The 72,089-nt window shown below is 36.5% G+C and overlaps 1 long non-coding RNA gene across 1 annotated transcript; it reads left to right on the forward strand.

Annotated features, from left to right (window-relative positions):
* The first annotated feature begins 16,689 nt into the window (after positions 1–16,689).
* LOC122236434 lies at positions 16,690–25,604 on the forward strand. Its single transcript, XR_006214487.1, has 3 exons — positions 16,690–16,834; positions 22,795–22,858; positions 25,571–25,604. It is a non-coding gene; the product is annotated as an uncharacterized LOC122236434 (long non-coding RNA).
* The last annotated feature ends 46,485 nt before the right edge of the window (positions 25,605–72,089 follow it).

The raw sequence follows: 72,089 nt of genomic DNA on the forward strand, positions 1-72,089 counted from the left end.
TAAGAACCTCTCAGTGTGTTTACCTTTTTTTCTGATTATATATAGAAAGAAAAGTAAATATCCTAAAATCTTTTATCTCACATGTGCAATGGAAATAAAAACCTGCAAGCATAAGGTGCAGACCTTGGAATCCCGCTATACTAGAAGTCATTTCTGTAGGTTCCTCTGCAGAAAATCGGGGATAATAACAATACTAACCAGGTAGAGTTAATGAGATTATGTAGGTGTCCAAATAATGCTCATTTTCTTATTTGCAGAGAAATACAATATACACATAGTTTGAAAATCAAGTATGTACTTGAAAAAGTAGATGAGATTAGTGACTGCAAAGTGAAAAGTAACCAGTCTGGATCCTTTTACTAATATTTTGCTGTTATTTTGACATTATGTAATACCTATGATATCTATTATTTTGCATCTGATCCTTTTATGAAAATTCTCACTTTCATAAGTAACCCCTTGACTCCATATTTGGGGAACTGTTTAATTTTTTTTTTTTCTGTCAAAATAGTCCTCATTCTGTACTAAGTCACTGTAATTCTGTAATAAGTCACTGAATTTTAAATGTATTTTTTCAAATCTTAATTGAAAAACAATTAAAAGAAAATATATATCTTTGGTCAGTTGATTTGGGTTATTAAGATGTATTTTTAATAAAGACACATGGCAGTTGTGGACCCCCTTGATTACAGATGATCTTTGTACTAGTCCATTGCTTCAGAACCTTAAGCCTGGCTCTGGCCTCCTCTAGGCCTTGTGTCCCTCCTTGACCTATCATAGGAGCTAGGTGGCAATGATCCCAGTGAAATTAATCGTTCAAGTGAAGAAAAGTGGTAGGAAAACAATGGATCGCCCCGTCCAACCAAAATGCGAGAATCCATTGACCAAATCCCACAAAAGCCTCGGGAATCCTTTCTCTCTTCATGAATTGTATGGTTTTCTGTCTTCTTCTATTTCTTCCTCTCCTTACTCCTGCTTCCTCTTCTCTCTCTCTCTTCCTTTGATTCATTCTTTCCTCTGCTCCACAATGAAGACAAAAAAATCTCATCACGTATGGTCTATTCTCATAGTGCAATGCATTTTTATGAAAAGAAAAAAATAATTAATTTATTTCTATGTCTATTATATGATTGTAAAAAGCCAAATTTTTGTACGGACCTATATAATAATTTTCTGTTTTGTTCATTATCTGTTGAAATGTTTTTGTATTTTGAAAACTCAATCAGCTTTTGATTTTAAGTTCTGAACTCAAATATCTATTTACTTACCTATATTTTTCAGGAGCATTTTTCAAGACCATTTGTCGATCAAAATATATAAAATGGTTCCATTTACTGTGTATGTGTAACACACACATACATAACTATATATTGTTCACACCAGTGGATGCATGTATGTGCACAAACATGAAAATTAACGTCCGTTTGCTCTTATGAATCTAGAAATAAACTTTCCAATGCTTACATCTATCGCTATTGAATCTGGGAAACTCTGTCACAATTTCTGTTATATGCTTTGATGAAGCTAGGAGAAAATATCCAATTTCTTTTTCAAATGTCAACCATACACTTTATAGATTGTTTTTCTCCATCCTCTCCTGTAACCCTTTTAGTTAAATTAGTACAGCTGTCTGAAAAATCAGATTTAAAGCCTTCAAATGTTTCCTTGGTCTTAGAACAGATCCCTCAGGAGACTTTCCACTAGAAAAGTACATTGGATTAGCATAGCCTGTTTTCCTACCACATTCTTTAAACAAAACTGACAGCCCCAAAATAAGGAGGACAATTTATTGTCAGGACGTGGGTGGAATTTCAGGAGAGGATGTCTTTTCCCCCTCCCTGTATGAATTAGACAAAAATAGATTATTTAGGAAACAATTTTATACCATTTAAATGAACTACAGGAGGTCAAAGAAAATACCTAAAACTGGCAGGTGTCCATCAATGAAATGGATGCTTGCGAAGTGAGAAGAGGTTTGAAAGTGAAGAAAATTAGTGTATCGGCTTCGAAGAGCTATCAACCCAGGCACAATTCTATGATAAAGATACCTGACATATGATAGCAATCTTGAGTGCACACACCATGATCTGGTTTTAGTGGAACGCACACATCAGTGGAAGCCGCGTTTATTGATGAGGCAGAAATAAGGAATCGTGAGATCTGAGACAGAATCTGCAACCCCTCAAGAGAAGAATGGGTTTAGCTATGAACACAGCACCTGCTGCTTTTCACCAAGTGAGATTTAGGGATTTTTTTTTTCCTTTTAACTCTGAACAGAGAATTTAGACTTTGGATTATATCTCAGAATTAGAAAACACAACTCTCAGGTGAGAAGTAAAGGTATGTCACCAATTACAGAGAGGTAACTAATACAAAATAAATAGGAAATATAAGCAAAATACAAAGAATGCTATTGCACCCTTCCAGTTGGGTGGGGGAGGAAATGTGACTGAATACAAACTTGTGTTTGGAAGATCTACTTGGCAAAGGAATTTTCCTCCATGCAACAATAGCCTTTGTATACTGGATTGTAGCTTCTGATTTAGTTTCTGCAGGCACTAGTTGTGCTCGTGGTATAATTCAAATAATGAATCACATTCTTATGTAGTGAAGTTCAAGAATCCCCACACAGACGACCTGCACATGCACCTTCACTTCATTATTTTAACCGCAAAATACACATTTTACTACATGTTAGGCAAAAATGCATCTAATTATGACTTGTCATGCATACCTAAATTTTGTTTTTTAAGAAGCCATACCAAATAGAATAGTCTTCCTTAAGGCGAAAAAAAAAAAAAAAAGCTAGACTTTCAACAACAACAATATATATAATTACATAAAATATATGAGAAAAGACGCACTATTTGTTGAGTATTTAATATGGGGCCAACACGTAAAGAATGTAGAAATCATCACTGCCATCCAGACATGAAAATCACTGAGGGATACCTACATGGTTCAGTCGGTGAAGCATCTGACTCTTGGTTTCAGCTCAGATCATGATCTCACAGTTTGTGAGTTTGAGCCCTGTGTGGGGCTCTGAGCTGACAGTGCGAATGAAGCCTGCTTGAGATCCTCTCTCTCTTCCGTTCTTCTATGCACTCAAAAATAAATGGATAAACCTTTTTAAGAAAAGAAAGATAATGAATAAACTGAAAGTTTACACCTCTTTTTATATAGCAGAGAATTAAGGTCACAGGTCTCACTGCTATGCTAGAAACCCAAAAGATGGACAGGCAGAGGCAGAGAATCCCTACTTATCTGAAGCAGAAGCACAGAGCAGAACAATACAATGAAGTTTCAGTAACAGGACTTTAAACTAGAATCGATGAGTTGCCAGAGACACAGTAAGAGCTAAACACTCAGGTGGACCATTCCCGGGGGTGAGGGGTGTAGGGAGCACACTTTCATGAGTTTTACTTCCAGTTGCCTTAACAAGTTCTAACTGTGAAGATTTGAAAAAATAATTACTTCATGCTTCCAACAGGAGGGGGGAAAGTAACCATTCTGAAATATGTCCAGAGCTCTCTGTTCTTAACCAGGTCTGGCCCCAAGGAAACTATTTTACCAGAGCCTAACTGACTGAGGTTTTGCCAGAGTCTAGCCAACCTTGGAGAAAAGAAATGCCCAATGCAAGCCACTGCTGAAGCCTTTGACATCAGGAAGGGAAATATCCAACTCAGACACTAAAAGAATGAGACCTAATCATGGAACTATAGATCACTTTCCCTCCCACATTTTACCACCATATTAATATGGCTCCTATAGAATAACAAGAAAACAGCTAAAAGAACTTCAAACCTCAGACCCTGTTTAAAGTGTCTCTAGGAAAACCCAAAAACCACAAGGGGGGGGCAGTGCATGGAGACAAGGACACTAAAGAAAATTTTAGCCTCTGAAACCATAGCCGCAGCAAATATAAATACACTATACGCCCAGAAGGACATAAAACCTCACACTAAAGGCCAATCTACCTCACTTCCTTTTACCCAACAGTCATGTCTGGCTTTTAACAAAAAATAGTAAGGCATAATGAAGATAAAAATACACTCTGTAGAGACAAAGCATCAGGACCAAAACCAAATATACTGCTCCCTAACCCTAATTCACAGGGGATACATTTCAAGACTCCCACTGGATGCCTGAGATTGTGAATAACACTGAACCCTATATGTACTATGTTTTTCCTATACATAAATAGCTATGATAAAGTTTAATTTATAAATTTGATACAATAAGAAATTGACAACAATAATAAAATAGAACAATTATAACAATATACTGCAACAAAAGTTATTTGACCAATAGTAGCTCTCTCTCTTAAAATATCTTCCTATATGGTACTCACCTTTCTTCTTCTTGTGGTACATGATGTGGGATGGTAAAATTCTTCCATGACGGGATGAAGTGAGGTGAATGACAGGCATCGTGACATAGCTTTAGGCTACTACTGACCTTCTGACAATACATCAGAAAAGGATCATCTGCTCCAGACTGTGGTTGACCACCGGTAACTGAAACCACAGAAAACAAAATCATGGAAAATGAAATCATGGAAAGCAAAAACCGTGGATAAGGGGAGGAGGGGGCTACAATATAGAGAAATTTTTAAATGATCATCTTGGGAACTTAAATTCATTATGATTAATATGGTAAGGGCTTCACTGGAAAGGCAGGTAACATGCCAAGAATGGATAGGTAGTGTATGTAGAGAGATGGAAATGCTAAGAAAAAATTAAAAGGAAATGCTAGAAATGAAAAGACTAAGAAAATAAAGTATGCCTCTGATGGTCTCATCAGTAGATGGTACACAGCTGTAGAAAGAATTAGTAAATTTCAAGATATGTCAATAAAAACCCGAAATGTAAAGAGAAAGAAAGAAAAAGATGGAAGAGAATATCAGATAACTGTGGGATGATTACAAAAGGGGTAACATATGTGTAATGGGAATACCATAAGAGAAGAAAGAGAGTTGAAGAAATTTTCGAAATAATAATGGCTGAGAATTTTCTAAAATTAATCACAGACACCAAACCACAGATATAGAAAAATCAATCAAGCAATCAATCAAGCAATCAAAACAGGATAAATACCAAAATTCTATACCTAAGCACATCATGTTCAACTTTAAACAAATCAAAGCCAAAGAGAAAATCGTTAAAGAAGCCAAAAAAAAAAAACAAAAAAAAACAAAAAAAAACAAAAAAACATTACCTACAGAAGAAGAGGGATAAGAATAACATTGGATTTCTCTTCAGAAACCATTAAAACTATGTAAGCAAAATGAGAATGGAGTGAAATATTTAAGGTACTGACAGGAAAAAAAAAACCCTAAAATTTTGTTTCCAACAAAAGTATCCTCAAAAGTGAGAGTATTTTGATGATTATAGTGTGTGAGGGTAGGCTCATTACTTGTGCAAATGTACTACTCTGGTGAGAGATGTTGATAATGGGGGAGGCTACGCATGTATAAGGACAGGGAACATTTGGGAAATTCCCCTCAACTTTTCTGTGAACCTAAATATTTTCTAAAAATAAAATAAAGCCTTTTAAACCATTACTTTCTTAGATTTAAAAAAAAGTGAAGCAGAAATACTTTCTCACACAAACAAAACTTAGGAGAATTTGTTACTGGTTAACTTGCCTTGCAAGAAATGTTAAAAGGAGTTCTTCAAAGAGAAGACAAATTACATAGGTCAGAAACTCAAAACTACATAAAGAAAGAGTGTTAGAGAAGTAAATGAGGGTAAAATATATTTTTTTAGTTTTCCTATTCTTACTTGAGCTAAAAGATAACAATTTGTTCAAAACAATAATAACAATGTATCTGGTGATTATAGCTTATGGGTAAGTGAAATGAATGGCAGCAATATTATAAGGGATAAGAGGGAAGAAATGGGCATACTCTGTTACTATTACTTGCATTACCCATTAAGCAATATAGTATTATTTGAAAGTGATTTTGGATTAGTTTTAAATGTGTATTATAAACACTAGGGCAAATATGGGTCAGTCACCTTAAGTTTACATTTGAGTCATATAATCTATCCAACTTTGTGTTGTAATACTTATATTCTAATATAGATGTGAAAATGAAATATAGAAGAAAACAAATATTTGTAGAAGAGAAAACTAAGGTTCATAGAAATTAGTTAAATTACATAACTGATACGTGGAGGACACATGATTTTAACCCATTTTCATCAGCTTTCAAATCTTGTCATTTCTACCACAGTTTCATGATGCTTCTCATTTATGAGCTATCTTTAAAAGATCAAGGAGCAAACTCATCATTAAATGATCAAAGGAAATCAAAGCATAACATAGATAATATTCCTTCTTAAAAGTGATATAATTATGAGAAATATATCGGGAAGTAGCAAATCTACTTGTCACATGTACAGTAAATAAAGGGTGACAGTAGAAAATACCTATTCGAAAAAGTACAATTCTTTACATTCCCAGAATGATACTGTTACCAACCAACTTAAAGGTATGAATTGTGAAAGGATGAAACACTGATGTCCTTCAGTGTTTTATAGAGGCGTCCAAGTTCTACTTCACAATTCAGTACAAAGGTTCATTAATTCCTTCAATAAACTCTATCCACCAGGTACGGCATGCCCTGAAGGAGAAGACCTCTGATATTTGTGCAGAACAGCTCTAATTGTTAGAAAGTTCATCTTCAGATTGTATTAAAAACTACCTTCATTAGTTCTAATTCTGCTTTTTGAATAAAAACCAGTACCTTTTGGAGCGCATGGGTGGCTTAGTCGGTTAAGTGTCTGATTTCGGCTCAGGTCATGATTTTGCCATTCATGAGTTCAAGCCCCGCATCAGGCTCTGCGCTGACAGCTTGGGGCCTGGACCCTGCTTTGGATTCTGTGTATCCCTCTCTCTCTGCCCCTCCCCAACTTGTGCTCTCTCTCTCTCTCTCTCAAAAATAAATAAACATTAAAAAACTATTTTTGATTAAAAAAAAACCCAGTACCTTTGCCACATGGTATATTTGGACATATTTGAAGTATTGAAGTATGTCTCATGACTTGTCTGGACTAAACATTCTTATGTTTTTCCTTTGGGAGGAAAGTCATGACTTTCATTTTCCTAGCTCCTACCTTGAGGAATACTTCCAGATTGGTGGCCCATGCTTGCAGAGAATTTTGCTTGGCCCACACATAGTTAAAAACATTAATTGCCAAGATTAAAAATCAGAAGATATACATAATAATAAATACATTTCACATTTTGGGAAATATTTGAAGGTGTCCAGATCAAAGCTTCCTGAAGTAGTTGCCCCTTAACCAGGGCATGCACTACTCAGTTCAGCACACCCTTCACCAGCTATTGCCCCAGGCAGACCAACTGGCAGCCACCATTTAAACATCTTGCTCTTTCTTTCTCTCTCTTTCACACACACTCTCTCTCCCTCACTCCCACTCACTTCCTTCTCTTCCTGACTTCCTTTCTTCCTTCTTTCTTTTCATTCTGGTACCTTTACAACACATGCCTGGTACCTTAGGCAATTCAAATTTGTTCCTAAACCATATGTTACTATACTTCACAAAACTTTGTATTCAGAACTAAGCACAGTACTGCATTTTTTTAGACCACCCTCTTTGATCATGATGAAGATAGCAACCACATTACATTTCTTGGGATCCAAATTAAGTTTGTGCTGAATTCACAGTCAAGTAAAATTCTCAAGACTGAAGCACCTATGTCTACACAGCTGGAATTCCTCGAAAACCACTTGTAGACTCAAAACTCCCCTACATCCTACAGGGATACTGGGAGCTCTAGCTAACAGACAAAACATAAGTCACTCCAGCAATGACGCATAGCTATGTTCTAATAACTCAGCTCTTACCTTTATTGTCACTTGAGCCTTTATTCTGATGATTAGGTCCTTTGGCTGTGCGGAAGCTCCTGCTGGAACCTTGCCATTCCCGAACATGTGCCTGGTCTTTAGACTCAGACTTTAGACTGATGCTGTTACTGACCTTAAATGAACAGCAAATTCCTTGTATCTCAAAATGAACCCTGCTATTGGGTTTCCCTGTTATACCAGCATCGTGATTTGTCATGGCCTCCATTCTAGCTGCCGGTTAATATGCCAGTCTCTGCACAGGGCTCTGGGCCCCTCCATGACAACCCTATGTCTGCAGACAGGGCCAGAACTAGGTCCGAGGCATTGTTACTGGTCTGCATGATGCTTCTGTTAAGAAAATCACGCAGATTTTTTTTTAATATAAAAATAGCAGTTAAGTGATATTTTGTTCCATATCAGTTTGAATATTTAGTCTTAATATTTAGTAGTGATATGATAATGTTGTATATGACTATTTTCATTTTTTATTTTTATTTTTTAAGTTATTTAATGTTTATTTTTGAAGGGGAGAGAGAGACAGAGTATGAGTGGAGGAGGGGCAGAGAGAGAGAATCTGAAGCAGGCTCCAGGCTCCAAGCTGTCAGCACAGAGCCCGACACGGGGCTTTAACTCACTTAAGCCGTGAAATCCTGACCTGAGCCAAAGTCAGACACTTAACCGACTGAGCCACCCAGGTGCCCCTTAAGGACTATTTTTATATTAGCATAGAGTTAGATTCACAAAATATTCACAAAGGGCCACATTTCCAATTGTTCTTTTCTTTCAGTTACCATCAACCTCCACGTTGCTCACTTTAACACCAAACCGTAAGTTATAGTTGGATTTTTTTAACCAGAGTGTTGCATTTTATGTCCCCTAGTACAATTTTACCTAGTTAGATATATATAACCTTTCAGTTCATTTTATAAATACTTTTACATCCTTGATTAAGTCGCTCCATATATTACATATTCATTCTAATTTTAAAGCTGGAAATTGATCATTATCCCTTTCTTATCTACAAAATAACTAAAGCAAACTTTGAACAGGCCAAGTATAGAGGCTTGTGGCTTGTTTCTACAGATAATTCTCTGAGTTAATATACTTCCCGATTTACTATGTCATTAGGACTTGAGTTTTAGTCTTTTCCCCTCTTCTTATTGTAATATTGATGTTTTTAAGCATTGGAGAATATTCTGTATATAAATATGGATTATAGCATTTAAAATTCTTAGTTAAAATTTCTTCACCAAAAAGTCCAGATAAAAGTGATAGGAATCTGGTGTATAAAAGATATAAATAATACTTGAATGTAGAATCTGCAGAACTTGGGCTAATTCAAACTGAAACAGGGAAAAAAAGCAGATTCTGGTCTGACTTTCAAGTCTATAAGGTGTGATGAGATATAAAGAGCACCACAGCTAATAAAAGATGGGGCATAAGAAGGGGTGAGACAACAAGCTTTATTTTAGATATATGGTATGTCAGAGCCCTGTAGAGTATCCAGGTACAGATACATAAAGCACAGATAGATGTATTAATTTGGAACTCTAGAAGTTCTGTATAGGAGGAAAAAGATCTAGAATTCAAAAATGAACAGGCATGATGTGAAATCATAAGAGATGATTAACTTGCTCAAGAAGAATGTACGATGAGAAAGGGGAACGTGCAGGAAAAAGAACACTGGGGGACATTACAGGACTTGTTTAAATTGTAATATTAACTACACCTTGGGTAAACAATATTGAAAAAGAAATTGGAAAACTGGCCAACAACTCCATACCAATCCCCAAAAAGAGCCACTTTCCAATGGTTTCATAGGGAAGTTTCCACACACATTAAGCTTTTCCAAAGCATTAAACAGGAGATTTTTAACTGGGAGAGATTTTTGTGTGTGTGTATCAGGGGACATGTGTAAATGTCTGGAGATATTTTTGATTGTCACAACTGGCCAAGGTGCTGAGCGAATGTTCTACGGGTGTCTGGCAGGCATAGGCCAAGAACGTTGCTAAAAGTTCTACTTGCACAGGACAGTTCCCACAGCAAAAAGATTATTGGCCCAAAAATGTCAAGAACCCTGACATGAAGGAAAAATGTTAAGACGGAAGTAGCTTATTCTCAGTTTAAATTCGAAGGTAAATGAAATTCCAAACTAAAAGTACCAAAGATGACTATGATAAAACCATGAGTAAAGCTTACAATTGTTGACGTAGTTACACCAATAAAATGTGAGCAAGTCCAGTGTTCTTATAAAAATAATATACCATGACAGAGAAGGCTTCATTTCAAGAGTACATGGATGATTCAACGAAAGTCAACCTGATAATAATATTGAATTTCAAAAATAATGGAAAGAAACTGCATCTCAACATATCCCAAAACATGTTTCATACAATTCGATATCCAACCCTAATTAAAAAATAATAACCCCAGGCTAATGATTAAAAGATATTTAGCATGGTAAAAATATATACAGTGTATATTATAAAAATGCTATTCAACAGTAAACTCCTAGGGGCATTTCTATTAGAAATCAGGAACAGGAAAAGTGTGACAATCACTCTGTATTAGGTTGTAGAACATAAAAAGACAAGAAAATATCTGAAAGAAGTGGAAGAGGGGCGCCTGGGTGGCTCAGTCGCTTGAGAGACCGACTTCAGCTTAGGTCATAATCTCAGTTTGTGAGTTCGACCCCGCGTCGGGCTCTGTGCTGACAGCTCAGAGCCTGGAGCCTGCTTCAGATTCTATGTCTCCCCCTCTCTCTACCCCTCCCCTGCTCATGCTCTATGTCTGTCTCTTAATAATAAATAAACGTTAAAAAAATTTTTTTAAGAAGTGGAAGAGAAAAAGATCATTATCTACATAAAATATTTTTGAATGCATAGAGAATGCAAGAAAAAAGGAAGAAAAAATTCAAATTTTGAAAGTATGCAGAAAATTTTATTAAAGCGACATTTAAAAAATCATTAATTTATTTCATACTGGGACTTACCAAGTAACCATCGAAAGTTAAAATTGTCATTCTGTTCAGTTTAATAATAATGGCAGTAAGTTTAAAATACAGGCTTTATTTTGCTTTGGGCTCCCCATTGTCTCTTCCTCCTGTTTTATATAGTAATCTCCCCGTTTTATGGCGGGGAGCTAGAGATGTCCATTACATGCTGCCATCTAGATCCCAGAACCACTCTGGCCATCTGTTCTTTCTGAACCCATTATTTTCCTTTGTTTATAGAGATATCCTATAAAGGTTTCATTGATTTGAAGCTGATTTGTAAGAGTAGTTTTATTGCTTTCAATCAAAGAACTAAAAAACGGATATGTAGAGGACCAAAAGAAAGAAAAATTTAATCACAAAAGCAAAAGAACACATGAGCAATTAGGTGTATGTTGCTCCTGGATGGGGAGACCCAATCAATAAAGGTGTAAGTTTCCTTCCAAATTAATGATTATAACTCTATGCAATCACAATTCCACTATTGGAAGTGTGACCCTTAACTAATTAATACTGTATTTTACTTGAAAAACAAATGCAAGAAAATAGGGCAGTTTTTACAAGTATAATACCGTGGCTCTTCCCTTCAGATAAAATAATAATAATAATAATAAAGAACAATTAGGTCCTGTTTGTAATAGAAAGGAACAAGAATAAACGCACAGAGGAACATACACTAAAGAAATTCTGGCAGTAACTTCACATATGATAAATTCTAATTGAAAAGCAGTAAAAATTATTCAGTGATACCCTTCCCCCTTTGAAACACACACACACACACACACACACACACACACACACAGATTCCAATTTCATTAACATGTTTAGATTTAAAGTATAAAACCATAAAAGTTTAAAACACAACTTTTATCACCTTGGTCTAGGGAGGACTTAGGTTTGGGGAGTGGAGGAAAGACCAAACATCATAAAGTTATGACTGATATATATACATTTACATGAAAATATAAAAATAAAAAACAGTATACAACAAAATTCACCACAAAGTTTAAAATATATTTGACAAGTGAAAAGATATTTTATCTCATTAGTAATTCAAGACTGCAATTATAAACAAACAATCAAAGGCTGAATGATTGAACAAACCCAGTGAGAAGAAAACTCCAAACACTGTGTATAGAGATCAGTAAATTTATGAAGGGAAATTTGGTAAAAAAAAAAAAAAAAAAAAAAAAAAAAATCCTAAGTGCGTAACAATTTCTACTCAAATTTATTTCTAGAATTTATTAAAATGAAATAATGTGACAAAAAACATGAATATGCTTGGTTCTTTGAACATAATAGTAATAATTTGGAAACAGCCTGAATGACCAAGAGTGGTGGATTATTTATGAAAAAAAGTATAGCATAACCATGCAGAAAAATACTATTAAGTCATAGAAAATCTGAATTATAACTAGAGGTAATGAACAGATATACACAAGATATCAAGTAAAATAGAGCAGGTTGCTGTATTCAGTATACAGACTCCACTTCATGAAGTACAATCCCAAATTATTAAACAAAGTCTGGAAGAATACACAGCAAATAATTAGAGTGATCACTGAGGCATAGGAAATTAGGATTTTTAATTGTTTTTACTTCATCTATTTTTTGTGCTGCTTGCATTTTCACACAGATCAAATATTATATTTATATATATATACATATATAATATATATATTTGTAATTGTAACATTATATACATATATGATATATATATTTGTAATTGTAACATTAATAGGAGTTCAATTTTGAAAGAAAAGTTGGGTCAGGAAACAAAAACAAATCATACATTTTGACCCAATAATCTCACTTATTGTAGTTGGTCCAAAGAAAATAATTCAAAATGAGAAAATCTGTAGAACTATTTTATTGGATCAAAGTTCATAACTGCAATTATTAAAACCAATAATGTATCCAACAATAATAGAATATGCCATTTGATCTATTACTATAAAGCTATTAAAATATATATATATTTTTTTAACATTTATTTTTGAGACAGGGAGAAACAGAGCATGAACAGGGGAGGGTCAGAGAGAGGGAGACACAGAATCTGAAACAGGCTCCAGGCTCTGAGCTGTTAGCACAGAGCCCGACATGGGGCTCGAACTCACGGACCGCGAGATCATGACCAGAGCCGAAGCCGGCCGCTTAACTGACTGAGCCACCCAGGTGCCCCAAGCTATTAAAATATATTAATGAAGTTTTGTGAGAACTTGGCACAACATATTTGACAAGAATAATAAGTGACAAAGCAAGATATAAATTGTATGTGTATAAACATTACAGCTGTGTGCATACTGACGATAGACTGAGACAGGCATTATTAAGGTTGGTAGGAATCTTGTTAGTGTGTATATTTCCTTCACTTCTTCACACCTTCATAGGTTCTACTTTTTTCCAGTTTTACTCACTAACTTCTAAGCAACATGAGGGCAACCACATATCTATTTACCTATACTTTTCGAGTAACGTTATTACAATATTTCTACATACACACCTAACCGGTGTTGGTCTTAATCTTCCAGAAAAAAAATATCACCCAGACAGGGAAATATTTTATAAAAAAAGAGAGAGGGGCCCAGTAAGGGGAGGCTGGGTGGCAACACACAGTGAGCACTGATACTGTTCTTTACTTGTGCCAGGCACTGCTATAAGCATGTTACACACATTGACTTCTTTGATCCTCATCCTATCATGCAGGTACTATTGATAAACTATTTTACAGTTGAAAAAAGGTGAAGGTAAATAGTCCTTAACTGCATATGAGCCCGGGTAGTCTGGAACATTCTGGCTCCAGAGGTTGCCATTTTTAACTACTCATGTCATCTAATATGGCTCTTTGGTATTGTTATTAAAGGAATATATACCAGAGGTGCCTGGGTGCCCCAGGTGGCTCAGTTAAGTGGCAACTCTTGGTTTCAGCTCAGGTCATGATCTCACAGTTCATGAGTTCAAGACCCCAGTCGGTCTCTGTGCTGACTGATAAGCCTGGAGTCTGCTTCAGATTCTGTATCTCTCTCTCTCTCTGCTCTTCCCCTGCTAACATTCTGCTTCTCTCTCTTTCAGAAATAAATAAATGTTTAAATAAATTTTTTAATTAAAAAAAGATAAAATTAAGAAACAAACTGCATATATTTAACTTACACAGAATCCAGACTATTTGGGGGAATTTATCAGTCTTCATTATTTTTTGTTTTGGGGTTTTTATTTTATTTTATTTTTTTGAGACAGACCAAGTAGATAAGACTGGCGATTGCAAAATATGGTTGGTCGAATTTTTCTGAATCATCTTAATGGATTGCTGGCAGTGGAACAGGAATTTCCATTATATAGAAAGGAGCAGCCACTAATTCTACTCAAAGCCAATCGACTGAAAGATTTTGCTCAAAAATGTTGTAAAGTCATTTGCAATGCAACACTAAAAGTATTTTCAGGGAGACAAAATGATTATTTTTAGCAGGGAGATTTCTCCACATGGTAAAAATGTGTTCCCCACTTGTACTTTGTATGCTTTTGGTAAACTGTAAACTTTACAGATTAAGCTTCACACCTACTGTCAATGCAGTACAGTCAGCTCCTAAGCTATTTAAATTGTAAGGATGACTAACTTGTACATCTTAGAGATAATGGTCTACAAACATAATCATGCCTTCATAAGAAACTTCTTTTTTTCTCATTTCAAAATGGTTTGAGACCACTGTATGCCTATAGCTGGGATGGTCCTATCTAGTCCAATGTTATTTTATTTTTTTCGTCCACTTGACAATAAGGAACATAATTATCTTTTCAGCAGATCTAACAACGGTACTGTGAGATATTAGACAATCTACAAAAGCAAAACATTCATATTTTATATCTCTTTCAGGTCAGTGAAACGGACAGTAGTGCTGTTCTGTTTTGTAATATATGGCAATTTTTTTTTCTGATTTTGAAGCATCCCGTGCCTTCCAAAGAGAGTGGATCTTATGCCTCAGAAAGATAACATACATAAAAGCAGTAGGAAGAATAAAGAAAATAGAGAAAGTATTCTTCTTCATCATTCTTATGTCTTAACTCTTGATGTCTTTTTTATTGTATTACATCTCTCTCTCCCTTTCCTTCAGTCTACATATCAAACTTCCCTCCTTTCATCCTACATAAGGTAGATTCCCCGCTATTCATCACTCAGTGAAGACATCAGTCTACTTGGGGTAATGTCAGGGAACTTACCTCACGTTCCAAAATTTTCATTAACTTATGTTTAAACAGTGGAAGGATGAGCCTTCAATTCACCATATTGTCACTAAAGAATCTAATGTATCTAGTTAAAGCATTTGTGATTCGATACTTCCTTTTTTGGTCTTTAAATTCCTACATCCATCACCTCAAATAGATCCCAGTTAGATTCACAGCAGGAAACATCAGGAAATATAAAACACGTGCGCTTTGATATCAGAAAGAACTGGGTCCCCGACCGTATTTACTATTTCATGTTTGTGAGTCTACCATTGACCTACATAATCTCTCAAAACGTTGGCTTCCATATCTGTCAAGTGAATGCAGTAGTAAAGCCTCTTAAATTCTTATGCAGCTTCATATACATCCTCTGTCATTTAATGAACGCTCTATGTGTGCTAAGTATTGTATATTTTTTCTTTCTATAAAATTAAATCAAATCCTCTTTGGACAGCTATTTTTAAGATTCCTTAATATTCTTTCATACCTATATGATATGAGGTATATACACTCTTTGCCTCTCTGTCTTTACAGGCATGGCCGAATTATAAACCAAACGTTGTAAAACGTCCAAAGTGGTATGGTGTTTGTTTGAGAATTCGATGTATCTTACAGACTAATTTGGATTCTTGATGTTTAGTTTTCTCTTTCATTCTGCCTGCAACCAAGATGATAACTGAACAGAGATACAAGAAATGTTTACAGTTTAGTTTATCCTCTCGAGTTCTTCATTAACTTGCTGTGGGTGTTGTTCTTTTAAAAGGCCAAGGTTCATGGTTCTGTTTTTTAATTGCAATTCACTCTTCCCTACTTCTTCCGGGAGCATCAGCTTTATCACTGCTTGTGAGATTTACAGCGCTTCCTTCCATCGTCAGCTTGCTAATAGGCAGTTGTTGTTCTCCCTAGAGTCTCAACGAGGAAATATGAGCACGATGTAATTGCTACAGCTGGAATCACATTCCACTTCAGAAGCTTCTTAACAGCATTCTCAGATGTGTGAATATCCATTAGTGACCCAAGGGGATTACTCCCTGGCACCAAGTTTACCTTTACGAGAGGCCTGGACGATGGGACTTTCCCCTCCCGGAAGCAGCCGGTGAGGAGAGGCAAGGGGCAGAGAGTTGGTGAATCCAAAAAGAAAACGTGTGGGGAAAGACAGTGCTTTTCAAAGGGAGGAATCCAGAAGGAAAACTATAACATTTGGCCTTGGGGGTATGTAAGTTTAATATTTATGTTGAGTAAATAGCTAACATATTTATCAAAACATCCAAGGGCAATGAGGCTAAGTAACATGACTTGATCTTCCTGTGTCTGTTTATGTGGATGGTAATTGACAGTAAGCAACACTGAACTTTCACTTCCTGTTCACTGTATCTAGGACGGACAATGCTGGGAGGATGACTCAGTTGCTCCAGCAGCAACTGCCCTTTGAGGAAAAAGCTTCCTGATTTCACCATGTCCCTTTTTAAATATTTCTACTCTTCCTGCCCACCCCCAACAGTTCTTCAGCTTCTCTTTTTGCAACAGCATCTCTAACCACGGTCCCCCTAGAGGTTATGGCAATCACAAGGCTCCCCTTCACAGTGTTCAGATGAACGGAGAAAAATTTTTGCATGGATGTGCCTATTTTACAGAAGAGGTTCACGGGTTTTCTTGCATAAATGATGTCTGCATTATTGCATTTGAGCCAACAATGTGAAAGCCTACCACGTGTTCAAGTAATATGCACAGTGAGAGGAGAAGCAAAGGTAAAATTCTAGGGTGAAATTTATGGTTTAAACCCATGATATCAGCTACATGAGGAGAGAGTTCAATTCAGAACCTGGAAAGTATCTGGCCACATTGTACAGTTTTTCACAATGCCTAGTAGAAAATTTTGCTTCTAGTAAAAAATATACTATTTAATATGAGTGTAACAAATATAAGAGTTAATAAGATATAGTTTAAAATGGCAAGTTTTGATCAAATGAATGAATGAATGAATATAAGGATCATTTAATTAGAAATTTCTTAGGCAAGAGTAATGGCTTGAATGGTTCATGAACAGATGGGTATTCAGATTTCATCCATTAGAGCATGTTTCACAACCCTGGCTGCACATTAGAATCACCTAGGGAGCTTTAAAAAAAATGTTGCCTGAGCCCCACCTCCAGAAATGTTGATTTAATTGGTCTGTGGTGGGCCTAGGCATGGGTATTTATTAAAATCTCCCCAGGTGATTCTAATATGCAGCCAGGGTTAAGAATCACTACATTACAACCTTGCAGGTAGGTTCTTAGAATGACTTGCAGGTTAGAAGAATAAACATATCTTGCTGATCTGTGAGGGGAAGGGAACTTTGTGTGTGTGTGTGTGTGTGTGTGTGTGTGTGTGAGAGAGAGAGAGAGAGAGAGAGAGAGAGAGAGAGAGTGAGAAGAGTATGGGGAGGAAGGGATATTGGGAGAGAGGAAGAGAGAGAAGAAAGAGAGAGGGAGGGAGGGAGCAAAAGAGAGAGAAAGAGATAGTCTGATTATTCCAAGTTATAATACTATAACATTTATTCAACAATCCCAGTATATATGTGTGTATATATATATATGTATATATATATATATGTGTGTGTGTGTGTGTGTGTGTGTGTGTGTATGGAGAGAGAGAGAGAGAACATATATATATATATATATATATAGAGAGAGAGAGAGAGAGAGAGAGAGTTCTTACTATCACATAGTCTGTTAAGTATTAATGCTATAATAGTGAATATTAACAGACTGTTGTGGAGCTTATAATCTATTGGAAGGAAACAGACATTAACCAAATAAAGTAAAAATGCCTATGAAATTCTAAGCGGCAAAAGCCATGAAGCAAAAACCACATAGTGTTATAGGAAAAGGGTTGTTCTGTATTCGTTGGAAGGCATGGGTTTTCTGATGAAGTGATTTTTGAACTGAGATCTTAATTACAAGCAAAGATGAGGAAGTGAAGTGATATAAGACAGAGGGAACTGCATGTGCAAAGGACCTAAGCCAGTAAGGTCATCATAGAGATCAAGGGAAGGATTAGTTTGATATGTGCCTGGAAAGATAGGCAAGAGTCAGTTCATGCTTGTTGGCCATGTAATGTTGGTTTGTGAGATAAATTAAGGCTTTTGATTATTACACTAAAAGCTGAGGAAGTCAATGAAGCATTTTAAGAAAAAGGTATCATCATACTTGTATTTATAATGGCCATCTAGTCATTAGGAGGAGAATGTATTGGAAAAAGTTAAGAGTAGATAAGGGAGACTAGCAAACTAGTCTGGGTAAGCAAAGGTAGAAGTCTGGCTTAGAGTGAGAGCAGTTCAAATGATGAGTAGTAAAGGATTTCAAAGGGCATTTAAAATACAGAATGTAGCACTGAGGTAAAAATGTTGAAGAAGGGAACCATGTTTGGGGAGAAGTCTATGAATTTTTTTTGTACATACCAAATTAGAGTTACTTTTATATTCTGTAAACAGAAATATCAAGCTAGTTATAGGTTTTGTGGGTCTGAGGCACAAATAAGAGTTTTTTTAATACGAAATACAGATTTGAGAGTCATTTGCAAACAAAGTAGGTTAATGAATACCATCAGATGAAATTCTTTGAGAGAAAGTATAGAGTTTGAAGAGAAGAGAGCCTAGGGCTTGATCTTTAAAAACATCTGGTACTGTGACCAGAAGAAAACTAGAAAAGCATGTCTTACATTTATTTCAAATTTTTCCCCTTTCATTTTCCTGCATTTATGTATCATGATATAGATGTTTCCATGAAGTTAGAATTCATTTAAACCAAAACATAGTCATTAATGTCTTTGTTCCCCACCAATAGACTTCTCAAAGTCCTAGATTCATTAAAGTTTTGTAATAGAAACACACAGAGATTGTTGTCTCCAACAATCTGTTGCTCAGAGGAAAATAGATGATACAAAAGGGAGTGAGAGGTTTAAAATTATTTTAACACCCAAAATGTTATGAAAATTAATATGGATCTAATCAATAGGGTGCTGGTAATTAACAACTAGTTCTCAAAAATGGAAAAAAAAAATTCAAATCTGGTTTAGGACAATTGTCCATTTTTATGGTTAAATATTCCCATCATGGCTGCTTTCCATTTTCCAAAATGTCACTGAATTCAGAGTTTAGAAGAGATTCACAAAATCCATTCTTACAAGCTCGAACTGGAACCAGTTCGAGATGACAAAATGAAATCTCAAGAGACCACCCAGCCTCCATAATTTCATAGTCCTAGCAAATGGAACATCTGAAAAAGGCCAGATGATCTTATGAGTCCTGTGTTTTTTCTACTCGCCTTGCTAATAATAGTGGTATAGACCAGTGGTTCTCAAACTATGATCCTGGGACTAGCAGTCTCAACTGTATCAATACAATTCATAGACATGCAAACTCACAAGCCCTCCTCAGACCTACTAAACTGGAAGATCTAGGACCGGGCAATGTGTGTTTTAGCAAACCTTCCACGGGATTCTGATGCATGCTAAAGTTTGAGAATCAGACCTGAACAATAATATCTTGATATTTGGTGTTATTTTTCCAAAGAATTATTATTCTCTCAGCCATTTTTCCCATAAGCCCTAATTCTAATAACAGTATGTATAGAACTGTTCTATAGGGAAATCAATCTGGCAGCTTTGTTAAATTCAACAAAGGGAAATTGAAAATGTAGAGAAAAATTAAGATCCTGATTTATTGTGCTGTGAACAGAATAAAGAATGGTCCCAAGGTAGAATCTGTAGCAACATCTTACTGGAGGTGAAGCCTAACACGGAGAGAAATTTTAAATTCCTCCAAGGTTTTCAGCTTGGTGAGCTGGAGGAACAAGGGTTCTACCAAAATAATAATTATTATAATTATTATATATAATTATAATTATAAGTCTTATCCACAGACCTATCCTTGTTTCTCTAAAATTTGTTGCTATGATTCCTTTTCTTTTGAACACACTAAGAACTATAAATGAATCTCAAATAACATATATTTTCCTTAATACTATTTCCAGTCTCTCCACTTGTGGATGCAGGGCTTTATTCATCTTTATATCACTTGTAAAGTTTGGCAGAGTGTCTTTAACATAGTAGATAGCTCTAGTAACAGAAATACAGAATCTATATGTAGATGAATCACTTCATATGTTGAAGTGCAGAAATCACTTCATAAAGATGATTAATTTGGTCATATTTACTTCGACACCTCAGGACAATGGGACGCGTGAGGTGAAAATAGAAAGAACTATTGGAGTCAATTTTCCAGGAGTGGTCAGGACCACATAGAAACATTCAGACAAGGTCCAATCAAAATTCAGTTCAGAGCTGCCTGGGTGGCTCAGTCAGTTAAGCCTCTGATGTTAGCTCAGGTCATGATCTCACAGTTCATGGGTTTGAGCCCCACATCAGTCCTGTGCTGACAGCTCAAAGCCTGGAGCCTGCTTCAGAGTCTGTCTCCCTCTCTCTCTGTCCCTCCCCTGCTCACATTCTGTCTCTCAAAAATAAGTACACATTTAAAAAATTAAAAAAGAGGCCTGGTGAAACCAATACATTCTTAAATGTAATAAGATTAAGTACAATAAGTACAAGAAGCGTGTACTCCGTATATAATAAATCCCTGATTTTAGTGCTTGTCTGATTTGTTTATAGTTCCAATAGTTTGGGGTCCTAAAAGTGTTAACCCTCGCATTTTATATTCATATAGAAGCCAACCTCAGTTATAGAAACTATTTTTATTTTTACTTTTTAAGTTTATTTATTTATTTATTTTGGGAGAGAATGAACACACAGGAAGGGCAACAAGAGAGGGAGAAAGAGAATCCCACGCAGCTCTGCACTGTCTGCACAGACCCTGATGTGGGGCTCGAACTCACACAACGTGAAATCATGACCTGAGCTGAAATCAAGAGTTGGACGTTTAACGGACCGAGCCACCCAGGCAGAACATGTTTTTAAAATTTAAAGGTAGAATCATCCATCCAAAGATATTTTAAACGTTAATTCTATAATATTCTCCCTCTCTGACATATTTTAGCTAGATGGAAGAAATGTTTACATTCACATTTATGTATCAAAGTGTGCGTACACTTGTTTTCAGAAAATAAAATAGAAAGTCCCAGTAAGTTTATTAAATGAATAGACATTTTTGAGTTGGTGAGCAAAACTTAAGTGTGTTTGCTACGGGAAGGAAGGAAGGAAGGAAGAGAGAGAGGGAGAAGGAAAGGAAAGGAAAGGGGAAAGGGAAAGAAAAGAAAGAAAAAGAAAGAAAGAAAGAAAGAAAGAAAGAAAGAAAGAAAGAAAGAAAGAAAGAAAAGGATTTGCATATTCTATACATTTTTAATTTTATTAAAAAATATTGTATTTTTTGGATACAGTCCCACTCCTTACATTCTTCTACCCTGAAATAAACTAAATTATATGGATCTGAGTAACAAAGAGCTTCAACAAGATTCCTAGAATTGAACCAGCTCTGTCCCTTAAACTATGACCTCAGGGAGTTTATTTTATATAAGTCTCAATCTGAAAATATGAGATAATAATACCTACTATAAGGTGTTGTTCAGAAGACTAATATTTTGTTCCAAATAGAGAAATTAGCCCAGCACTTGAATATCCCAAGCATCTAAAACCTAAATAAGCACATTTTAAGAGGTAAGAATTTAATTACTTGAAAGTTTCTCAGATAAAGAAATTCTTATTTATTTTTAGTTGGAATAATTATATTCCAGTTATGTTTTTGTTTAAAAAGTATTTGTCTTTTATTTATTGACTCTGCATAGATGAAATAGTATATCTTAGATTTGCATAAAAAGAGAAGCAACAGATGAAATAAAATTAGACATATTGTTGAAATTAGAACATATATACATGGGTTTTATTTTACTAATTCATTTACTTTTGCATATAATTTGAAAGTATGTAATAAAAATACTAAGAATAATTTAATGAACTAGACTTTCCTGTGCCTTAATTCTTTTTGCTACTCTTTGAAAAGTTTGACTTTCAAATAGGCAGCTGCCTGGACTGGTCATGGGCAACTGCCCATGACTTCAGAGGCTGCGAAAACATAGAAAGATCACTGAAGGGGTTGGGGGGGGGGGGCATCCCACTGACCCAAACATGCAAACAAAAGGGATTTTTATGCAAAAAAGAATATATTATATATAAATAAATTTTCAATAAATATGAATAAGAACAGTACTTTTTTGTGGCTCAAAGATTTAGTAACCTAGTTAATTTAGAAAATGGTAAAGTTGGTGAGACATATTTACATATTGATTAGCCAGCAAGGAATAAGGCAATTTCAGATAAAGTAATATCAGAGTAATCAAAATATGGCAAGTGGTGGCCAAATGACAAATTTACCACAACTATAAAAAAGGAATACTTTTCCAAACTTTTATAAATCTGCCCTTGTGGAAAAACTTTTTAAGTAACAGATATGTCACCCGTTGTTAAGTTATTATTGTGCAAAGGAGAATGTTTGACTTCCAAGGAATTTTGATAAGGAGGTAACTGATATGTTTTAATTAGACCTGCTCTTACAAATGTCCTAAATGAACCTAAAATTTTGGGTTTTATCTTTTACACATACAGGATTTTCTGACAACCAGATACTGGTAATTAAATATAGATCCTGTGTAAAGATGAGAAGCCATAAATCATAGTGTTTCTTAAAATAACTTAATTTATTGTGTATGTATTTCAGAAAGCCTGGCCCATGTTAACTTGCTCAAAACTAAGCAAACAAATCCTGTGATGTTGCACTCGAGGTTTGTTATTATTATTATTATTATTATTATTATTATTGTCATTAAGTGGTTAAAAGAAGCAACAGAGACAAAGCTGTATTTAAAAATAAAACCCATTTGGGAGTGCTTGGGTGGCTCAGTTAAGCATCTGACTCGTGAGTTTGACTCAGGTCATGATCTTGTGGTTCATGGGATCAAGCCCCAACTCAGGCTCTGTGCTGACAGCAGGGAGCCTGCTTGGGAATCTCTCTCTCCCTCTTTCTCTGACCCTTCACCACCCATAGAGACACACACACACACTCTCTCTCTCAAAATAAATAAGTAAATTTTAAAAGATAAATAAAAATTTTTCAAATCCCATTTGTTTAACCTCAGAAGAACTTCTGATATTCTCATCCAAATCTAATCATCAGACTATTGAAAAGAGGTCATCTTCTGTAAAAAAGGGAAAGATTAAATTGGATAATATTATTTTTATAAATAATAGTATTACAGAGCATGTTCTTTAAACTGAATTTATTGATACTCATGGGCAGAATCCATGGCAGTTTTCTACCTAAATGGTTGTTTGCATACACTTTGATTTATATGCAAAGAATACATTGAGAAACCATGGAGGAACATCTTTTGTTGTTAACCTTACTTCCTTAGGTTATGGCAATATAACATCCATGGGTATTTTCTTCTAATTTTAAGTTAATGCTAATGAGTTATGGTGTACAGGGAAAAAGTGCTTGGAGCTTTATCGTCTGGGGGTACATTTTATTTTTCAACCATCCAAAGTCCCTCTTTAGCCCACATGGAATTATTATAGGATGTTACTCACCATTAGTGATAACCCTTGACTTTTGTCATGCTATCAAGTAGTAGGCTGGAAAAACAAGTTAGCCCTAGGTTGGGATATGCTCACAAACTCTTTTCCGCTGCATTTAGACGGTATTAGTGTTAAGTTACACTGCATTCATCATGATGACATGAATACACACGATGCAGTGTAGGAACAGACACCTGACCCAAACTTCTAAACTCAGAGTCCTTCCCCTTCGCATGGGCACTTCTTGATACACTGAATAACAGTTCTTTCAGTTGGCTGGACAGGCTAATCAAAGCTGAGCACACTATGAATACGTGAGATGTCTCAAACTACACTCCGGACGTTGTGTATTTTGTTTTTTTGTATCGTATTTCATGTTGTATTTGATTAAGCTGCATGTTATTTTTCCTTTGTGCACAAATCCCCTGATAGAGATTGCCCTTTGGAATAGCTCATGAAATGAAGGCATACTCTTATAATAGAAGGCATAACTGGCAAAGAAATAAATATGTCTTGTGTTTGTCATATGCATACTTTAAAGGGAATGGAATCCAAATGTCTTTATTCTATTAGACATAAATTATCAAATTTTTGGAGGACTAGCCCAAGAAATGTTTGCTTCCCACTTGGAAGAAGAGTGTATTAACACATGTACATCAATCTAAATGTCATACATTCTATTTATGAACTGTAAGGAGGATTTAACAAACAGAACACATTTTCTCACCCGCATTCCTTTGTATCTCTCAAAAATCTCCCTCTCTCTCTCCCTCCTTCTCTCTCTCTCTCTCTCACTCAGTGAAGTATATTTTCTAAATTTTATGCAGCTCTCAACGCAGGAAGAAAATCTGTAGTCTGTTCTTCATTTTTTATTCAGATTTAGGAATAATACTGTAAGGAAATTGTGCAAAGAAATTGAACAGGAGTACTATGAGGACTGCAGGAGCCTATGATAACTAGATTACACAAGCAGATAGAAATTCTGTTTGTTTGTTGTTTTATTATTTTTTTTATTGAAGTACAGATGAATCAGACAAGAGAATCAAGGTGTGTATTGAGAGAACCAACTGACATTCATGGTGGTTCAAAGATTATTGCACAGTTTTTGCAAAATGGTTCACATAAATATTTAGTTTGGGCTCCTAAATTAGTGTGACAGAGGAATGTATTTAATAGATACTAACCATATGAGATTACTAATGGTTTGGTTACTAATTAGAGGTTTGGGGCATTTTTACATTTTCAATCCTGTCATTCTTTCTCACTATCCCTCCAAGGTATTGATAGTTTTTTTGATCCTGATATCTAAAGGCAATAGGTATATCAAACAGTCTTTTTCATAAGATGCAAAAATCCCTCTCCCATCTGAAAATGGGTTTTTGGTAAGCTGCTTCCCCAGAGGATGTTTTATAATCCAACCCCTGGTGGAAAATGACCCTCTAGAATGTTGGAGCTTTGGGTTTTTGTTTGTTTGTTTGCTTTTGGTTTAATTTTTTTAATGTTTATTTATTTTTGAGAAAGAGAGAGACGGAGACAGAGCACAAGTTGGGGAGGGGCAGAGAGACAGGGAGACACAGAATCTGAAGCAGGTTCCAGCCTCCAAGCTGTCAACACAGAGCCTGAAGCGGGGCTCAAACTCGTGAACCATAAAATCATGACCTGAGCCGGAGTCGGGCACTTAACCAACTGAGCCACCCAGGCGCTCCTAGAATGATGAGGTTTTTATTAAGGATCAAAAGATCATGAATAACTATGAAACAAATTGAAAATAAAGAGCCATTTCCTTGCTTTAAACATTTAAAATTGTATTAGGAGGAAATTTTTCCATTTGGTACTTAAGTATTATTAATAACAAAGTAGTATGCAGCATCATGTAATCCTATTGATAATATCATTATCGATTCTGTTTTGAATTCTAGATTAATATTGTAGTAGGTTAAATACTGGCACCTGAGAAGATATGCCTGCATCCTAACCCTGGAACAAATGAATGTGATCTTATTTGGAAAAAAAAAAAAAAAAAAAAAAAAAAAAGAGCCTTTGCAAATGTGACTAAACTAAGGATCTCAGAATGAGATGATTGTGGATTATCAAGATGGATCCTAAATCCAGTGACAAATGTCCAAGTTCCCGTATAAGAAATACACAAAGGAAAAACAGGGAGATGAGGAAAAGCCAAGTGCACACAGAGTCAGATACTGGAGTTGTACAGCCATAAGCCAAGGAATGCCAGAAGCATCCAGAAGCTGGAAGAGGCATGGCAAGATTGTCCACTAGAGCCCTTGGAGGGAACTTGGTTCTGCTGATACCTTCATTTCAGACTTCTGGTCTCCAAAACTCTAAGGAAATAAACTCTTTGTTATAAGCCCTCACTTTCTGGTAATTGATTATGGTAGCCCTAGCACGAATTTAGTGTCCAATGGAATAAATTGAAGAATCTATACCCTTCCATTGTAATTATAGACCATTAGAAAGGCAAAGGCAGAAGCTCTACTTTGGGTCATCACCAGATGCAGTAGGTGCTCAATAAAAATGTGTGATATGTCATCTATCATTTCTTTTAATACCACAATTCATGTAAAGTGGCAAATGTAAAAGACAGAAAGTAAATATTTCAAATCCTGTGGGTTTTCAAAATTGTTTTAAATATGTAGGATGAGGGAAGCAAATTTTCTGCATTTCTAATGTTAGTGTGGAATCAACAGAAATCAATGAGACTGAAAGAGAACCACATAACTATCCTTTGTGAAAATATACTCTGTAATACATGTCTTTTCTGTGAAAGGAAATATTCATTTGAAAAGACTGTCAATGTAGTATAACTTGCTTTTGCCACAAAACCATGAATTGAACAGCACAAGAGTTATATACTGTTTTCATGTAATATGAGATACACACAAGAGAAAAAAAAACATAAAATGTCTCATATATGTTATGAAGCACAGTAAAAGAGCAAAGATGAACCCTCATCCCCATTCACTTAAGAATTAGCACATCAGGAATGAGATTTTAGCTTTGTGTCTCTTACTTAGTTTCATGCCTGTTCCTCTTCCACAACCCCACCCCACCTGTGTTGTTTTTCTTTTGTTGCTGAAAAAAAAGTAACAAACTTAATGGCTTAAAGCAACAACCATTCATCACCTCAGAGTCTGAGTTATGTGCCTCGTGAAAAAAAAATGAAAGAATCATGGAGCTGTGCTTATTAAATACTCCACTGTATTAATAAAAACTTCTGTGTCCCAAAATGCTTGGGCCCAAAATGCTAGTTCCCAAATCTGTTTCTAAGGTTTCTGGCCCAGCAGGCCCAGGGTATTCGGAACCACTTGAGAAATAGATACTAGGATAAGATGGAACTCTACATTTTCTCTTTCTTTCCAGTACAGCTAGATTAGAAAATGAAGTTTGATTACCACAACAACCTCAGATGTCATACTCCTCCTTCTCCTGCAATCAAATGTACCTCCAGCCAAAAAAAGCAAATGAGAAACAGCAGAGCCTACTAACACAAGTTTATCGTGGGGAAGAGAAAGCAGAGAAGAAAGTACACACCATGTAAAAGGCAGTTTATTGATTCACACAGGAGCACAGGCTTTTCACATATTAACTCCCCTAAGCAGTGGACAGGATGTTGCAAGTCTGGGCTCCATCACCCAGCCCATGCAGACCCTGGTGTCTGTACGAGCTGCTGCCTCACCTCAGCCTCTCCCTCCTTCAACCCAGTTTATTGTAATGTCGCCATCCTTCTGCACCTCATCCACCCAACAGGTCCTATCCCTCAAGAGACCATAGAAAACTTTAGCCAGAACATTGAGATTCTCAGAGTATGGCTGGAGACAGGAAGCCACATTGAAATGTGGAAAAAAATGTAATGGCCACCAATGAAGGGGCACTTTCAAATGTTCTTGCAATGAAGGAAGAAGATACTGAAGCATTTATTAATTTGGCACTTTCTTGACATTTGATTGCTTGTATTTCTTGGTTGATTATTAGCACTTTGTTCAAATAGTCACGTACACATCTATTACTCTGACTAGACTGTATGCATCTCATAACAGGGCATTAATCTTGTATTTCTGTTTACAGTACTCAGTGGTAATTTCTGGCTCTATAGACACTCAGAAACTTTAAGAAATGAAGATGTGTTATCAGCTACGAAACTTTATAAGTGACTTTAAAGAAGGAAGAAAAATCTTAGCTAGAGTGATTAAGAAAAGATGCTGCCAGTTTTGAAAGAACATTGTATCAAACCAGCTTGGCAGACTGACCTAGAGGAACTCATTGATCAAGATAGATGGCCAGAAGATCCAATTCTAAAACCTAAAGGGATGAGATCAACATAGATTTGATTTTGACTGGTGTTTATGTCAAAGGTAGCCCGATCTAGTGCAGGCAAACCTGGCAACTAGACTCATCAGGGAATCACATTATGTTGGGTGGGAGGCAATGCTATTGAGCAGGACAGTGGTTCTTTTTAAACTAGTACCCCAGTCAGCAAATGAAAGTACAGAGAGTACAGGGTATGGTGTTCATCCCTACAAGACAAGAACTTACATTGGCAGTGCAAGCGTGGGCTCTGAGTGCAGTGTTAAATCTAACAAGGGGATTGCAGTGCTAATTAGGAACTGAAATAAACTTATTGCAAGGAATGACTAAAAGGACTAGCATGTGTAAAAGGATAAGAGAAAACTCTGGCTTAGTGGGTTTTCTAGTCCAGAGCTCAAACCTAGAAATATCCATACATAAAAGTGCCAACGTCAAATATAACAAGCATTTTAATATGAAGCCAGCTTTGGCCAGGAGATTTTGCTTTCAGCTCAAAAGTAGGTGTGTATAAATTTGAAAGATACTCTAGAAGATGAGAGCTGAATACAATGCTAAAACTTTCAAAGAACAAACAATATCAATAATTTGCAGCAATGTAACAGCACTCTAAAGAAATGGTGATATGAATTATAGTATCCATGCATTCCTTTATAAACCTATATTGCTAAAAGAGAATTATGGTTTTTTTTTCTTCTGCAATCTGTTTTCTTTCCATAAAACCAGGATTCAAACTGACATGTATTTGGTGTTTTTGTTTTCAAAACATATACTATCTTAATTTCTTGCATTCCTCTCAATACACGGATTTAAGGAATTTTACTATATTTGACTGTCTTCATCATAAGGAGACTGGAAACATATGACATGGAGCTTTATTAGCATCTCCTGGCGGTCTTCCTCACTTCATCTAGCATGGCACAGCGTGATCACGGATATCTACTTCTCTTCCTGGGCATCCAGGGAAAACTGCATTTCCAAGTTCCCCTCAAATTGAGTTGGGGCCATGTGACTGGCTTCACACTGTTAGAATGCGGCCTCTTCTAGGCCTGTGTGTTCATCCTCCCTCCGTGCTGTTTCGACAGTGATCTCAGACGCTGTATATTCAAGATGGCAGGGTCACAAGACAGAGGAGCTCGGGCTCCTAGGTCACCACTTGCCCAACCCGTTATCTTTTTTTATGCTGTGAACAAGAAATAAACTTTTATTGTGTGAAGCCATTGAATTCGCATGGTGTTATACACTACAAACACCAGCATTAGTTAGTTCGGCTACAACATCTAGCCTGAGTTAAAGGCCTCCCATTTCAGTATTGCAAAACCATGTTTACATGTCTCATAACTTTTATCAAAGTAACCTTTTTTAAGTTTACTTCTCTCTATTTGGCTTGCAATATAAACACTAGCTAAACCAGCTAAAAGCATTTTAAAAGCATTTGGTAAATATGTGTATTTTTATTATCATAGCAGAAGTTAAAGGAAATTTGAGCTTCATTTCACCCCTGAAATGAAGAGAGAATATAAAAGCAAGTGGGAAATTCACTAGTTCGTGCTCTGGGAGGAGGAATTAGGCCTTAATATAGAATCTGGCATCTAGGGAGCTGAAGTTTTAATAACCAACAGTGAGAGAAAACATGGTATTGGGTCTGAATGCAGGGTAGAGTTGGAAATGAGACTTCTAAATAAAGCTGGGGCTCAGAAGGTTTGACCACTCAAAACAAACAAAGAGTTTCTAAAAAAAAAAAAAAAAAGCTCTCTGTGTGCCATTGTAATGATAGGGAAATTTTGCCTATGTCAGGGCTTTGGTGGCAAAGAAAAGTCTTCCATGAGAAGTAAAAATTCCAAGGATTCACACAGCTCTGTACACATGGCACTCCTTGGTGGTGGGGTAGAAGCCGGCTTGGGGAACCTCTCGAATAAAAACCGTAAAACCACAGTTAGAACACATCTGCCATAAGGAAGACCCAGGAAACAAGGGGTCTGTCAAAATGGCCTTGTTAGACCCTCAGGCCAATCTGTCAGAGTGGCTATGCAAGACAACAGTTATTCTACCCCAGCATAAGAAACATGTTTCTCCTCATTAGTATTGAAAGACACACATCATTAAAAGCCCAAATAAAGATGGAATTCTGGAATTCTTTTTGAGGATATTATATTAGCTTCCTAAGACTGCTGGAACAAATTACCACAAACTGGTGGTATTTTCTCAGTCCTGGAGGCTAGACATCCAAAATCAACTTATTGGCAGGGCCACCCTCTCTTGAATGGCTCTGGGGGAGAATCCTTGCTTGCCTCTCTTGGTTTCGGTGGCTCCCAGCAATCCCTAACAGTCCTCGGTCTGTGGCAGCCTACCTCCAATCTCTGTCTCTGTCTTCACAGGATCTTTCTCCCTGTGCCCCCTCTAGCATGTATCCAGCTCTGTATCTCTGTGTGTCTCCAAAGTTCCCTCTCCTTATTAAGACATCCGCCACTGGGTTTAGGGTCCACCTTAATCCAGGATGGCATCAAATTAATTATAACTGCAAAGACCCTATTTCTAAGTAAGGTCACATTCACAGATACGTGAGATTAGGACTTCATCATTTCTTTTTGGGAGACACAGTTCAACTCATGACAGATATATAAATGCTTGTGATAATTCAAAGATATAGGCATTCTCATAACTTGCTGTCAAGGATTTGGCAACTTTTCTGGAAGAAATTCAGGAATAATTATCAAGAGATGTAAAATGTTTCATTTATAATACAAGAATATTTAAAAATACATACTATCTATATGAAAGCCTTTAAATTACATATCAAGTAATTTTAATATATAGTAAAAGGCTAATGAATACTTTAAAGTAAAAAAATAATTATGGGGCTCCTGGGTGGCTCAGTCGGTTGAGCGTCTGACTTCTGCTCAGGTCATGATCTCACGGTTCATGGGTTCGAGCCCTGCGTCAGGCTCTGCACTGACAGCTCAGAGCCTGGAGCCTGCTTCTGATTCTGTGTCTCCCTCTCTCTCTGCCCCTAACCCACTTGCTTTCTGTCTCTGTCTCTCTCAAAAATAAATAAACATTAAAAAAAATTTAAAAATATAATTATGAACCACAGTTCTTGAAGTGTGATAGTCGTCTGTTAAAAGATATTTGTGTGTGTGTGTGCCACAATTCTTTATTTTCCTTTTCATATCTTTGTGTATATTTGTTCAAGTTTCCTCTAATGGGCATACACATGTGTCACTTTTATAAATCAGGAAAAAAAATAAAACAATGTTTAAAAATTCACCTATTCTTGGGGTCATTCCAGCTGCAATGACTTCTCAATCTCCAATTATGACAGACTGTATCTCTTCCTCTGCTTTTCTGTCTTTTGTTTTCCTGAATTGTAATCATGTCTTTTCTCAGGCGCTTTTGATCAATGCTGTTATTGTTTTTCATGTCCTACTGAAATAATAACGTACTGTGTGTGATTACAGACTTGCTGAGGTAAATAGAAAATGATTCTGAAAAACAGCTACTAAAAAAAATCCAGAATGCTACAAATATCTCTCAGCCACACATTTTGTGAGTCACATAACAGTCTAAAAGCATTCTGAGAAATTATGCTATTTTACAAATGTGTCAGAGAACCATCGATGAAGGAGTGGCAAAGTGACCGTAGCAAGAAGGAAAAGAATCAAGGAAGATCATAATAACCCACAAATCAGAAACTGAGGAACTAAGTAGTTAAAATACACCAGACTTTTTGGATTATTTCAGTATAATGGAAGACTTGCAAACTTTTTGTGTTATCCTTGTTTCAATAAAACAAGGAGCCTAACAAGCAGACTCACACTCGAATGTAGAAATGAGCACACACTGATAATGTTTTAATACCCAATGTGTGTTGTGCACTACGGAGACCTATCCAGGCAATCCACTCTATTGGTCTGCAGTGTAGGAATTTACAATCTTGTTGTGAACAACAGCCTGACATTGGCAACCTGGGGCAGGGTAGGGATGGGGGAGGGAGGGAGGTTAGTTAGATTAACTTTGAAGGTGAATTACTGGAGTATTAAAGTAACATAGAGTGATGAATTAAAAACAGGGAAGTTAGACTTGAGAGCATAAATTTAACACTGAATGAATATTGGAGTCAAGGAAGGCACCAAGAAAACCGGGGTGCTGGGAAAGCTTGAAGAGAAGCATGAGCTTTGACCCAATCACTGGCTACAGTATCTCTGTTGTGAACATGTGTTCTGATGACTTCAGAGAGGACACTTGGTTGTTAATGAACCTGACATTCAGTAATAGTAAAATGAAACATCCTGAATTCCATTTGCCATGCCGTCTTCCAATAAACACCTCACAGATAAGAAAAGTCTTCAGATGTGTATATATGATATTTTAATTATCTGAAGTTGTGTATGGAAGTTACAGAGATATGTAATTGCACGGAGATGCCACTACCAAATCTGTCACATACCCGTTCTGACGTGAGACTGTGTTTAACCACAAGCAATTATCAATAAGAAATGTATTTCAAGCAATGGCAGGCTATTTTTCTTATGCCAAATTGTGAACTTTAACAAAAATGACTTTGCTGATTGTTGACCAATATGGAGAGAAATAATCATTCTCATGTGATTTTGAAGGTCATGTCAATTGGAACAGAATTTCTTGAGCCAAACTGCTATCTCTGTGAACTAGACCACCTTTATTAGGGAACCTTGCTTCTGGGAGTTCATCCCAAGAAGATATAACACAGTATATGAACAGCAGTATATGAACAAATGTCCATTCTAGTCTTGTTTATAAAATTTTTAAAACAGGAAAATAATATTCATGTAACAATTAAAATATAATTACTTTATAATTACATACCTTATAGGAATTCATAGAAAAAAATTGGGTCACATATTTACTTAATATGGGGAAGTGTCTCTGCTACATGATTTACCAAATGAAATTTTAAAGATTTTAACTATTTAGATTATTAAGAAGTGTGTGGTATGGCCCTGTTTTTATGTGGAAGATGTGATATGATAGATGCCAAAAAGTTGTTAGTCATGTGTGAGCAATCAAATGTATGTGTATTTTTGCTTTTCACTTCCTTATAATTTCTAAGATTATACAGTAGCTGTGTAATAATGGCTAGTATCAAAATAAAATAGAGGAGGCAGTATATTCAATTCTTTCAACCATCTGAACTGCTAATTTGGATTGTCCTATATGGTCATCAGTCTTAAAAATCTTAGGGGCGCCTGGGTGGCTCAGTCGGTTGGGCGGCCGACTTCGGCTCAGGTCATGATCTCATGGTTTGTGGGTTCGAGCCCCGCGTCGGGCTCTGTGCTGACGGCTCAGAGCCTGGAGCCTGTTTCCGATTCTGTGTCTCCCTCTCTCTGACCCTCCCCCGTTCATGCTCTGTCTCTCTCTGTCTCAAAAATAAATAAAATGTTAAAAAAAAATCTTCAAGCTAGCTTTTTTTTTTTTTTTTTTAATGTTCATTCTTGAGAGAGACAGAGTGTGAGTCCAGGAAGGGCAGAGAGCAAGGGAGACACAGAATCCAAAGCAGGCTCCAGGCTCTGAGTTGTCAGCATAGAACCCGAGGCAGGGCTCGAACTCACCAACCACGAGATCATGACCTGAGCTGAAGGTGGATGCTTAACTGACTTAGCCACCCTGGCACCCCAGTACTAGCTTTCTATTAAGTCTTAAAACACCACAGTTAAAACAATAGACAGAATTGTTATAAATTGTTTTAATTTATTGTGAAAACAGTTGCCATTTAATATTAGGCTGTAAAATGGTCATAATTACAGCATAGTGTATATGCAGGGTCTTCCTTAAGCCTATGGACAATTTTCAAGCAGTTAAACTTGAACAGTTTAAGTTATGCCTACAGTAAGAGTTCCATTCCATAAATATTTATGGAGTACCTAGTATGGACCAGGCACTACTCTAGGTACTGGGAATAGAGCCATGAGCAAAACAGGGAAATTTCTGCTGTATGAAGCTCTCATTCTACTGGAGAAGGCAGATCATATCTTAATAAATAAGTAAACTCTATAGTGAAGATGATATGTGATATGGAAGAAAATAAAGCAGAAACGCCTAAATGGGCAGTGTCAGGTGAAGGGAGTGTTGCAGTTTTTACAGAGGGATCAGAGAGTCAGAGGAAGGGGCTAGTTATTCCCCATTAGCGCATGCAGACCTTTCTCTTCCCTTCTTTGCCCTGTCCTGCAGCCCAGGCAAAGGATCTTTACGTACTGCATCATCCACGCTTTCTTGTTCTCTGGATTCTAGCTGAGTTGGATGATGGAAGTTACTAGCAGGAGATCACAAGCGGGAGAGGTCTGGTGATTTATTTCTCCCAACCACCCTCCATGGGTCATGGTTGGGTTGTGGCTCTGGTCCACTTCTCTAGCCACAGTGATTGTTTGGTGACTTCTACATTATGGACAAAACTCTTGCAATTTCTTTCCCTACCCTTGCCTATCAAGTCTAGGGGTCTTCAGGGCTTCCCATCAGTGATTCTTTTTGGGTGCATTGCCATCCCCTGTTGCTTCTCTTTTCTCTGTTCATACCTGTATAAACAGTTCTTACATTAAACTGTTGAAATACTCCTTAACGTGTGCTGTTTCCTGCCTGTACACTTTATGACACTTTAATTTTTACAAACTTTTCCTCCCCCAAATAGACCTTCTACATTGTATTTGGAACTGTGTGTACGTATTTGAAGAATGCAAACGAGGAATCTCCTTGTTGGAATGGATGGGACCCTGCTAATTTGTGGCTTGCATAGGTTTAGGATTACTCACACTACCACCAGTGGTGACATGGGATGGAATGCTGGCAGAGGGTAAGGAGGTTGTGAATCCTGTGGTAGTGACGCTTTTAGTCACTATGGTGATTATAAAAACTGTGGGATGCATTAGCTTTTTCTAAATAACATAAAAGCCTGACAAAAGAGAGGCACACTTAAATTCCAAACTCAAAAAATGAGTGGAAAATCAATGGACTCTCAGGCAGTTATGAAAGATTCATCTTATTTAAGCACAGGAAAGACATACCTGATGATCCAGCCCATGGGCCTGATTGCTGAGGTTACAGAATGTCAATTCCAATTAAGTATGTGATGCCTTCAGCCTCTTCTGAGAGAAAGATACAGGTTTAGCAGGAATAAGACCCTGAGATGGGGCATGGAGACATGTGGACAGACACAGACAAGTAGAAAGCACTCAACGCTCAAATCCTCAACAATCCCTAGGAGAGAAAACTGCATCTTCCTCCACTCCCTGCCCCCAGAGAACAAGCCTCCCCTTCTATTAAAACTTACATAACTTCACCAATAACAAGGAGTTACAGATGTTCCTGGTTGTCATGCACACCAATCTCCTCACCTCCAGGCCCCTGGGGAGATTCAGATCTCAGCACAGCCCGGATATAAAAGTGAAAACCCTGCTCAAACATAGGATCTTGCCTATTTGCATAGCCAGGAGTTTAGGCAACATAAATGGAAATTATTTACACAAGTATAAGGCCATAGAAGACAAAATACAAGATTGATTTTAACTGAATTTAGGGAAACCCACCCGGGATGGAGTTAATGTCAGCTCAAGGACTTGGGAGTACAGTTAGCAGTAGCATGGTTCATTAACCAAATGAAAACTGAACTCAGTGGTGAAATACTGTCAATGAAGTTGAAATGACACTTCCTGACATGCTGAAGGAAGGAGTGTGAAGGAACACGTAGGCGATATTGGAGTGGATCTACTATTTTTTTAAGTTTATGTATTTATTTTGAGAGTGAGAAAGCATGCAGGCAGGAGAGGGGCAGAGAGAGAGGGAGAGATAGAGAATCGCAAGCAGGCTCTGCATGGTCAGCACAGAGCCCCATGCAGGGCTCGAACTCATGAACTGTGAGATCATGACCTGAACTGAAACTAAGAGTTGAACACTTAACTGACCGAGCCACCCAGGCGCCCCTGGTCTGGATCTACTTTGTGTAAGTTGCTCATCCATCTCCTACTCCTTTCCTGGAAAGGCCAAAAGACACTGTCTTCTCCAAAGATTCAGTGAAAGCTCTGGGATGATTCCCGTCTGTTGGCCAGAGATAATGATGGGGGACGATGGATTGGACAAGGGATCTTTGAATTTAAATTTAATAATGAACTCCTGGTCCTATGTGCCAGAAGCAGGCCTAAGCTATAAGATGTAACATGGCCACAGGTTATACCATTGATCTTTCTCTACATCTTCCCCAAATGGAAGAAGGTGGTAGTAGAATTCTACACCAGAGATGAAAATACACAGACTTACTGGAAAGTCATTAGACCTCCACAGAGGTTCTTCAATGAGGTTAATCCTTACAAATCAAACCACCACTAATATCTAGAGATTAAAGTGGAGATTTACTGAAGTACAATGATACATGCAGTCTTGATTTGAGTCTGTCTGGTGGTGGAACCAGTAACCCATCCTGTGATTATTTACTCACCCCAAGAATGCACAGTAAGAATGTATATAATTAGTAACTGGCAAAACTACCCTTATTAATTACCTGATTGTGGACTAGAGGCTATTATGATAGAAAAATTTCATCTGTAGTGGAAGCCCCTATAAATGCTATGCTCCATCCAAAATAGAAAATTCGAGGCAAAACTGCACCTATAGGAGAATTACAGAGATTACCACTGTCATTAACATCCTGACAAATGCAGGGTTTGCAATTCTTACATCCCTGTTTAACTTGTCTCTTTAGCCATTACCAAACCAAATGAGTCTTGAATAATGAGTGAATTTTCTTAAGGATGATCGGTAGCTAGAGCTAGTCCCAGATGCTCTCGGTACATTTGTCACAAGTCCTTGGTATTTGATATACAGCTATTGAATAAGAAATCACTCTCTGTTCAGTTCCCATCAACAAATATAAATAAAAGTAATTGAATGGCTCCTAGAAGGGTAGAAGAATTTTGTTCCCTGGATTGGCATAGAGAAACAAGCAAACACATTATGTACATTGTAATAGTCTAGTGTAATGTTCTTGTAATGGACCAGCAAGATATCATAGTTCCTCTGGACTATAACAGAGGGAAGATTTGACACAGTCATGAGATAAGGTAGTGAACATATACTGTTGACTTTTCCTGGTGCAATTCAATTACCTCTACTTATCTTTGTCAAGGAGAATAGACCTTTAAAATGGTCAATTTTGTAGCATGTAAAATATTATCTTGGTAGAGCTGATATTAAAAAAAAAAAAAAAAGTAGATTCTGGGAGGGTGGAAGGGGTGGGCAATTGTGATTTTTTTTTTCCTACCGAATCTGGTCTCTGACTTTCTCTGCTACCATTCTACACTCTCAGAGGCTTTTCTCCCCAGTGTGCATTTCCCAGACTCCTTGATTCTTTGGCCTCTAGTCAGCTGAAGACCTCAGCAGTCAATCACAAGATGGAAAGAGAGAGAAATGTCAGAGTATTTATTCCCTGATGAACAATATTTTATCGGTATTTATTTCCCTACCTAAGCCATAAGCTTCTGTAAACAGGTAACTTTCCTCTCAATATCACGGCTCCCATTGCACTCAGGTAACAGTGATTTCACTCTAGGGATGGTAATGGCTTCCAGCTGTTGCTAATCCTTGGGTGCTTTACCATGCCTTTCCAGCCTTTATAAATAGTCCCTAATTATCCTTTACGTTACACGTTTGAGCTTCCAACTCTTCTCCCAGAACCTCGGTGGACGTGGAAGCTCTGACTGAGATGTGAGAAGGTAAGATTTGCAAAAATATTTTATGAAAGAGCAAAAGATATGGACGTACGGGGAAAGCTTGCTCTATTCTGACAAAGGAGCAAATGCTAAGGCCTTGAGGCAAGAGTATAACCAACTACCTTGCTTAAGAAGCAGCAAAGAGAAATTTTGTTGAAGTGGAAAAAGCAAGGGCAAAAATTGTACACAATGAGGTTGGAAAAAGTAGATGTTAGAAAGACTATGAGATCAAGTAGGAATGGCAAGGTTGTTGTGGAGACTTTAAGTTTTATGCTGTAAAATAGGAAACCCACTGGGAAGTTTAAATGGAAAAGTTAAGTTGTTCAACAGAATCACTCTGGCTGCTCTGTTGTCAATAGAATATAGGGGCAAGCTTGGCAGAGATACTTGGAAATGATCTTGCAGTAATTCAGGCTGGAGACCCTGGTGGCTTGGATCAAAGTGATAGCTGTGGAGGTGATGACAAATAGTCACAGTCTCAATACAGTTTGAAAGTAAAACCAACAATATTTTTTGATTGGATAAGAGTGTGAAAGAAGTAAGATATAAGAGTGACTACAACTGTTTTGACTAGAGCAGTGGAAAGACTAGATTCGCCACGAATTGAGATGACCTTTTAATGGTTTCAAAAGAAAACCGAATACTCTTTGTTTATCAATAGTTCTTATGATAGCATTGTCTAAATACTATATGTCACAAGTTACAAGAATATATCACCCATTGTTATATTGTTATGTGGTTTTATGAAGTTGTTCTAAATAACCAGTTGAAATTTTCACAACTTAATTTACTCATTTTAAAAGAATATGGGGTTTTTATATGTAATTTTCATAACAGTGTATGGGACTGCATAAACCAAAGAATTGTTTGATAATGACTCCTCTGTCTTTAGAATCATTCATTTTTTTTCCATATAAATAATACACTGTATTACTAAAGAAAATAGGCTGGGATTCTGAGGATCATAAAACATAGCGTCAAGGGTACTTTTTGAAAAAAATTTCAAGAAGAATTTACTACATGTGGTTAGGTCACTGACGTCAAAGCAATGATGTCTCTCAAGAACAGATGTAGGTTTTCAAAAATTTCATAAATTAAACACGCTGTTTTCTTAGAAGTGTTTCAGTTTACAATAATTAGAATCTGATGTCTATTTAAAGGAATCTGAAGTTGTTGCTGTAAATGGTCCTACAACTGACATAAGATAAAAATGAGCTATATTGATGAATTGTTAAGACATTGTTTAAGGCTCTATATTTTCTTTTAAAAAGTTTATTGAAACTTTAAAAGAGAACTTTCTTAAATATTCAGACATAATTTAAATGAAGTGTAATTAAACACTTACTGTCTACACATGGGTTCATCAAGGCAAAATCATGAAGTAAGAAAATGTTGCCTTGAATTCCTTTTAATGCAGACTTTTTTTGCATCCATTTTCTTCTGTATCTTAATCCTTCAGGAAACTATGTAATGATAGCCAACTGAAAGACTAACTTCATCTCAGAAATCTTTATAATTTCAAACATAAGCCTGACAAGGGCAAAGGACATAGAAAGAAACTATCATATCTGAGTGTCAGAGATGATAATAATAAGAATAAAATTTGTCATTTCACAAATCACAATAATGTAATATTTACTGGGCCTTGAGAATTTCAATGACATTTCATTGAAAATGTATTAAATAATTCTTAAATGACCCCATGAAGGTCCATCTAGTTAATTTGTATATATGGTATACCGTGATTCAGATTATTAAAATGTATCCATTAAAATTATCAGTCCTTACACTATTCATTCATGCCTCTCTAGGTGGAAAGCCAAATAATAGACCAGTTGTGGATGGATCTCCTAAACAAGTTTATCTCACCTGAACTGAACATCTAATGACATTGGTAGTCATTAACCAATACTTACTTAAAAATGAAATGTTATATCTATCCAACATGCAGTCCCAATACTTAAGTAGTATCAGCATATACACTCTCATGAATGATAATAGATTAAAACAAGCAATGAGATCTTGCTAACCCACAAAAATATAGAAGGCAGATGTGAAAGCATAAAAATTTAAATTACCATTTTGAGGTAATGGTATTAATTTTGATCAGCATTTGAAAAGAACATTAAGGAGGTGATTAGGTTTATTAAAATATGTACTTAGTATAGTTTGGCATAAAGGTAGCAATTCTGTTTTTTAAACTTCTCTGCCCCGTTTTGTTAATACTATTAATTTGTATTGAAAAATATTCTTTTTTTTTTTAATTTTTTTTCAACGTTTTTTACTTATTTTTGGGACAGAGAGAGACAGAGCATGAACGGGGGAGGGGCAGAGAGAGAGGGAGACACAGAATCTGAAACAGGCTCCAGGCTCCGAGCCATCAGCCCAGAGCCTGAAGCGGGGCTCGAACTCACGGACCGCGAGATCGTGACCTGGCTGAAGTCCGACGCTTAACCGACTGCGCCACCCAGGCGCCCCGTATTGAAAAATATTCTTAAGAGCCCACCAAATGTCAATTTAAGTCAGACTACTGAACAAATTTTCAGTGTCTAAATTGTTGGAATCTAATTGCCCGAAACAAGAGTTTTGTCCTTACAAATTCCTCTACATTCCTAACCATCCAGTCCCATTCAATAATAGCATTTAAATATCTCTTCAGTGTATACATTTCTTTCCATCTTTATCATCATTGGTGTTATAACATATATGAGACTCTCTAAGAAGCTGACCTCTAGCCTTCACCCCAGTTTTTATACATCCAATCTCAAATTGCTCTGATTGTCAATACTGCAATGACAAAGATAGCAAAGATAGCTCTTTGTAATACAAATCTGATCAACTCATGTGTTTAAAGCCCCTTGGGGCTTTCCATTGTTCCAGTCATCATGCCCCAAATAAAAGCCTTAGATAAGCCTATATGATACTTTCCAAAAAAAAAAAAAAAAAAAAAAAAAAAAAAAAAAAAAACATTTTTCAGTAATTATAAAACAAGTAAAGTAAAAAAAAAAAAAGAGAGACCATGCTAAAGTTCATTCAAAATGCTTCTTGATAAGTTAGATAATGAGACAATGCTACCTGTTGGTATTCCAAAAGGAGTTTAAGCCTTTGGTTGTAAATCTGTTCCTGGTGGTATCAGAAGTTGCCTTTAGCCCAGATACCATTGATATACCACACCATTTGTCTTATGAGTTCACACTCCCCCAAGGATGGACTGAATGCATTATTTCCTGGTAGGAGCTGAGAGTAATGGTGGGTTTTTGAGGACTCGGTACCTTTTCTATCTTGCGCTGTTGATCGTTCTTTCCATAGTAATCTCTTTGACGGCATTGCCCAAATGTCAAAGTTGATCTGGCTTCAGCTGTAATTATTACTTAAGTCTCTCTCACTGACCTACACATACCTTTCCTTCTCATCTTCTCCAGCTTCCCAAACTCTGCATATCTCTGTCCTTTGCCTCAGCTGTGCTGACTTGCTTGAACATTTCCTGAATTTTCCACACGCTCCCTTCCTTCCAGTCTTTGCACATGCTCTTCCCTTCACCAGTTAGCTTAAAAGTTCCATCTTTCTCTAAGCTTTGTCTTTTTAAAGACTGGCTTAGGTGTTCCTTCTGTCCTACTGTATCATCCCAGTGTATTAATCACTCTGGATCTCCTCATCTAATTGAAAGTTTCTTAAGTGTTTTATGATTTTATTCCCAACACAGAGAGGTTTTCCCATCTAAAAAATAAAATTGATTTGATGCAATTACATTGAAATTTCTTGCAGAGCACTTATTTTTTTTTAAACCACCAAATAAAAGTTAAAACAGTGCAGAATAGGCAAAAATTAACGTATTAACCATCACAATTGTTGGAATCCCTTGTCTTCACTCTACAGACCTGCTCTCCCAACACAGTAGACACCTAGTGGCCATAGAGAGGATGTGAAAAAAAAAATCAAATTGTTTCATTTTGGACAGTCCATAAAGCCTTACATGATCCAACCCCATCTCCTACTACTCTCAGGCTTCCTCAAGCCTCTGTGGATATCTTGCAGTTTTCCCTGCATGCTAGATCCTTTCTTCAGGCTCCTTATATATGTAATTGTCTCTGCCCTGAGTTACTTGTATGACTCCTTTCTGGATTTAAATCTTAAACAACAACCAAAGGAATAGCTGCCCAAGGTACCTTGTCTAAAATATCCTTTCCTTGGATGCCACTGCTATCTTGCCCCACTCTAGTTTCTCTGTTCCCTAAGTAGCTCTTTTCAACACCTGATAGATTTGTGTGTTTACGCATTTCTTGACTCCCCTAATTAGAATATAAACTCAGTGATAACAGGGCTTTGTTTTATAAACAGGTATATTTCCAGTATGTTCAGTGAGTATTTCTAGAAGGAAGGATGGGTTACAATTTTTTAACTGTTACTTTTTTTTAAGCAGTTTATTTAATGCTTTAAACCCACCTGAATAGCTGACTTTGTCATACACTCAATACATTGGGTGTTTAGTCCTTGGTCTTTTAATTTCAAATAACAGATGGATTAAATGGTAGATTGGGTGATTGTGTACGAATAATCCTTTCAGAATTACATTATAATATATTGTGAATACGGTGAAGATCTATAGATTATAAAACTTCAAGAAGTAGATTATAGACACAGAATGTTTACTAAGTTTTGGACTTTTTTCTTCAATGTTTATATTTTCACAGAATTGTCACCATGGTATTAATTCCATAAATATTTGAGGATGGACCATTGCAAACACTATGGGACATAGCAGGGATTCTGGCTGGGTCAATAACAATATTTTATTCGGCTATAATTTTATTTACAGTGGTTCTAGTGATGGCAAGGGAACCAACCTGGTCCTTCTGAAAAGCAAAATCATTTGAAAGGATTTATTAAGCAGTAGAAGTTATCTCTTTTCCTTTCAGCTTCAGAAGTAAGTTTTTGAGTACGGAGCTGCAGGTGGCTATTTTCCCTGCTTGGAAGAGAAGCCCATCTATAGTTCTGTAAAGACCACTCACAGAAATAGAAACCAGTGATACACAAAATCTTACAGGCATTTGTGGTGTGGTTTGAGCTGCTCTGACTTTACAGGTGCCTTCTGATACTTAGGTGTTGAGCTTGGCTTCATTTCTCTGTTGTGGGGAAATAGATTCTACTTACATAAATGGGTTAGAAAAAAGCCTCCGACAGAAAGCCGCCACCACGGGGCAAAAACGCCTGAGGTTAGCTAGCTAAATACTGTAATGGGATCACAAGTAACTTGTTATATCACCTGCAGAAAATTATGTTCCATCTGGCACCAGTGTACCTTGATCACAAACTCCATTTGCCCCCCAGACCCTTTGCTTGTTACACAAGTCAATGATTACTGTCTCATTGTTTTCTCCACATTCACTTGTATAAGAACTTGTTTTCTTCACATGGGTAATACCTTGTGAGCTCAATAAATATGGAGATGAAACCCCTGTTCAGGGCTCTAGTCTCCTCCAAGACATTAGCCTCTCTCATATTTAATTCTGTGTCAGCTCTCTTGCCGGAGAAGAGAGAACTCCAGGCTCACAGTCTGCGACACTTGGTGCTACCACAAAAACAATGCATTGCTTATTATTGATTAAGTTAGTACAAATTGATTTCTGTCTCTGTAACTAATACTTCTGGTTAACATAAAGATTATTCATAACAGAAGATTTAAAAAAGAAACATATACATGAACTCCATGAAATTTGATGCTGTTAAAGAACAGGGAGATAAATTAGTACTTGGAATTGGCCTCAGGACACTATCTGCACAAATAAAAAATCACATATATCATGAGATACCATTTGGACTAAGGGCTGTGAGTATTTGAGAGAAAGAGGACATCACAAAATCTGTTTACAATAGATATTTATATTTTCATTTAAAAAATGTTGAACTATTTAAAAAAGTAGATGATGAAGAATGTTTACTAATTTAAGGGAATTTAGACTAGATGGAGAATACTAAAGCTGTGTCTACACTAGTAAACCACGTATGTATATTTGTTAGCTAAAATTTTGTCATTGAACAGTAAAATGACAATTTCATTTTGACCATTTTTCAATTGCTGCAAACCTCTCCCCATAGAAAGGCAACTCCAAAGACCTAAGGTCTATGAGATGGAGTCAGAATCTTTATTGAAGTTGTTTAATAGATTACTATGCTGCAGGAATTTAACAGTGTGAAACAAGAGATCTATATAACTAAAAGAAAAAAGATTTCTTCGTGTCAACAATTGAGCAAGGAAGCCCAGAGCTAGAGTTACACACAGATTGTGTGTAGAGACAAATTTTGGATCCATATGCTTTAAACTGTATTGTAAGGCAGTGAGTGAGGCTATTAGCCCTGGGGCTCACCTGCTCTGTGGTTTCACAACAACTGACACACAATCGAGTAATGGTTGGCACTTTGGGTCTACAGTCTCACAGAAAGGTGATGTGACTTCCCAGCTGTTGCAATGAATTACCTTCCAATAAAAAATGATATTTGTCACTTACCATATCAAACACCGATGCCACATATGTATTACTTGAACCAACTTCTGATTCCACAATGCCCAGATCTTTTCATTAGGTAACGATCATAATTCACAGTGGAAAAGAGCAGGATCTTTAAACCCAATCTGGGTTTGAAATCCGATTTTACTACCAAGCTTTGGGATTTAGGGAAAATGATTGTTTTATGCATGTTTCCCTAATATGAGAAATAGGTTGCTAATATGAAATATACAGTTAACAAAAATGGTGTAAGCATTTGTCACATAGTAGTACCTTAATTACAGCCATTAAGGCAGCTATTAAGGCTGTAATCACAGCCATTGTTAACATTATTCAATATCCAGTTCAGTCACACTGAAAGAGCATTGAATAAAAGCCTCTTAATAAACAGTAACAGAATCTCTTAATATTTTTCTATGGAAAGGTAACGTTCACCAAACATACTCATGTATCTCTGTTGTTATTTTAAGAATATAGTTTGCTTACACTATTAAAGCGCTCTGCCAAATCTAGTAGAAATATGATAAAATCATTATGACTACAGTAAAAATGAGCGTAAATACTAAACTCTGAGAGATCAGGTCTGTGGAAGAATTATCTAGAATTGTACATCTAAAAGTGATCATGCTTTCCGGAATGGATCTGAAATCAACTGCCCAAATTTTGCCTGTAAGAATTTACTGAAAGTTGATACTAATGCATACTTTCCTCAATAGCTATAATTAACCTTTAAGAATTTACATGCCTTCAGTAGTCTTTGGAGAATAAAGCTTTTAAGAATGAGGTGACTTAATTGATTAAACAGCAGTACAATAAAATACTGATTCGGGGAGAATCAGGAAATTGTAACCCAGATCTCTCTCAGGTGTTGGCTATAATGTAATCCTAATTACTTGGGCTATAGGATTTTTCAACAACTTCTGTATTTGCATGAACAACAAGGCTACCAAGTAGGATTTCCTTGTAAGTCCAGATGAGGGTATAGTGTCAGTTTCATGAGTGACAGTTGATACTAGAGGATAACAGAACAGATGACAGGCCAATAATGGGAAAATAACAGGGGGCAAATAGAGCTTTCTGTATTAGAAAGCTGTATTAGATTAAGACCACACTCAACTCCTGATCCTTTACACTCCAATATTTCAGTAAAAGTTGTCCACTATTTTTTATATCTTATTAAGAAAATTAATACTGATCCATAAAACATCTGAAGAGCTTAGGATTCATAAGATTTAAATAGCATTCGATAGTTCAACAAATTTTTATTTACAAACTTCAGCAAATATTTCTCCATTCTGTACTAGGCCTTGGCATCCCTGAACAGATTTTCCAGAAATAAACTTGGCCTTTTGCTTCCGCTAACAAACTGAGAGAACTATTTGTACAAGAGGTTTTTTTAGCTACAAGATAACAGAAAAAAAATTGAGACTAATCGCTATTCAGAATCCCAATATTTTATTACTATGATACAATATTTTAATCGTGGGGCATATTTTAAATGAATTGTACTACGTGGTATTTTAGGAAAATACAAGGTTGGGTCTCCTCTCCTAAAAAAAAATAACAATAACAATAACAAAACAGTAACAAAATCTAAATTTGTTGAAGATTTAAATATAAAAGAAATTATGAAAATAAGCTAGAAGGAAATACAATTAAAACAACACAACATCATAGAAGTTGACCGCGTGAAAACTGTATGTATCAAAAGCCTCAGAAATAACTTTGGATCCTGCAATTTTGCTTCTAGGAATTGTGAGTTATCAATAATATATGTATATGCACTTATGTACAGAAAAGTTTGCTGCAAATAGACTGTTATTAGCAAAATATTAAAATTAAAAAAACAAAACCTAAAACTCAATTCCATGTCTAACAACAGAATGACCTGATTTGTTATAGACCTAAAAAGGATAATACATTTTTAAAGAACTTTAAATAAATAAAATGTTAATGATGATTCTGGAGTGGCAGAATTAGGATGATTAGTCTCTTTGAGAGAGAGAGAGAGAGAGAGAGAGAATCGGAAGCTGGCTCCCCAGCTATCAGTGCAGAGTCCTACACGGGGCTTGAACCCATGAACCATGAGATGATGACCTGAGCCAAAAACCAAGAGTTGGATGCTTACATAACTGAGCCAACCAGGCACCTCTCTTTGGTACATTCTTTATTTTGAATTTTTAAAAGGTCACATTAATTTCATGTTTAAGTCAAAATAAACATCAAACTAGAAATGTGGCATATATATAAATGGGACTTTCTCTAGTTTCCCTCTATGTGAGGAAGACACTTTACATAGTTGTTCAGTTCATGTTATCTTTTTTAATCTATCAGAGTTTTCATAGGAAAACTAATAGAAAAACAACTGAGAACTTTCTGTAAATGTTCGTTAAGTGAACAATACTAATCAGATTAGTTGTATTTAGCCATGACAGATTTCATTAAGGGATGTGGAACATACATCACATTTTTTTCTCCCATTTTTTTTTCCCTGAAAACAGAGTTTGATACCCTACATGTTCCTGGTAGTGTATATGGGACAGTTTTCAAAAACCTTTAAAACACCTATCAGAACCTCAGCAGGACAATATTCCTTTTAATGGAAACAACACAGAGGAATTGGAATGCCATCTTCCTCCAGAACATCCAGTTGTTGCCATCCTGGCTAAAATGATGTTTGGTGTTCTAGATTGAAGCAAGTTAGCGTAACAGTCAACACCATAAAACCATGAGAACATGGTCCAAAATTTAAAATATCTTCTGTTTAAAATATCTTCCCTTGCTCAGAAACTCCATTTTGTCCAAATGTATTCACACTAACCAGATCTTCCATTCACAATTTGATGACTGATTCCTACGTATTCATTTACAAACACATTGTACTAATAGTATATTTAAACCGTATGTAAGGGAACCTCAAAACTAATGTCATCTTCAATAGTTGAGTACAGTCTATAACCTGATACAACAGAAATGATAAGTGATAAAAGTTGTAGCAGTTAATGGCCTACGTTAAAAATAAGACAACAGGTTATCTCCGGGTGCATGTCTTTATGTATGGTTTCTACTCCCAAAATAAGTGTATGAGTTTCTGACATTAGTATCTAATGTCACTTAATATTCTATGAGCCAATGAAGACAATAACCCCTCTAAATGAGGGTTTTATTATGAAAATAAAGAATGGCTTATTTGAGGGGCTATAATCCTCTAGAAAAGTGAAGATAATTAGGATCAGGGATAGTAATACAATGAAAGAAAAATCAAAGTGATTGATTCATCAGAGTATAAAGATAATACAACTGACTTTCAGAAACACAAACGGCGTAGGAGAAGCAAAGGCACAACCTTGGTTCCAGTTGATAAGCTATCCCTGCCTAAAAGTGTGACTGTGGGAAAACTAAGAGCCACTTTTTAGTGAGGAGGTGTGGTATAGGTAGAGTCCTCCCCAAGGAATGTGGTGGAGGCCTCCTCAGAGCAAAAAAAGGCGACGTGGCCCAATCAACTCCTATGCATGTATGCATAGCTCTGACATGACTCTGTAACTTGGACTGTGTCCAATCAGACTATATGTGTCGTCATGTATGGGAGACAAAGAAGCAGAAGTTGTATAAAAGGCTACACCTTGCTGTACTCAGGGCTCAGTTTTTTTCAGGTACGAGCCTACTGAGCCTGTGTTGGCAGGAATAAAGTTGCTTCCTGCTGTCCTGTTTCTCTGTGCATGAATCCTGCTATAGAGGTACCTTCACAGATGCCATAATGTGATTTTCCTAATCATCAAAAACAGTTGAAAGAAATTATCAGTGCCTGGCATATACTAGGTACTTAATAAGTATTTATTATTTTTATTACTTTTAAATATTTATGTAGGTTAGAAGAGAAAGACTCATGTGACACATAATGATACCAATTTCACCTGCCAAGTCAAACATGAGCAAATGTGTTTTAAACAAGTGTGTTTACACTAGACAGTTACATCTTAAATGTTCTCTCCAGCTCTAAAAACTGTCTTTTCTTGTAGCATTTCTTGGCCTTGAACAGTTGTAGGAACATTATCATGGCCTGTCCTTATGTACTTTCTCCCCAGGTGTACAGGGAATGATCACTCCTCTCCTTCAACCACAGGTATTTCTCTTGCTTGGGTCGTTTTATGAATCCTCCATCCTCCCAACTCTCACAACAGCTGTTTTTGACTAGTCCTTGTATCACAGGTTAGAAACAGGAAAATATGATCAAGTACAAATTGACCATAACGACAACTTTCATGATTGAACACCCAAGATTTATTGGAAGTCATCAAAGTTACCGAAGATAGTCACAAAGATGATACTCATACTAGCCACAGCATTGTAAAAGATCTCAGTTTTGCAGATTTTTCTCCTGTATGTCCCCATGGAAGCAGAGAACTCCATATTTTAACTATAACCTTATAGGTAAAATTTGAAGCTACAAATCTATAAACCTATGGATTTGAACCAATTTGGAAGTACATATCTATAGTTCTATAGGGAGAGAAGTTTCTATTTTTATACCACCATTCTGTTTCACATGGTCAAAGCTGTTGATGGGTGTTAACCCAGTCCCTTGGCTTATCTACAGTCTTCCAAGTTTTGCTCACTTAGACTCCACTTTGCTGGTCTTAGGGAAATACTGTTTTTTCCAGGACAAAATACCTGGTCACCCTGGTCTCTGACAGAGTTGATATGGCTATGCTTTCTCCAGCCTGTTCTTAGGATAATCTCCACAGAGTTGGCTTTTATGATAACTCACTTTAAATTCCTCATATACACTGTTGACATTCATGTATAGTGATGGTCCTCAGGTTTTTCTTCCATATGCCCTTGGTTCAATATTTATTGGTACACTTGGTCAGAGCAAATTTTTCAGTTTCTTCTTTGTGTCTTTTTCACTACCATAGTCCTGGGCTATAAATGCCAGCCTGAAGAAGAGGTCAGCCAATATGCAACAAAGCATCATTGCTTCTACAAAGTAAATCTAGGACTGTAGACAAAGCTCTGTTTGAATCAATATTTTTTTCAATAAATAATTTATTCCCATTTGGGGAGAAAATTGAGGTACAGAAATGTTAAGAATTGCATCTACATGTACTCAAAAAGCAAGAGTAGCACTCTGATGCATTGCCAGATCTTCCTGTCTTTAAAGGCTCATCTCTGCTCAGTCAGCAGCTACCATCAGCAACCAGACGACATTATTGCTTTCTTATACCTGATACCAAATCTGGGGCAGATGCCAGTTGATCATATTACCCTTGCCAGCTGAATCTGAACTTAACTGTACCATAGTCTTTCTCAAAAGAAATGCGCACACCAGCACTAACAATTGGCAAAAGTTGGCAGGCAAATAGAAAGCTGTTTTCTATCACAAAGTTAGAGTGTTTGCGCTCTCTCTCTCTCTCTCTCTCTCTCTCTCTCTCTGAAATTTAGCTCTTTGTTTACATATCCATATCTGCAGAATGGGAGAATTGGACTAGGAAAGTCTCTACATCCTTTGGTGAGCTTAAAAAAAATGTCGTGTGGCAATCTATATATTCCCAGGAAATACATAATTTAGGGTTTCCTAGGTATTCTCCATTACAAAATAAATATTTGAATTCAGTATGTTTACAGTATTAAAAGTAGTGTCACCTATGAACTCACATTCATTCTGCATCCCTTCAAACATTTTTCCTCAGGGTGGAAATTTCTCATGCTTGATCACAGCCCAAAGATAATTTGGTCCTGGAAAATACACACACAATATCTGTATTCATCTAGACGTCTTATCCTGTATATGAAGAAAAAGAAAAAAAAAATGAAGAGCCACACACAGCTGAAATATTCCATGTGTCTTGTCTTTACTGAGGCATAGTCTCCTGAGAATAGCCATTTGAAATATGTTTTACAAATTGAATTTTTAATGGAATATATGTAGTATGAGGTCAGGAGAAATTCTTCAGTTACTTCTTTGAAGTTTAATGTTTTAAAAATAATGCCAATACAGACTGAGGGATCTTTCGAAATTACATAACTGTGGTTTAGTCTTGCTTTTTAACCTAGAGGTATAATCTTCTTCTCTTTGGAAAGACAGCAGCAAGGCACTGCTCTGAGAAACCTCTCTTTCCCAACCCCCACCCCGCCTTTTGGCCAGAATTATGCTCACATCTGCCCAGAGCTGAGGAAGTTCCAGCAACCACGTGCAGTCTCTGTGCTTTCAGCCTGCAGCCTGCGAAATTACTACCTGTGGGGTCAGATCCTTAGGGCATAACCCTTACGTACCACCAAATGAAGGACTCCACAAAAGAGAGGGAATGGGAGAGAAAAGGGAGTGGGGAGAGGGAAAGAAAGAAAGAAACCTCTGCCTATTCCACCAAAATACTCATCATCATTTTGAATTTTGTAGCGAGAGTTACAAAGCAGAGAGCTGGGAATGTGTGTTCCCTTACAAATGGAAACAAAGAAAATACTAGAATACCCTTAACAATATTTAGGAATACGTTTACAACAAAAATAATATATTTACCAATTGAAAACTCTGTGCCAGAATTTGTTTACTCATTACCTTAACTCTATTTACTATACATTATTACTTCCACATTATAGGTGAAGAAACTGAGGCCAAGAGGTATTTAATGAACCGTCCAAAGTTATGATTGGGCTTAAGCAGTGATTGGGCTTAAGCAGTTAAGCATTTAACTCCCGGGCCCCTGATTTACAAATGTAGCCCCTGGATTGTGCTGTCCAATTGCTAGAATGGATTTATGCAGAACCTATGCACCTTTCTTAGAGCCTTTATAGCACCACAGAAAATAGTGTGTTATAATTATTTTGTAAATCTTAATATGAAACAAGTGTGGAAAAATCTTTTTTTAAGCGTCTATTTATTTTGAGGGGGGGAGGTGCAGAGAGAGAGAGAGGGACAGACCATCTGAAGTGGGCTCTGCACTAACAGCAGTGAGCCTGATGTGGGGTTCAAATTCATGAACCATGAGATGGTGGCCTGAGCCGAAGTCAGATGCCCAACCAACTGAGCCACCCAGGTGCCCCGAAAAATCTGTTTTGAGGGCTCCTCACTTGCACACAGCCTTTGGCCTGTAAGCAGATGCTGTTTTAGGAATTCCCTATGTGACTCTCAGCTTTGCAACACCCCAGGACAACCCCTTCCGTCACCCAGTAGGGCGTCATATCACCATTCTGTCACTCTCTTGCATCTAACCAGATAATTTACTATAGTGTGTGGCAGGACAGTGATCTAGAAACTGGCGATTGTCTTTCTTAGGGGCCCTGCAGCACTCTACTGTCTGTAGTGTATTGGATGGCCATGTTCCAGGGTTCTGAGAGCTACAGATGCTGGTTAATCACTCTGTGTCATAATCAGTGTTAGCCCCAGAAAACATCCCCTCTGATTTAGTATTCTGTTGGACATAACAAAAATTCTGAGGAATGTAAAAGCAATCTTGTGCTAATCAGATGGACATGAATATATAATCAAGTTAAAGAGGCAGGATGTGTAAATCTGTTTTCCCATTTTGTAGCACTTAATAGTTTGAGTTTAAATATCTGAATCATCATCAGTAAACCGTAGCCTCACAGGTATCTAAAAATGAATTTGTCTGTCTCAGTCATCATTGAATTCCTCCTCCTCCTTCCCAACACTGGAAGTGTTCAAGCAGAGGGTGGTGGCCCGTGTCCCAGGGCAGTAATAGAAAGAATACCTATACTGGTAGAAAGCTGGAATGAGATAGTTCCAGAGCCCATCTTGTTATAAGCAGTTGTGACTGTGGGATATTGTGTAGTATTGTTGTATTAGGAATAAAAAGAAGAATATAAATTTTAGGAGCTTTAAACTATTTAGAATACAACTTAAACCTAACCTGATTTCTGTATGAGTGGGGGTAAATTGAATTAGTTTTGTTTTTTTTTTTTTTAATCTTTTGGCTACATTCCCTGCAGCTAATCTATATGGTTATGCCATGTGGTTGGGACAGGAAACACCTGTCTCCCTGCTTGCTAGCACTCACTTAACATGATCCCTGGCAAAACAGTTTTTTCAGGCCAGTCGAATTCACCAGAGGTCATTTCAATATGGACTATTTCAACTTGTATTACAAACCATCAGTGTTTAACAATTTTCAAGCACTTTCTGGATATGAATCATTACATAGTCACCAGAGGTTTTTAAACTATTGTCCTGAGGTCCTCTGAAAGAGATCATTTGCAAATTTCAAATTCATTGGGATTTCGATACATAAAATACCTTATTTTTACATTTTTATTGTCAGAGAGAGAATATATCTCACCTTACAAAATGGAATGTGTATTTCTAGTTCTTTGTTTTTAAAAAGCATAATAAATAAATCCATTCTAAGAGTTTCAAATGTCAATGCAATACATTTGCTTTAGGGCTTTTAGTTTTTCTTTTTCTTTTTACAGTGCTTGAAAACAGAATCCTCATATTTAATATCCCACTCAAGTTCTGGTTTTGAATTTTGCAATGCGAAGTTTGACTGTTACCACCAATACAGATGCCTCAGATAGGCTAAAAATTTCAGCTTTGGGAATGAGTATCTAGACTTACTTTATTTTTTTAACATTACCAAGGTTTCATAATTGGCAATCTGCCAAGAGTGACCAAGAAAACAATGAGTTTGGGCAATTGCCCTACTACCCCCACTGGTGTGAGTATACTCCTTTCTACTACCCCAACCCCAACTTGGAAGGGTTAAGAGGCAAATATGGACATAAAAATAGAAAATTACAGAATATTTGTTATAAAAAACAATCCACAATTATTGCATTATCTAGTCATCCTGTAGAACTAATTGGTTGCTTGAGAGAGCTGTTGTTACCCCTGATTGAACTACTCTATTCTACCTATCATCATACAAAATGATTTGCTATCCCAAGTAAACAGCATGTGGCTGTCTCTGACTTACTATGACACTATATACCTTACCCCTTAAATTACAGTCTGCTCTGTACCATGTTTTACAACCAGTTTAAAAAGGTCAATTTGACAGACATCAATATAACAGCATGTATCTTTAATGGAAACAAAAATAAATTCTATGCATAAATTAAAATTTGGTAACCTACCTGTGAATGGTTTGTAGACCATCAACTTGCCTTTGTACACAGGTAGACAACTAGCAGATTAAGCCTAGATTGAGTTGTCAGGCAACGAACTAAACTATAAAACCAATGTTTAAGTAGATAAAATTAGAAACGTTGGCAGACTTGCCCTCACTTTACAAGACAGCCCAGCCTGATGCCACATCCCTCACCTCCAGGACCTGGAGAAGTTTTTGGATAGTCAACTGTTGGAATAATGAGGTTGACCCATGGTGAGGGAGGAGGTGGTTGGAGGAAACCATCTACAGCGTATCAAAAAAAAAAGTTGCCGGGCATGATTTCTTTCAGGATCAATGTGCTTATACATGTAGAAATAGGCAGACACATGTCACATTTTTCAGGAATATATCCCAATGAATATGTCTGTCTAGACCCAAGTAGTTCTCTACCAGCTCTCAATTTATTGCATAGTATTAAAAACTATATTACATTTTGGGAATCCCATCCTTATCAAGAGAATTGTGGACTAAAGATAGCTCAGGAGAACAGGAGCAAGGATTTTTCCTTTCAGCAAGAATTTACCAATCTCTACAAAGAAATATTTCATAATTGAAATGAATTGTTAAATTATCCCAGGCTTTATTTACTAATTTATTTTTTTTATGTTTATTTATTTTTGAGAGAGAGAGCTTGAGCAGGGGAGGGAGAGAGACAGACACACACACACACACACACACACACACACACACACACACACACACACAGAATCTGAAGCAGGCTCCAGGCTCTGAGCTGTCAGCACAGAGCCTGATATGGGGCTTGAACTCACAAACCACGAGATCATGACCTAAGCTGAAGTCCGAGGCTTAACCGACTGAGCCACCCAGGCGCCCCTATCCCAAGCTTTATTAATCTAATTGGAGGTTTCAAAAAATAAGGAAAATAATAACTTATTAAATAAAAATGATAATGGAAACAGGGACCTACTGTTGCCTCTGAGCCAATGGCCCACACTCAGCTGAGCGAAGCTCATAAAAACCCATTTACTAAAATACCCTCTTCAACTCTCCTCAAAGTTTGAGCCTTATTTTCTTGTCAGCATGACTCAGCACATTGTAGCCAATCAGCAATAATGGAACTAACCAATGAGAATTACCTTCTATACACTTCCTCTCAAGTGATTCATAAACCTTATTGTAACCTTCCTGAAACCAGCTTCTTAGTGCTTTTTGGTTTTAAAGTCCTCTCTTTGAGGGCAGTTTGTTTCATACCCAGTAAAATGTCCCTATCAAGTGAAGTGCTCAGATTATTTTTGACCCCCTTTACACATAAAATCTGTATTATTTTATTTTTTTTAAGTTCATTTATTTTTTTTTTCAACGTTTTTTTTTTTTGTTTTTTTTTTGTTTTTTTTTTGGGGGGGGGACAGAGAGAGACAGAGCATGAACGGGGGAGGGGCAGAGAGAGAGGGAGACACAGAATCGGAAACAGGCTCCAGGCTCCGAGCCATCAGCCCAGAGCCTGATGCGGGGCTCGAACTCACAGACCGCAAGATCGTGACCTGGCTGAAGTCGGACGCTTAACCGACTGCGCCACCCAGGCGCCCCTTAAGTTCATTTATTTTGACAGAGAAAGAGCACAAGGTGGGGAGGGGCAGAGAGAGCAGGAGAGAGAAAGGATCCCAAGCAGGCTCCATTCAGTTGTTGCACTGATCCTGACAGGGGGTTGAACTCATGAAACAGTGAGATCATGACCTGAGCTGAAATCAATAATCAGATGCTCAACCGACTGAGCCACCCAGCCACCCACAAAATTTTAGGAAGGGAAGAAAAAAAGGCAAGACATTCAATAGTACAATTTAGAGGAAGTAAGATTAAAATTTTGACTTTGATTTGCAACCAGTCATGGCCTGAAAAACTTGGGCCGTATTTCCTGGGCAAAGATGCAGTGAGATTCCCCTGCTCTTGAACGATGTCCATTGCCAGATGATTATGAAGACACAAATAGCATTTAACCACTCTCCCTCCCAAAACAGGAAGGTGTTTCAGGGGAGGTATCTTGGGCTACTCTGCTCTCCATACTAAAAAGCAACAACAAACAAAAAACCAAAAAGCCACAAAAGTAGCTTTGCTAATAAAAGATACAATTAGATTTCACTCCCCCACCACCTGAATCCTCACCTCTTCTCTATGCCTCTGCCATCTCCCACTCTGTGTTCACACAAAATGAAACTCTTTGAGTAAATCTGTTGATTTTCATTTAAGCGGATGTTTTGTAAGTTTGAGAGTCAATTAAAAAAAAAACTAATTTCTTTGCGAGACAAATGACACCTTGCTTGGGATGATTTCTCCAACAAAGACTGGCAAGTTCAAATTCTTGTTATTTGTATTGAAGCAGCTGACAAAAATGTTTTGTGTTGGAATTTGAAACCCAGAACAAAGTCTACTGTAGCAAGAGGTCTGGGGGATTTTGTGGAAAATAGTGGAATAGTTTAATTTGTGGTAAGTTTACTAAGTTCTTAAAAAAGGAGGAGACCCCAAAGACATTTGGTATGAAGGCAGAAATGGAACTTGGTTTAAAGAACAAAATCTCACAGCCAAATCTCATTAGTTCTAAAATGACTAATTCCAGGGCACCTGGTGGCTCTTGATTTTGGCTCAGGTTATGATGTCATGGTTCCTGGGATCAAGCCCCACCTAGGGCTCTGCTCTGTGTTGACAGCACGGAGACTGCTTGGGAGTCTCTCTCTCCTCTCTCTGCTCCTCTCCTGCTCGTGTACACTGTCTCTCTCAAAATAAATAAACATTAAAAAAATATATTAAATTGACTAATTCCAAAATAGAATCCTTCAAAAACAGTAGCCACCAAATGCTCTGCCACATGTTAAAGTTCACAGGGGCAAAAGCACACAATTGGAGATAAAATTTACTTGTGATGAATAAAGAAGAGAAATGGGAATAGCCTGAATCTTCAGGTACCTCTCAATCAACTCCTGTGTACAATTTGCCTCAGAGTAGGTAGTTACATTCTCACCCCCTCTGCACAATATAAAGTGGGATTCCCTGAATGCAGCCTAGGGGTAGTGGGCATATTAGATCTGTCTCACATTTGAGTAGGGGGAGTAAAAGCTGAGACTGTGGCTTTAATCTGGGAGCAAGGTCTTTTATCACAGGCGTTAAACAGCAATGCTTTCTAAGTTACCAAGAGTTAAACTGTGTCAAAATACACCAACACTAGTAAACGTAGATATGTGATTTCTTACAGGGTTTTCTAGATGCAATAAGACTCTGAATCACGGTTTCTTTTAATCTTCTATCTATTCTAGAGGCTATTGCAGTATGCTTTCCAGAAGAATGGGGTGGTGCTTTACCCTTCCCCATTAAATTACTTAAAACCTGTTTTCTTCTTTCTCTAAAGAACTCTAATTGTCCAAAAAATGGAAATAGCCAATTTTCTGGACAGATAGACATCAGAGTTCACTCACCACAAGTTTTTGGTGGGTGTTCTTGCCTTGGCCTTATAGGCAATATTATGAAGCCTTGTGAAACATTAAGAAGTTTATTTATGTTAGCTGCCACTCTAGAGGAAGAGATGGGAGAGGAGAAATTGACAACATGTGAACTTTTCCAATGCTAGAAATATTTCTGCAGAATGAAGTCAAGAGTTTATATATCAGCTTCACTACAGGGAAGAATCTGAAGACACCTGGGAACCTTGCAGCCTTCTTTTGAAGATGACTTTTACTCAGACAACCTCAGAATTAGAATGTGGACTTCTTATTTCTTGTCTGACAAAGACAACATCAATAACGTATACCTTGCCAAAGATGATGTCAGCCTTGAAAACAGAAAAGATTTGACACGATTTCAAAGAAACGTCTCAGAGAATTCTGAATTTCCTTGACATAAACTGCCCTTATCTGGAGAAGTGGCTATGAAAATTCACTTTGTTTCTGTTTGCTAATGCTTACTTTTGTGAATTAGGAGTTTTTGTACCCTGCTGTTAAATAGAAAAGAGTCAAAATTAATTGTCTGTTAATAATAGCATGTGTATTACCATGTGAAAGGCCACTTACCAATTCAAATTATTATTCATATCCACAACAGCAGCCTTTATGTTGAAAATTACTTCAAGCAGAATTAAATGAATTTGCACAAGTTGAACTTAGTTCCATTTTTAAGGGAAATGGCATTAAGTTTTGCAGCAAAATTCTTAATGAAAGATGTTTAATTTTTGAAATAGAATTTTTAAGTTTCATTACATAAAGGAAATAAACTTCTAATAAAATACAATGAATTTTAGGTAAACTTTTTGAAGTTTATATATGCTGATATATTAGAATAAACAGAGTTGGAAAAAGTTTGTAGATTTCTTCGGTCTTAAAAAGGTTTGTGGTAACAGTATGGTGCTGGCACAAAAATGCACACATAGATCAATGGAACAGAGTGGAGTACCCGTACATAAACTCATGCTTATATGGTCATTTAATCCACAAAGAAGGAGGCAAGAATATACAATGGGATAAAGACTGTCTCTTCAGTAAATGGTATTGTGGAAACAGGACAGTTACGTGCAAAAGAATGAAACTGGATCACTTAGTCTATATACAGAAATAAACTCAAAATGGATCAAAGACCTAAATGTGAGATCTGAAACCATGACATTTGTAAAAGAATACATAGGCAGTAATATATTAGACATCTGCTTAGCAACACATTTATAGATATGTCTTTTCAGGCAGAGGAAACAAAAGCAAAAATAAACTATTGGGACTACACCAAATAAAAAAAGTTTTGCAGGGCAAAAGGAACCATAAAAAAAAAAAAGAAACAGAAACCTAGTAAATGGGAGAATATACTTGGAATTAATATAAGGAATTAATATCTAAAATATGTAAAGAATTTCTACAACCCCAACCCCCAAAGCAACAAATAATCCGACTGAAAAATGGGCAGAGGACCTGAATTGACAAGTTTCCAAAGAAGACCTACAGATGGCCAACAGACAGATGAGGAGATGTTCAATATCACTAATCATCAGGGAAATAATAAAACCACAATGAGCTATAACCTCATGCCTGTCCGAGTGGCTAGTATCAAAAATACAAGAGATAATTGTTGGTGAGGATGTTGGCAAAGAAACCCTCATGTACTATTGATGGGGTTAATTGGCATAAGCACTGTGGAAAACAGTATAGAGTTTCCTCAAAAAATTAAAAGTATTAAATATATTAAAAATAGAACTACCATAGAATCTAGTAATTCCATTACTGGGTATTTACCCAAAGAAAGTGAAAACATTGATTTGAAAAGATACATGCACCCCTGTCCATTGCAGCATTACTTACAATAGCCAAGATATGGATGCATCCCAAGTGTTCATCAATAGATGCGTGAATAAGGGAGATTTTATATATATGTACATACATGCATGCATGCATACATACTGGAATATTACTCAGCCATAAAAAGGAATGAGATATTACTATTTGCAAAACGTGGATGGACCTGGAGGCTATAATGTTAAGTGAAATAAGTCAGATGAAGGACAAATACCTTATGATTTCATTTACGTGGAGCCTAAGAAACAGAAAAGAGTCATGAGTAAACTAATGATTGCCAGAGCAGAAGGGGTTTGGGGATGGGTGAAATAGGTGAAGAAGATTAAGAGGTACAAACTTCCAGTTATAAAATAAGTCATGGAGATGAAAATGACAGTACAGAAAATATAGTCAGTAATACTTAACATAATAAATCAGTGGTTACAAAAGATTGAGTCATTTTCATAAGGTTTACTTTTTTGTTAGATTATTCAATAGTTGGCCATATATATATATCCTGCCTGCATTAATAAAATTTTCTTTTTAATATTTTCTGATGATTAATAACAAATCTTCTGATTTTCATAGTATAAAATAGCTTTATTTTATGAACTCTTAATAACAGAGCCCCATAGATTTCTCTTCTATTGAATATACTTATTTGTAGACCCTGTTTATTAAGCATTATATTTTTAAATATCCTTAAATTCTTAGAAAAAATTTTATAGTTAGCCCCCACTTTGACATCATATACATGAAAAGTATTCTGAAGATTCTGTGTTTAAATGTTTCAATATCCAAGTGTTAGTCCTTTTTCTTTTCCTTTTCTTAGATATATGTTTCTAGGGATGCCTGGGTGGCTCAGTCCGTTGAGCGTCCGACTTCAGCTCAGGTCATGATCTCACCATCCGTGGGTTCAAGTTTCGCATCAGGCTCTGTGCTGACAGCTCAGAGCCTGGAGCCTGCTTCGGATTCTGTGTCTCCCTCTTTCTTTGCCCCTCCCCTGCTCATGCTCTCTCTCTGTCTCAAAAATAAGAAAACATTAAAAAAATTTTTTTTAAAAGATATGTTTATATATTTTGAGAAAGCATGTTAAATTTTTCTAAGCTGTTTTCATATCTGAGAAAAACTTACTGTAGTTTTCAAACAAAAAAATCATTCTGGCTGCAAATGAAATTCTTATTTTATAAATTTTAACTTTAAAACTGCAGTGATTATGTGATCTGGTGGTGTAGATCACCGTCTTCTGTTCCAGTTTGATTTTTGTTCAATTCTAAATAATTTTTATCCTGCTCTAAAATTTACATTGTAGAATAATATAAAAATCTTATTTTATTGTATTGATTTATATATTTTATTTGTATTTTTAAACTTTTCAATATTTATTGATTGATTGAGATACAGAAAGAGCACAAGCGGGAGGGGCAGAGAGAGAGGGAGATATAGAATCTGAAGCAGGGTCCAGGCTCTGAGCTGTCAGTACAGAGCCCGACTGGGGGGAGTGGGGGGAGGGGCTTGAAATCCTGAATGGCTAGATCATGACCTGAACCGAAGTTGGAGGCTTAACCAACTGAGCCACCCAGGTGCCCCTTGATTTATAAATCTTTAAATGTATTTACTAAACTCACTATTTTATCATGGTATGAGAAAAAAGTATAAGGAAAGGAATAGTTGGGTATATAGAGACTTACTATATGGTTTTTATATTAGTGCATTCTTTATTGCTTTTTTGTAATTTTGATATCAAGAATTACTAATTTTTAAACATTGATTCCTTTTATCTCTCCATAACATAGATTTTTGTTTTCATAAGTATAACCCACTTATTATTTACACTTCATTCCAATACTGGCTTGAAATAATTTCATAGATTTGTTGTCTACTGAATTGATTTGATTTCTAGAGTGTCTATTTTATCTACCACCTTAAATACACATTTTTACTCAGCTACCAATATTTTAGTTAAAATCAGTTTAAAAATCTTATCAGGACATCTGGGTGGCTCAGTCTGTTGAGCATCTGACTTTGGCTTGGTCATCATCTCACAGCTTGTGAGTTTGAGCCCTGCATCAGGCTCACTGCTGTCGATGCAGGGCTGGCTATGGGTCCTCTTTCCCCTTCTCTGTCTGCTCCTCCTCCACTTGTGCTCAGTCTCTCTCTCAAAAATAAATTTAAAAATACTAAAAATAAATACATTAATTAAATAAAAATAAATTAAAAATCTTACCAAAGGGCACACTTGGGTGTCTCAGTCAGTGAAGTGTCCAACTCTTGATTTTGGCTCAGGTCATGATCTCCCAGTTTGTGGGATCGAGTCCTATTGTGAGACTGAAATGGCAGCGTGGAGCCTGGTTGGTATTTTCTCCCTTTTTCTGCTCTTTCCCTGTTCTTTCTCTCTCTCTTTCTCTCTCTCTCTCTCTCTATATATATACATATATATATATCAAAATAAATAAACTTTGAAAAAATACTTAAAAAATCTTCTCAATGAGTTTTACATCTTACAAATACACACACACACACACACACACACACACACACCTTTATTACTTTTTTTTGATTGCTATAGCTTTGATTGCTATGTGATACTGTTTTGATTGCTATAACTTTGTGGTATAGTTTGAAATCAGAAAGTGTGATACCTCCAGCTTTGTTCTTCCTCAAAATTGCTTTAACTGTTCATGGTCTTGAGTGTTCAATATAAATTATAAGGCTGTTATTTCTATTTCTGGGGAAAATGCCTTTGGAATCTTGATAAAGATTGCATTGAATCTGTAAAATTCTTTAGGTGATATGGACATTTTAATAGTTCATCCATGAGCATGACATATCTTTCCATTTATTTGTATTTTCTTTGATATATTATCTTTGATTTCTTTCATCAATTTCTTACACTTTTCAGGATACAGGTCTTTCATTCCCTTGGTTACATTTATTCCTAGGTATTTGTATTTTTCTGTTGCAATTGTATACAAGCTTATTTTATTAATTTCCTTTTGTGATAGTTCATTAATAATGTATGGAATTGCAACTAATTTTTACATACTGATTTTGTATACTGCGACATTACTAAATTGGTTTATTCTAACAGTTTTTGCAGGGGGGGATCTTGAGGATTTTCTTTTTTTTTTTTAATTTTTTAGTGTTTATTGATTTTTGAGAGAGAGACAGGGCGTGAGCAGGGGAGGAGTAGAGAGAGAGGGAGACACAGAATCTGAAGCAGGCTCCAGGCTCTGAGCTGTCAGCACACAGCCCGACGTGGGATTAGAACTCACACTGAGAGTTCATGACCTGAGCTGAAGTCGAACACTTAGCCAACTGAGCCACCCAGGCATCCTGAGGTTTTTCTATATATAATGTCATGTCATCTGCAAATAGAGACATTTTTACTTTTTTCACTCTGATTTGGACTTTTATTTCTTTTCCTTTCCTAATTTCCCTAGCTAGGATTTCCATTCGTGTGTTGAATAAAAGTGGTGAGAATGGGCATCCTTGTCTGGTTCATGATCTTGGAGGAAAAGATTTCAGGTTTTCACTTATGAATATATTAGCTGTGAGCTTGTCATGTATGTCTTATATAATGTCTGTATGGTAAATAAAGAGTTTTTTATTTTTATCACAAGTGGATGTTAAATTTTGCATTTATGTTAATCAGGAATATTCTGTCATTTTCTTTCTTTGTAGTGTCTATGTCCGGTTTTGGTATGAGAGTGGTGGTGGCCTTGTAAAATAAGTTTTGAAGTGTTCCCTACTCTTTTATTATTTGGAAGAAATTGAAAAGAATTGGTATTAATTATTCTTTGAATGTTCGGTAGATTCACCATAAAGCTATCTTGTCCTGTACTTTTCTTTATTGGGAGGTTTTTGATTACTGATTCAATGTCTGCACTATTGTCCTTATTTTATATTTCTTGATGATTCAGGTGTGGAAGATTATGTGTTTCTAGAAAATGTACACTGAAGAAATGTATCCATTTCTTCTGGGTTGCCCAATTAGTTGGTACATGGTTATTCATACAAGTCTCTTATGAGTCTTTGCATATCTGTGATATCAGCTGTAATGTCTTTCATTTCTGATTTTGAGTCTTCTCTCTTGGTGATTCACGTCAAAAGTTTGTTATTTCGTTTTACTTTTCACAAAAACCTGCTTAGTTCCATTGATCTCTTCTGTTCTCTTTTAACTTCTATTTATTTCTGCTGTGATTTTTTTTTCTTTCTTCTGCTAACTTTGGACTTAGTTTGTCTTCTTTTGCTAGTTCTTAAAATAGAAAAGTATTTTTATTTGAAATATTTCTTGTTTTTCTTACATAGGCATTTCTCACTATGAACTCTTCTTTCTTAGAAGTACTTTTCCTGCATTCCATTTTCATCTGTCTCAGGAAAAAATTTTGATTTTCCTTTAGATTTTTCTTTTTTGAGCCACTGGTTGTTCAGGAGCATGTTGCTTAATCTCCATTTTTGTGTGTGTTAATTTTCCAGTTTTCTTGATTTCTAATTTCATACCATTGTGGCCAGAGAAGAAAGATGTTCAGTAGGATTTCAGTCTTGAATTTCTTAAGACTCATATTGAGGCCCAACAGTGATCTATCTTAAAGAATGTTGCACGTATATTTGCAAAGAAGATGTATTCTGCTGCTTTTGCATGGAATGTTCTGTAAATGTCTGTTCAATTCATCTGGTCTAGATTTCTTTTCATTTTGTCAGTTTTTTTCTGGATTTTTATAATTCCTTTGTTACTTTCTCCTCTTGCTCTCTGTGATTTGATGCTTTTGTGCAGTGGTATGCTTAGATTCCTGTCTCTTTATCATTTGTGTATCTACCGTAAATCGGTGCTTTGTGGTTACCCTAAGTCTTAGATAAAGCCCTTTACATTTATGTTGTTGTTGTTGTTGTTGTTGTTGTTGTTGTTGTTGTTGTTGTTTTTAACTCCAACTTAGGTTTAAACTCATTCTAAAGCTCTAAAGTTGTATTCTTACTGCTACATTTTATGTTGTTGTGTCAAAATTTATATTCTTTTATGGTGTGAATCCATTAACAAATTATTGTAGTTATGGTCATTGTTACTACTTTTGTCCTTCAATCTTTATACTAGGTTTATAAGCGATAAGCCTCCACCATTACAACGTTATATAATTCTGAATTTATATATTTACCTTTACCAATAAGATTTATACTTTTATATGTTTTCCTGTTACTAATTAGCCCTCTATTGCTTCAGCTTTAGAAAGTCCCTCTAACATTTGTGGTCTCACCAGTTTAGTGATGATGAAATCCTTCCACTTTTGTTTGTTGGAAAACTCTTCATCTCTCCTTCAGTTCTGTAGGACAACTTTACCAGGTAGTGTATTTTGGGTTGACATTTTTTTTGTCTTTCAGCACTTTGGATAAATCTTGCAACACCCTTCTATCTGCAACATTTCTGCTGCAAAATTTGCTGAAAGAGTGGTTCCCTTGCATATAGCAAGTTATTTTTCTCTTGTTTATTTTAAGAGTCTCTCCTTGTCTTTATCTTTTGCCAATTTAATTATAAAGTGTCTTAGTGTGGGTCTCTTGGGATTTCTGTTTCTTGGAACTTTGAGATCTTACTAGATCAGGGTGTCTGTTTTCTTCCCCAGTTAGAGAAGTTTTCAGCCATTATTTCTTCAAATAAGCTCTACCCCTTTCTGGCTCTCTTCTCCTTCTGGGACCCCTGTAATGCAAATATTTGTGCACTTAACTCTTTCCCAAAGGCCTGTTAGCTATGTTTACTCTTCTCCATTCCTCATTCCACCCCACTGATAGGAAAAAATTCACTGCACTTCTTGAAGTTTGAAGATCATCTTTTGTTTCATTTAGTCTGCTATTGAACCCCTGTTGTGAATTTTTCATTTCAGTTACTGTAGTGTTCAGTTCTGTGCTTTGGTATTTTCTTCTATTTTCTCTTTCTATTGAAATTATCACTTTGTTTATGCATTGTTCTTATGATTTTGATAAACATCTTTATGGCCATTAATCTGAGCAACTTATGAGTGAATCGCTCTTGTCTATTTCATTATGGTCATTTTCAGAGGTTTTGTATTATTCTTTTATATGGAACTTCTTCCTCTATTCTTTCATTTTCTTGAGCCTCAAGGCTGGTTTCTATGTCCTTATTAAATAGCTATCATTCCCAGTCTTGAAGGAATGGACTTCTATAGGAGATGAAACTTATCACTTAACCCTGACCCAGTTCTTAGTTGTTTCCCCAATTTTTGCCATTGTCCAAGCAGGCTTCTTTGTTCTTAGTAGCTCCCAATAGTCGAGAGAATTTTAATTAGCAACTAGATGCATGTTGATTGGAAGCCAGACCACTGGCAGTAGATTTTAAGGTATCCAAGTATACCTCTTTCAGGGGAAGGGTTGGAGATGGGCATTTCTGTCTATCTGTCCCCTTTGCACTTTGAGGGGAAGGTTTGGAGATGGGCATTTCTATCTATCCTCTTTGCCCTGAACCCTTGGGGGATAGCCAGTTAAGAACTGTTTCCTTGTTTGCCATCATACCATTGAACCTGTGAACTGAGGACCCCTGGTCAGCAGAGCCAGGCTCTTAAGGGATGTGTTCTCTGTATGGCCACCACAAAGTTTAGGGTGACAAACTTATGCACAAGCTCCTTTCATGGAGACATCAGTGACCTGGATTGGTGCAGAGGGAAAGCCTGGAGATAGTACCCACTGGCCCCCTCCAGTCTCTGGAGAGGACTTGTCTCAACCCCTAGATGGTGTTAAATTAGAAGCCTGTGTTCCTGCTACTACTTTTAAGATAATGTAGATAGTCCTGTTTTACAGAAAGACTGGACATTTCAGTCTGCTACCTGGGCCGTGGGCCCTGGGGGGATAGCCCTGCTTTGTTCCTGTGAGTCACTTAAGAACTACTTGTTAGTGCTCCATGTTCTTGTGGGTCTTGTGGATGCAAGCCCTGTTGGGTTTCAAAACTACATGTTTTGGGGACGTATCTCTGAGGGGAAGGTCTAAAAGTTGGGACACCAGATGTGGTTTCCAAATCATTCACTCTTCAGTGAGAAGACAGGAGTTTTTAGTCCCATCCCAACTGTGTGTCACTGCCAAGCATGGAGTTTATGGCAAGAGTGTATCTGAGTCTCTGCTACCTATTTTGATGTAGTTTTTTTCTTTACTCTGGAAAGTCACCCAATATGTAGGAGTAGAAAAGCTAGTTTCTGGATATCTTTCAGAGGTGATATTTCTGAGTATAGCTGTATATTTGGTATGTCCATGGGAAGAAATACATTCAGAAGCATCCTATGTCACACTCTTGAACCAGAACTTCCCTTTGCCCTTTATTAAAATTGCATTGTTTGCTTTTGTCATATGGTTGAGATCCCTATATATTTTTTTTAAATGAACTCCTTTTCAGATAAATATTTTACAAATATTTCACCCATCACAGAGGTCATCCTTTTACTTTGCTGATACTTTCTTTGCTGTGCAGAAGCCTTTTCTGATGGGTATAATATCATTAGTCTATTTGTACTTTTTGTATCACATCCATAAAATCATTGCCCAGACTAATCTAATGTCCAATAGTTTTTGTCTGTTTTTTTTTAATCTAGTATTATTTTAATGATTTTGGCCTTACGTTTATCTCTATCATTCACTGATGTCATTTTTTATGTAACACATGAGATAAAGGTCCAATGTCATTCTTGTGCAGGTGGATACCCAATTTTCCCAGCATCATCTTTTGGGAGAATACTTTTTCTACATTGTGTGTTGTCAACATTCTATTCAAAGATCATTTGTATGGATTTATATCTGAGTTCTCTATTCCGCTCTGCTGGTCTATAAGTCTGTTTTTTCTGCCAGACCATACTGTTTGACTTCTGTAGTTTTGTAATATATTGTGAAATCAGGAAGTATGATAGCTACAGCTTTTTTCTTCTTTATTAAGATTGGTGTGGCTATGTGGATTCTTTTGTGATTTGCTATGAATTTTAGGATTGTCTCCGTTTCAAAAATTCTGTAAAGAATGAAATTATGATTTTGATAGTACATCACTTTGGGTGGCATGGACATTTTTACAATATTGATTCTTCCAAACCATGATCATAAGATGTTTTAACATTAAAAAAATTATTTTTAGTGTTTATTTTTGAGAGTGAGAGACTGATCGTGAGCCAGGGAGAAGGGGCCAAGAGAGAGGGAGACACAGAATTTGAAGCAGGCTCTAGGTTCTGAGTTGTCAGCACAGAGTGGTGGTGCAGGGCCCAAACTCACAAACCATGAGAACATGACCTGAGCTGAAGTTGGATGCCCAACCAGCTGAGCCACCCAGACATCCCTTGATGTTTTAGCATTTATTTGTGTCATTAATTTCCCTCATCAGTGTTTTAGAATTTTTAATGTACAATTTTTTTTTACCCCTCTGATTACTTTTTGGATGGTTGGTTGTTTGTGAATGGAAACAAAATTAATTTGTGTACATTGATTTTTGCATCCCACAACTTTACTGGTTTATTCTAAATTCTATTGAGTGTTTTGAGTTTTCTGTGTACATAACCATCTCAAACAGAGATGATTTCATGTGTCCCTTTCAGTGAGGATGTCTTTTACTTATTTTCCTATCTAATTTCACTGGATAGGGTTTCCAGTACCTTGTTCAATATATGTGACAAGGATAGTCATCTTGTCTTGTACCACTTACAGGGAAATATTCCAATTTCCCTTACTGATTCTGATGTTACCTGTGAATTTTTCACATATGGCCTTTATTATGTTGAGGTAAGGTCCTTATTTTGCAATTTGGTTGAGAGTTTTAATCATTAACACTTGTCAAGTGCTTTTTTTCCTGCATCTATTGAGAATATGATTTTTTCCTATAATTTTGTTACTGTGTTGTATCACATTGATTTTTTTATATGTTGAACCATCCTTGCATCCCTGTGATAAATCCTACTTGATCATAGTGTATGATTATTTTAATGTGTTGTTGAATTCAGTTTGTTAGTATTTTATGAAGTATGTTTGCACCTATATTCATCACAGATGCTATCCTATAATTATTTTTATTATAGTATTTTTGCTTGGTTTTGTAGTATCGAGAGTGATGCTGTTCTCCTAAAAGAATTTTGGAAGTATTCCCTTTTCTATTTTGTTTTCTTTTGAAAAGTTTAGGGAAAATTGGCATTAATTCTTTGAATGTTTGTTAGAATTCACCTTTGAAGCCATTGGGTTCTGCATTTTTCCTTAGGAGATTTTTTATTACCAATTCAGTCTCCTTATTTTTATGGATCTATTCATGCTTTCTAATTCTTACAAATGCAACTTCTTATATATTGAATAATTCTAGAAATTTATTTCTTTTGGTTATCCAATTTGTTGGTATATAATTGCTCATAAATATCTTTTATGTTTTTATTTATGAAGTGTTTATTATAATATCTCCTCTTTCATTTCTGATTTTATTTATTGAGTCCTCTCTTTTTCATAGTCAATAGAGCTAAGAGGCTATCAATTAACTTTTTCAAAAAAACAACTCTTTGATTTTTTATCCATTTTTTTGGTTCCGTATTTGATTTATACTGCTATAATCTTAATTTCCTTTTTTCTGCTAAATTTGGACTTAATTTGTTTTCATTCTACTTTCTTGAATTGTAATATCAGGTTGCTTATTAGAGATTGTTCTTTTTCAGTAAACACATGTAGTGCTGTAAATTTACCTCTTATCTTTGCATTTTCTTTATCCCATAGGTTTTGTTGTATTTTGTTTTCATTTTTGTTTGTCTGAAAACATTTCAAAATTTTGTACTAAATTGTTATTCAATAAGGTGTTTTTAGTTTCCATGTATCAGTGAATTTTCCTATGTTTTTACTATTATTAATTTCTAGTTTCATTCCATTTTTGTTGGAAAAGATACTTGAAATTATAAGTGATCCTTGAACAATACTTGTTTGAATTTTGCAGGTCCACTTACACACAGATTTTTTTCAATAAATACAGTGCAGTACTGTAAATGTACTTTCTCCTCCTTAAGAGGATTTGCTTTTCTCTTGATGCTTTAAAATTTTCCCTTGACTTTGGCAATTTGATTATAATATGTCTTAGTCTAGCCTTCTTTGTGTTGTTCCTGTTTGAGAACCTGTAAGTTTTATGAATCTTAATGTCCACTTGCCTCCCAAAATAAGGAAGTTTTCATCCATTATTTATTTAAGTAAGTACTCTGCCCTTTTTCTCTATTCTCCTTCTGAGACTTCTATGGCATACATATTCTCTTGTTGGTGTCCCACAGATTTCTCCATTATTTTTTCTCTTTCTTTTCTGACTGCATAACTTCAAATGACCCATCTATAAGTTTGTAGATTGCTTTTTTCTGCTTGATCAATCTGTTGGAGCTCTTTAAAGTGCTCTTAAAGCTCTCTATTGCATTTTCATTTCATTCATTGTATTCTTCAGTTCCAGTATTTCTGTTGTTTTTTTTATAGTTTCTCTTTGTCATGTCTTGTGGCTTCCTCATTCTTCTTAAAAAATATTTTGAGGGGCGCCTGGGTGGCTTGGTCGGTTGAGCGTCCGACTTCGGCTCAGGTCATGATCTCACGGTCTGTGAGTTCGAGCCCCACGTCGGGCTCTGTGCTGACAGCTCAGAGCCTGGAGCCTGTTTCAGATTCTGTGTCTCCCTCTCTCTCTGCCCCTCCCCTGTTCATGCTCTGTCTCTGTCTCAAAAATAAATAAACATTTAAAAAAATTAAAAAAAAAATATTTTCATTTTTGTTTTGTCAGACAATGTGTAGGTCTCCATTTACTTAAGGTCAATTTCTGGAAAAGTATTGTGGTTTTTTTGGTGATGTCATGGTTCTTTGATTTTGTGTGTGTGTGTGTGTGTGTGTGTGTGTGTGTGTGAGTGTGTGTGTGTTTCATAACCTTTCATTGATGTCTGTTGACTTGAGCAATCAGTCATCTCTTGCAGACTTTATGGACTGTCTTCCCTGGGGAAGGACCTTCATCTATGGGTAGATGTAATGATGCCATACGAGTGGGGTGTAGCAGCTCTTATTCCAGCAGGGGTGCAGTGGTAATTATGGGTTAAGGGAGGGCACCATGTTGTATCCTTCTTAAAGTTCCACCAGCTGAGGTCAGCCTTGGCAAAGACTGTAAGGGTCCTTGGAAGCCAAGGTTGTGTATATGCGTGGTGGTAACAAGGGCTGGTTTTGTCTTTGCTAGCAAAATCTGTTGGGATTTTTCTTCTTTTCCCCTGTGAGGGAAATTATGGCTAAAGGGGTCTGTGGCACTGGGTCCAGTGCATGGGCACAAATGTGGCAGTAGCAGTGCTGGGATCTGGGAAGCATGTGTACTTATGGCAGCAGTGGTAATGGTGTCAGGAGTGAAGAAGTACATTGAATGGCCACAGAACTAGGGTTCAGGGGTCAGAACAACTATGGCACCTGGCCCATGGTATAGCCTCACTCACTACAATGCATCAGTGTCTGACATGTAGGCATGTACAGAATGGTCACAGAGATGGGGTCCAAGGCATGTATATGGTTGCAAGAGAGGAGTGATGGGGAGGTGTGCTATGTAGCCATGGATCTGGCTCTAGGGGGTGGGGGGCATGAAACAGAGATATTGTAGCCCCAGGGTTTGGGATGAGTGTAGCAATAGCAAGTCCTTTCCCCTAGCCTTGGTTCATGAGTTTGGCCAATAAAAAAATTCAGAGCCAAACTCTTAAGTAAACGAGGGTTTAATAGCAGTTTAAGGACACTCTTAAGTGGGAGGGGCAGGCCAGGCAGGCCCAGAGGTGGCTGGCAGGTGCACCAGGGTTCAGGGCTTCCTTTTCTTTTTTTTCTTTAATTTGGTTGGATTATGGGTCATGGCTGTGTAGATCCTGAATGGGTTGCAGCCAGTCATCTAAGGGAGTCCTCCTGCCAATTGAGAGAGGAGGTTTTTGGCCCTATTTGGTCCTTGTCAGATCAGTCATGGCATCCTTCCTCCACTGAGAGGAGGAGGAGGTTAAAACCACATGAAAATGTATTATAAGGAAGCCATAGGTTACTGTAAGGCAGTGGTCATAGGGGAGAGTGTATTCGATGCCCTACGGTATGTCCCAGCCCTTTGGAACTTGTTTTCTGCCCTTTTATCAGTCAGAAAACATCTGTTCCCTGCTCATAGGTGATTAACTCCCTCCTCTTTCAGGTGTAGGAGCAGAACTCCAGGCAGCTTCATCAGCTGTGTCCGGCATCAGTGAAGCCTTTTGTTAGTTGTTTGTTGCTTATTCCTTGTTTTTGTTTTTTACATTGGGGAGGACAAACACTGGATCTCCTAGTCTGCTATCTTGTCGACTTCACCTGTTAGCTTTTCCTTCTTTATTAACTGTAATGTCCCTCTCCAATAATAAGAAACTTGGTTCCCACAATCCCATTTATCATATATATATATATATAATTATAAAATATATATAAAATATATAAAAATATATAAAATAAATAAAATATATATAAGTTCCTCATATGTATGTGTATGTGTATATATACATACATATATATATATATATATATATATATAAATGTATATATAGAGAGAATAAGTTCCTTTTTGTCTTTAGCCCTACAATTTCCAGTCAAACATTTTCCTAGGTTAATTAAGTCCTTTTTTTCTCCAACTTCCCCCTTCAGTGTGGTTATATCATATGTTGGTAAATTAATCTCATTTGTCACAGTCTGCATTGCATTGTGGGCATCACTCAACATCCTGGTTGATCATCTTTTTTCTTTTTTCCAATATTGTATACTTTAATTCTTTGTGGTGTAAAGTTCTATGAGTTTTAACAATGCAGCATCATATATGCACCATTGTAATAGAACAGTTCCCCCCGCATGTCCTGTTTGTAGTTAACCTCGAACTCCACGTGAACAACCATTAACAACTCCCGATCTATTTCCCATCTTGATTGTATTGCCTTCTCCAGAAATTTCTATAAATTAAATCATTTAATAGGTAGTTTTTTCTGTCTCTCTTTTTCTACTCAGCAGATTGCATTTAAGATATATTTGTATAGCAGAAAACAATACTTCATTATATTTCTAAACCATATTATGTTGTTTCTTCAGTCCCTTCTTGGAAGACAAATTATGTTTCTTCTAGTTTTAACAATTAAGAAAAAAAAACTGTAATAAGGTTTGCGTGTGACCCTATGTTTTCAAATAACCTGGGTGAGTATCTAGAAATGTAATTGCTAGATCATATGGTAAGTCTATAATTTTATTAAAAAATGCCAGAGGTGCCTGGGTAGCTCAGTCAGTTAAGTGCCCAACTTTGACTCAGGTCACGACCTCACTGAGTTGGAGCCCTGCGTGGGGCTCTGTGCTGACAGCTCAGAGCCTGGAGTCTGCTTCAGATTCTGTGTCTCCCTCTCTCTCTGTCCTTCCCCCACTCGTACTCTCTCTCTCTCTCTCAAAACATGAATAAATATTAAAAAATTTAATAAAAATAATTTAAAAATGCCAAAATGTCTTCCAAAGTACCTGAAAC

This window comes from Panthera tigris, chromosome A2 (genome assembly GCF_018350195.1).
Source record: "Panthera tigris isolate Pti1 chromosome A2, P.tigris_Pti1_mat1.1, whole genome shotgun sequence".
Taxonomy (NCBI): domain Eukaryota; kingdom Metazoa; phylum Chordata; class Mammalia; order Carnivora; family Felidae; genus Panthera; species Panthera tigris.